The 72,089-nt window shown below is 40.7% G+C and overlaps 3 protein-coding genes and 1 long non-coding RNA gene across 4 annotated transcripts; 2 read left to right on the top strand and 2 right to left on the bottom strand.

Moving 5' to 3' along the window:
- The first annotated feature begins 20,946 nt into the window (after positions 1-20,946).
- Positions 20,947-22,672, top strand: LOC121761139. The gene is made up of 2 exons (XR_006041939.1): positions 20,947-20,980; positions 21,261-22,672. It is a non-coding gene; the product is annotated as an uncharacterized LOC121761139 (long non-coding RNA).
- A 5,834-nt stretch (positions 22,673-28,506) lies between these two features.
- On the top strand, positions 28,507-29,346 carry LOC121761578 (receptor-like protein 44). Its single transcript, XM_042157214.1, has one exon. The coding sequence runs from the start codon at positions 28,546-28,548 to the stop codon at positions 29,281-29,283; it is 738 nt and encodes a 245-aa protein (XP_042013148.1). The 5' UTR covers positions 28,507-28,545; the 3' UTR covers positions 29,284-29,346.
- A 10,712-nt stretch (positions 29,347-40,058) lies between these two features.
- LOC121761514 lies at positions 40,059-42,429 on the bottom strand. The gene is made up of 2 exons (XM_042157155.1): positions 41,644-42,429; positions 40,059-40,275 (listed from the first exon to the last, which is right to left on the bottom strand). Exons 1-2 carry the CDS (start codon positions 42,106-42,108, stop codon positions 40,270-40,272), a joined length of 471 nt encoding a protein of 156 aa, XP_042013089.1. The 5' UTR covers positions 42,109-42,429; the 3' UTR covers positions 40,059-40,269.
- Positions 42,430-67,312: 24,883 nt separating this feature from the next.
- Positions 67,313-67,795, bottom strand: LOC121760650. Its single transcript, XM_042156289.1, has one exon. It carries the CDS (start codon positions 67,793-67,795, stop codon positions 67,313-67,315), a length of 483 nt encoding a protein of 160 aa, XP_042012223.1.
- Between the last annotated feature and the right edge of the window lie 4,294 nt (positions 67,796-72,089).

The following is a 72,089-nucleotide window of genomic DNA, read 5'->3' as shown; positions in this document are numbered from 1 at the left end:
ACTCATAATTATGCATGTCCCCACCTTTTCCCTTTTCCCTAACAACAAAAGGAAGCACATCGTAGCATGCATCATCGAATAACACATCACTTCATTATAGAGTGGGTTCCTTAACTCATGTATATCATTTAAACACAACAACACCGTTATTTTCGCAAGGATAGAAATCTGGCAGAAAAACGCGGTCATTTTGTAAAAATCATTTAAAATTCATCCGGCCTCCGTTGGGGCTGAAACTTTCCCACAATACAGCTAGTAGACACATAGAAAATCATTCAGTTAAAATTTCACATCAAAATAATCTTTTTAGGTCGGTCAAATCGAAAACATAACTCACTGGTCGAGAAAAACAATTTCTGGCAGAACTGCGCAGGCAACTTCAAAAATTCACCAAACATTCATCCTTCGTCCAAATAGGTTAAAATTCACACACGACATAGAAGACACCTTGAGGTTTACTCAGAAAAAAGAATCGTACAAAAAGGAGTTCTCTTGATTGGTCAAACATGCGTCTGAGTCTACTGTCCGAACACTACAGATTTCATGCTTCAAATTTCGAATCAGGGTTTTATCCTCATTCGTCCAAACACAACCTTTTTATGCTTCCAACACACAACCATGCTTAAAAAGGTTCTTACAATCATGTTCTCATATAATCACACATCATTCACCCATGATTCATTTAGACTTCACACAAATTCATTCAAAACGCATATTCACAATTTGTTCTCATTCAAACACGAATTCCCACCGATTAAATTCCTGGATTTGAAATCCCTATACTCACTATATGCACGAGGGAGTCAAAACAATGTTTGAATGGAGAGGATGAAGAAAAGTTCGATTGTACCTTTCTTGATTGAAACGATCGGTAGAACAAATATAAATCTTGATTCTTCAACAACTCTTGGCAAGGATGAAAAGATCTTGAGTGGAGTAGAAGAACAAGTGGGGGAGGTGTGGGGATGAGATGGGCGTGTGGAATGAGGAGAGGGGGGGAGACATGTAGTTTAGGTTTTTGGTTTTTTTTCTCTCCGCCTGTATTTATAGAGTGCAATGAAATCCCAATTAATTAAAGGAGATTTGGAGAATTAATTAAGTGAAGATTTGAAGGAGATTTGATGGGGAGATTGGCGTGAACTATGGGGAGGAATAAGGGGAAATTTTCGAAAATCATAGGCTATTTAATTAGCCTATGATTAAATTTTTTATTTCACGGAGTAGAATAAAATAATACGGAGCAGAAAATTAATAATAATCCTTCCAAAACATAGGGAAGTAGGCGTGAAATTGGGTTCCTCCCACAAGGAAAAATTTCCAAATCTTTAATAGAATAAGGTAAGGCAAGATTTGCTAGGATATTCCAATTCATTCATGGAAAGAAATAGTTAGGAGATCAATTAATATAGTGGAATAATTTCCTCCTCCCATAGTTAGGAAATTTCGAAACCTCCTTGGAGTAGCATAGAGATCGATTTTTTTCTCATGAAGAAATAAAGTAATTGGGCTTTGGATTTAATTTGGATGATTATCCCAAACAAATAATTAAATCCAAGAAAATAGAATTCCTCTCAAATAAACAATAGTGGTCGAAAAGGGCAAGATGAAAAATTGATGATCCTATTTAATCTCACTCACCCTTAGGAAAATAATTCACCGCAATATATTTCATCTCTCATCAATTATTTAAAAGCCACGTCATAAAAATCAACGAAGTTGACTCAGTCAAATCAAAATTAGGTCACCAAAGAAATCACATAACAATCCGTCATTTAATTCGCGACATTAAAATAAAATTAAAGCAATCGTCTTAGGGTTCGAAAAGTTGGGCGTTACATCCTACCACTCTTAAAAGAAATTTCGTCCCGAAATTTGGTATCTTCAAGGAAAGAGTTCAGGGTACAGCTCTATCATTCTTTCCTCATTCTCCCACGTGGCTTCTTCGTGCCCATGATTTCTCCAAAGTACGTTCACACAAGCAACCGGTTTATTCCTCACATTCTGGATCTTTCGGTCCAAAATTATTTGGGGTCTCTCTTCGTAGCTCAGGTCTGGGTTCAAAACGACTTCTTTGTAGTGGATCACATGTTTTAGGTCAAACACGTATTCCCGCAATTGCGACACATGAAAGACGTTGTGCACGTTTCCAAGGCTTGGGGGTAGCGCCAAACGGTATGCAACAGGACCCACTCCTTCAAGGATTTCATAAGGCCCAATAAATCGCGGTTTCAAATTTCCCTTGACACCAAAGCGCATTATCCCTTTCGACGGGGATACTTTGAGAAGGACCTTGTCGCCCGCTTGAAATTGTAAGTCGGTTCGTCGTGCATTCGCGTATGACTTCTGTCTGTCTTGAGCTTCTTTTATCGTTGCACGAATTTGTCGAACGATTCCAACCATCTCTTCAACTGCATCGGGCCCGAGTACTCTTCTCTCACCAACTTCGTCCCAGTAGAGCGGGGATCTACACTTTCTCCCATACAAGGCTTCGTACGGCGCCATGTTTATCGTTGCCTGGAAACTATTGTTGTAGGAGAACTCAATTAGTGGTAGTGCGGACTCCCAACTTCCTCCTTGGTCTAACACCACGGCTCTCGACATATCCTCGAGGGTTTGGATCGTTCTTTCGGATTGTCTGTCCGTCTACGGGTGAAATGCTTTGCTGAAGTTCAGTCGAGTGCCTAGCTCACGTTGTAGGCTGATCCAAAATCTTGATGTGAATTTCGGGTCACGGTCGGGCGTGATTGTCACTAGGACTTCATGCAGTCGCACTATTTCCTTTATGTAGATCTGAGCTAGCTTGCTCGATCCATGCGTTTCGGGAATCGGTATGAAGTGTGCACTCTTGGTGAGTCGGTCTATAATTACACATATAGCAGTATTCCCTTTTTGTGTCTTTGGCAATGCCGTCACAAAATCCATGGCGATGTGCTCCCATTTCCTCTCGGGAATTTCTAGTGGTTGCAACTTTCCGTACGGTCGTTGATGTAGAGCCTTCACTTGTTGGTAGGCTAAGCAGCGCTCCACAAATGCCGCTATGTCTCTCTTCATGCCATTCCACCGAAAGGACTTTTTCAAGTCTTGATACATCTTCGTGCTTCCCGGGTGAGCGGTGTATGGAGTCTCATGAGCTTCACTCATGATCTCGTTCTTGAGTTCCACGTCGTTTGGTACGCACAGTCTCCCTTCAAAAGTGAGGGCGTTGTTGGACTCCTCACTAAAACTTCCAGATTTGCCAGTTCTCACTTCAATTCAAATTTCTTCAAGTTTCGCATCCATCCGTTGGGCTGCAACGATTCTCGTTCTTAGATTAGGTTCAACCACTAAAGTGGCAATTCGGCCTTCCACTGTTACAGGTGCCCTTACCACTTCCAATTGCATTTTACTAAACTCTCGTATTAGACTTTCCTCTTCCGTCAGAAAAAAAAAGCTAGTTGCGAATGGTTCATTCGGCTCAAAGCATCTGTCACTACATTTGCTTTGCCAGGGTGGTAGTTGATGCCACAATCGTAGTTCTTTACTAATTCGAGCCATCTTCGTTGTCGCATGCTCAAATCTTTCTGCTCAAAGAAATATTTCAGGCTCTTGTGGTCCGTAAAGATTTCACATCGAACTCCGTAGAGATGGTGCCTCCAAATCTTTAGGGCATGCACTACTACTGTTAGCCCCAAGTCGTGGGTTGGGTAGTTCAACTCGTGCGGTCTCAATTGTCGTGACACTTAGGCGATCACTTTGTTGTTCTGCATCAACACGCATCCTAGTCCCACCTTCGAATCGTCGGTGCGGACTACGTAGTTCACTCCTGGCTCCGACACAGCTAACACTGGCGCGGTGGTCAATTTCTCATTCAAGAGTTGAAAACTTGCCTCACACTCCGGGGTCCAATTGACTTTGACTCCTTTCTTGAGTTGTTGGGTCATTGGTCTCGCTATCTTGGAGAACTCTTCTATGAACCTTCGGCAATATCCTGCCAATCCCCGGGAAACTCCGAATCTCGTTCGGTGTAGACGGTGACTTCCATTGTTGTACAGTCTCAACTTTGGCGGGATCCACTTGGATTCCTTCTGCCGATACAATGTGTCCAAGAAAGTTTACTTCTTTCAGCCAAAATTCACACTTGTTAAATTTGACGTATAGCTTTTCGGTCCTCAACGTCTCCAAAGCGATTCATAGATGCTCCTCGTGCTCCTTCCCGTTCTTTGACTAGACCAGGACGTCATCTATGAAGACCAAAATGAAATTATCCAGGTACGGATGGAATACCCGGTTCATCAAGTCCATGAATACCGCAGGTGCATTCGTTAGACCGAACGGCATCACAACGAACTCATAGTGACCATATCTTGTACGAAATGCGGTCTTCGGTATGTCCTCCCTTTGAACTCTCAGTTGGTGATATCCGGACCTTAAGTCCATCATTGAAAACACGCCGGCTCCTCGGAGTTGGTCAAACAGGTCATCTATCCTCGGCAGTGGATACTCGTTCTTGAGAGTCAATTTGTTCAACTCTCTATAGTTGATATACATTCTCATCGACCCGTCCTTTTTCTTGACGAAAAGCACCGGTGTGCCCCACGGTGAGACACTAGGCCTAACGAATCCTAGGTCCATGAGCTCTTGAAGTTGTATCTTGAGTTCCTCCCACTCTTTAGGCGTCATTCGATACGGTGCCTTAGACACAGGTGCGGCTCCTGGTTCGAGGTCGATCGTAAACTCCACTTGTCGATCTGGCGGCGGTCCAAGTAACACTTCGGAAAAACGTCTGGAAATCCTCGCACAACAGCGACGTCTTCCACTTTCCTTTCCTACATCTCCTCTCCGTGTTGAGATCGATGCTGACTCGACTGGTACCGTTTTCCGTCGTATGGAGTCCTAGAATCATAATGTGAATCTTAAGGATTCAAGACACTTATGTTTGCCCCTGACTTACTCTTGTAAATATTTCAACAACCCAAACAAACCAAACAAGAAATGAAATAATAAAAATGGTGGAAAAGGGAGAGGGTGAAGGTGTTATGATTTAGATAGATGCTTGGAACCTATGGACCTTCTACAAAAACAATGAAGACAACCAAAGGCAACTTTCACCAAAGCAAGAATCTAATGGCTCCACAAAACTAGCAACACAAGAACTAGAATTGCATACCTTAACATTCAACCTAAGCCCGACAATAGATTAAAATGCAACCACAAGGGATTTTGATAAATCTTCAAAGATGAAGAGGAATGCTCACAATAGAGTCTTTGGTAGGTTTACAAAATGTTCAAAGCTGCCAAAGAAAAACCCTAACATGTATATTTATACTAGAAGTGAAAAAAGAGCAAAATAAAACAATTCTTGGTCAAAAAGTCACATCCCGGACAAAACGCCCGACCGGGCGTTTCCCTAGGTTCATTTCTCCCTACCGGGCGAAGTTCTGGACAAAAACTGATCTTTCGACAAAAACGCCCGACTGGGCGTTTTGCATGAGGAAAAACGCCCGCCCGCGCGTTTCATTCAGCATTGCGCGGCTTTCTTAAAACGATCATAACTTCCTCATCCGGGTTCCGATTGAGGCATGCAAAATACCCACGCGAAGCTCTTTCGACGATGAAGATAATGATGGTCTGAGGAGTGGATTTGGATTTTATCGTCATAGTGAAATTCCAGTTTGAATCAGACCTCTGAATCCGGCTTGGCTTCTTGCCATGTCTCCACGTTATTCTCGGACCCCAATCCACCCATGGCCCACGATGTCTTGGTGATTTTTGATGTTGAATATCTAGATTCACATCATACTCTCCTTCTTTGTGAAAGGATTTGTCCTCAAATTCGGTTCTTCGATTTTTCTTTAGGACTCCCGGATTCACATCATCCCCTCCTTCTTTTGAAGGATTTGTACTCAAATCCCGATCAAGTACACCTACAAAATCGAGCGAGTCCAAATCAAATATCATAGTACCATACAAAAGGTTGATTTCGCTTCGGAACCCAAAAGACATTTCATTAACAAGGAGATGGTGATCACAATCACAACCAACAAACCAACTTCCACCACCATATTCAAAATAGAATGATGCAATGAGAATATCAAGCACAAAAGGGATCTCATTCTTAAGATTATGCAATGAAAGATCATCATCAACCATTGACGCATCATTCTTGCTCAAATTGACACACTCATGTTCAACATATAGAATAGATTCATTATAACTCAAATGAAGCTTGCACGAAAATATAACAATCAATGAAATATATTCATCAACGTAGATTTCACACCATTGCCCAACAGTTTCAAAAAATGGTCAAAAATATAGGAGTAATGTATCCATTTACTCCTAGGCACAATAAGCACAAAGACATACATATGAAACTTGTAAAAAGCAACCACACCTAGCATAAGAGTCTCATCAAAATAAGTCCCATGTAATTGCTCTAACTATTTTAGAACAAATCCACAAATATTGGAGCAATGCATTCTCGTGCCATTAATCACAATACTATCCACAAGAGACACGTGGGTGGAAAAATTCTTTACGATATGGCCATAGAATATCCCAATCCCATTGAAGGGTTTTACCAATTTCCAATAAAAGCATGTAGTAGACCAAGGAATAAAATCAACAATATATGTACTCTTCTTAGGTCTACTAGTTCTATTGACACACTTAAGAACCTCAAAATTTCCAACAAAAGAAAGTTTAGTCATCTTAGCATGTAAGGAAGTCATTCCATCATTCAAGCTAAAATTCATAAGAGAAATGACACGCCTATCAATGTATGGATTTATCAAGAAAGGGTCAACATATGATGCAAAGATAGACTTGGCATTCGAAGATTCAAGCTCTTGATGCCACAAATCACCAATGACAAAGCTATCATCACAAGTTGGCTTTGCAAAATCAATCTTATTCACATGTGTCACTCTTGAATTTACAAAATCATGCTTTAAGTACAAGATAGGCTCAACATGGTTCAAATCAATTTTCCAAAACAAATTATTGTCCAACACATCAATCCTATCTAAGCACTTCAAAGAAACGCCACAAGGAAGCAATGATAGTGTACTTGAACCTTGGGTTATGAGTGATTCATCTTGACATCGCTTCCATGATCTTATTACCGGTAAGAAGTTACTCGGTACATCCACGACTCGGGGTTCACATTCTAATCCTCCCAATTCTTGTCTCCTAAAGTCATCAAAGAGAAAAGACAAGTCATAAGAGTTAGTAAAATAAAGGGCATTCTCCTCACCAAGGGCAAAAAGGATAGGGTGATTTAGACTCCTCCTAAGGTTGATCTTAGAATCTAACAAGCAACTTTTTTTCCTCACATACTTGTAGTTTTTCTCACTCGGTTTTTTTGATTCACACTCACCCCCACCATTCTCTCTTGGCTTTTGCGTCTCACATTTTCGTATATTCTCACACTCTATTAGCTTTTGAAGCATGCCCTCGCTCTCTAGCTTTTTCTCTTTCTCTCGATCCTCTCTCAAGTGCTTGTTTCCATTAGCAACCTCATGTAGCTTTGGTTCGGTGTTCAAGATTTGAAGGGTATTCAACGGCTCACATTCGTCTTCGGCTTCCACTATCCTAGACACGCCATCATTGAAACTTGGGCGTGCGTCTTCTTCATATATGGTCGTGGACTCTTTTTCATCGTCACATTGCTCTTCATCTTCGTTGGCAACAAAATCCACCCTATATTTGACACGCTCTTTAACAATGCGGTTAACATTGTCACGTTCACTTTGAATCAAGCTCTTTGAAGGAGCGAAATTGGATGACAACCACGACGAAACCTTCGTTCGATAGCTAGAATGAGATAGGTCCACCTTCTTTGGGGAAATGCTCCTTTGGCTCGTGTCACCACCACCAAGTCGGGGGTTAAAGCCTTTCCAACTCGAAGTAGTGTTTCTTGGATGAACTTGCTTGTTTATAGAGACATTATCTTTAAGCATGGTAGAGGTACTAGCTTGCATTGTGGACACACATGTATCTATCTTGTCCACCTTATTTATCAAAGTGGCCAACATCTCCTCAATTGAGGACTCGACATACGAACCCATATTGATGTACCTACAAAACAAAATGTACAAAACTAGGGACAAGTCCCTTTTGTTAGTAACACAAATAACACACACACCCGAGAATTGAGAATTTAGTGAGGAGCTCACTTCCCGTATTTTGTACCCCTTTTCCCCAAAACTCACACCCAATGTCACTCGGAGGGCTTAGAAATTTTGGTGGCTAGGATACTCTCCCTCACTTGCTCTCAAGATATTAATCCACAAGGGTAGCACAATTCACAACTAAGATATGCAACTAGGCAAGTAATTACTAGTTCTAGAAGCCAAAAGATAAGTGAAAGTAAGGTGCTAGGCCAATGGGACAAATCAACAAACACTTTGTGTGCACAATTTCACCCAACAACAATAGACCCAACAATTGATGCAATTTTGGTCTATAACTTTGGAATAATCAATTTGACATACCCAACAATATATATACCGATATATAGCTAAAACCCATGGATATATTTTGAAGTATCTCTTCTTTTTTTTTTCTTTTTTTTTGATAAGTTTCTAACAATTACAAGAACAAGAACCAATGGCTCTTGATACCAAATAATGTGAATCTTAAGGATTCAAGACACATATGTTTGCCCCGGACTTGCTCTTGTAAATATTTCAACAATCCAAACAAACCCAACAAGAAATGAAACAATAAAAATGGTGAAAAAGGGAGAAGGTGAAGGTGTTATGATTTAGATAGATGCTTGGAACCTATGGACCTTCAACAAAACAATGAAGACAACCCAAGTCAACTTTCACCAAAGCAAGAATCAAATGGCTTCACAAAACTAGCAACACAAGAACTAGAATTGCATACCTTAACATTCAATCTAAGCCCGGCAATAGATTAAAATGCAACCGTAAGGGATTTTGATAAATCTTCAAAGATGAAGAGTAATGCTCACAATGGAGTCTTTGGTAGGTTTACAAAATGTTCAAAGCTGCCAAAGAAAAACTCTAACATGTCTATTTATACTAGAAGTGAAAAAGGAGCAAAATAAAACAATTCTTGGTCAAAAAGTCACATCCCGGACAAAACGCCCGACCGGGCGTTTCCCTAGGTTCATTTCGCCCGACCGGGTGAAGTTTCTGGACAAAAACTGATCTTTCGACAAAAACGCCCGACCGGGCGTTTTGCATGAGGAAAAACGCCCGCCCGCGCGTTTCATTCAGCGTTGCGCGGCTTTCTTAAAACGATCATAACTTCCTCATCCGGCTTCCGATTGAGGCATGCAAGATACCCACGCGAAGCTCTTTCGACGATGAAGACAATGATGTTCTGAGGAGTGGATTTGGATTTTATCTTCATAGTGAAATTCCAGTTTGAATCAGACCTCTGAATCCAGCTTGGCTTCTTGCCATGTCTCCACGTTATTCTCGGACCTCAATCAACCCATGGCCCACGATGTCTTGGTGATTTATGATGTTGAATATCTAGATTCACATCAAATCATCCCACTTCCTTTTCTCCTGGGAGTGGTGTGATGACGAGGTAGTGATTTCCTTAGCTCTCTCCTTAGGTATCGCTGCCTCAATATCCAGTGCTAGAGCTAGTGCTTCCGCGTAGGAAAGTCTCCCACGGTTCTCCAATGACATCTTTATCTTAGTCCCTCGCGGAACTTATCAGACAGCTTCTCGTCAGTATCGACTTGATCAGGTGCATATCGTGTCATGCTGTTGAGTGCACGGTCATACGTCCTTGGGTCAGATTGTAGAATTCATACGCCTTCGCCTTCTGGTAGCTCTTCGGCACGTACTTGCTATACACTTCTGCCTTGAAGCATTCCCAAGTCATTCCTTCTGCTTGGTCTCGGGGCATTGTCTTCATCCTGGTGTCCCACCAGAAGTCGGCAGCGTCGGTCAGTTGGTAGTTCACACAACTTAACTGTTCTCGATCATTGCATCCTAGGATTGCAAAAATTCACTCCAGTGCCCGTATCCATGATTCGGCCTTGGCCGGTGGTCCCATGAAAAATTTCTATTAACTCTCCTCGTTTTGTCTTCCAACTCCCACACAGTTTTCTAATATTCATGGTATTATCACACATTTCTTTTCTCGATCGTCTCATCGTCCCGTGGATCTTTCTCGTCACCTTTCATATGTTCTCTCTTGTTGATGATATTTAATTTGTGCAATAAACTCTATGAAGGGGCTTGTACTCCCTCTATAATTTCCTCGCACGATGGTGACCGTAGATACATCTTCTCATATTCATTATTCGCTTGTCGTTCGATCGATCGTTCACTCATAAATGTATCTCGTCAGTTATGTCGACGCTTCTGGTTGGTGTGCCATTTTTTAGCATGTCTGACTATTGAAACATATTCCTTGTGTAAATCCGAGTCAACTACTGCATTTCCCTACCGTCTAGTATCAAGGATTTGAAATTTGACCCAACAGTGACTTGGATATAAACAGATTTCAAATTATTGCAACATTGCTAAGGATGTCTTTAGTCGGGAAGGCTCCAAAATTAATCAAGGAAACAAGGACAACAATGTAATGATTGAGTTTCATTGGACTCAACCCGTCCATTCTGAGAATTAAATGGTTTAGAGGTATCAAATAAAACCATAGAGCTTTGAGAATTTACTTCTGATGAGAGCTCGGAAGAACATGAGATAGGTCATGGAAACAGGATGAAACTGCAAAAATTCTCAAATTCCATAGCCGACTGCTAGATCATAATTTGCAAAATTCCGGACAGCAATGAAGGATATCGTTCAAACATGTCAAGGCCTAAAATAATCAGTCTTTGCAGGATTTAGAAACATTGACAAATGTCATGAAGTAGTTTACAAATGATGGTTCAACAACATCATGTTATTGGAAAAGATGAAATCACATCAATGGGTTCGCGGTTTTGTTAAAGACAAATCAAAGTGAATGGAACTTTTCAGAAATTTAACACGATCAACCCGTTAGGGAAGAAGAGAACAGGATAGCCTTAACTTGGTGTTGTAGAAAGAAAAATCATTGAGTATGAAACAATATATGTAGTGAAACCGAGCTAAAAAGAATTTCACTTCTGCAAGAAAGAACTTGCCACATGCATAGTTACGAAATAAAAAGGTGTACAAAAGTTCCAAGAGGAATATTTCGTCCTTTGAAGAAACATGTATGGGAGATGTGATCATACTGAAGGTCAAAACTGCAAACAACTTTAGGAATGAAGTTCAATGACTGAAGCTCATAAGGTCAAAATATTGTCCTTACGAAAGATGAATCAAAGAAGACTACTAATCAAGATGTCCAAAGTTACATAGGCAAGCACAAATTTTCAAGAACTGAAAGTGAGTCATGACTCGGTATAGGAAAAGAAATAATGGGCATTACTTGCGAATTGTGAGTCGAACAAGGCCTTAAATAGACAAGGGCTCACCGTTAATTGAAAGGTTCAAAAATTTTTTTTCTTAGAATCCAAGTACTCCCTCGCACATTTTTCGTGAGCCTGAACATGGTAACATCGTGAGCCTGAACATGATTTAAAAATTGTTCATTCTAGCTACGAGGGTCGCACTCCCTCGCACATTTTTCGTGAGCCTGAACATGGTAACATCGTTCTATGAAATCATGGATTCCAAGTTGAGATTCATCGTATCGTCGAAATTAATAACTATTTTTGATGGTCGCATCTTCAAAGTCTCCTTGCCATGCCACGTAGTTTTCGAAATGCATTGCCATTGTACACGTGGTCTTAAAGTGTTGTAAACGTCGTCGTATTTGTGTCGCATCGCCACTTTGGCATGGTATGCAAGACTGCATAGTTTTATTAGATCTTAGGTATGATCTCGCCATTGTGAGGATACACCAAAGTTTGAAATATATATTTTCTTTGGTTTTATCACTCAGGAAAGTGATATTGCAGTTGTCAACTTACAACTAAGTTGTAGCACGTTCAGTCTGGCCTACCTCTTAGGCACTCTATAATTTCAAGCATAGCTTGAAGTCTCGTACTTCAACGTATATTTGATCATTACCTAACTCAAGCTTCATATGGCTCCTACGTTCGCAACAAAGTTCAAAAGTTCCACATTTCACTTTAATAGTGATTCTATACAATACCTCGTAATTCATCGGTCATGAATTTTCACCACATAAACGTCATCTATATATTGCACAATCAACACATTTATTCGTATAAGTCATTTGGTGTTCCATAGCATAACAAACATCGTATATTAATATATGTGAATAGCAACACTCAGTCAATCAATCATCCATGGAATCGCATTTCATAAATCATGCAGTTCATGCTCATCTGTATCACAAACACAACTCGCAACTACAAGCGTATCATGCTCACAGTTTCATGGTCATGAAATTTCAACCGCCTAGGCATAAAATTTTGTCGTTCATGGAAGCAACATGTATTTTCTTCAAGTAAATTTTGCAGTTTCATGGACGTAATAGTAAATCTCAACATCAACCAATGCAAGTTCACAATCATACTTCAATATCCAGCACATTCAACGCCATCATGCCTCACTGTTAAACAAAAGCAATTGTATATTCTCATAGTGTCTCCCGGTTCATATCTTCACAACATTTTCCATAAGCCATAGTGTTTACTTATTTCCCACAGGTGTTGTTTCATAGTATAATTAAGTAATCACACTCATATGTCACGTTTCACAATTCATGTAATTTCAATCATTTAGAATTTCATCTATCCAAACTCATAGAAGTCCAATCACATATTCGCCGATTTTTCTTATCGGGGTGTGCATAAAAATATTCATCATTTTTGGCATAGTCGTATTAAGCAATTTCATATCCATGTATTTTCATCATCCCACACTTCCAAGCAACATTTTCAAAGACGTCATATTATCTTTGATTCCCATCGAAAATTTCCAAGCTTCGGTAATTCAATCCAAAACTCACAAAAATATTTTTACCTCTTTCTTCGTGGTTGGGTGGGGCGAGCTGCGGTGTTGAGCCTTTGACGATTATCAATTAGTAAATTTACACATGAATAAACTTTGACTCAACAAGGCTCTTGGGTCCAGAGCGGAAAGAACTGAGGCTCTGATACCAAGCTGTCACGACCGCCCTTTAGGGTTAATAAATGCGGGCGATCGTGATTAAAGAAATTAAAGAACTGACATAGAAAACTAGGGTTTCAATAAAGGTTTGACCCAGAATTAATAAAACGACCAAGGGTTTGACATTATTCAAATGATACCAAGTTTCCAAACATTCAAATAAACAGCTTCAAAGTTTAATAAAAGACAAGTAAAGGAAATGTCACAACGGAAGCATCCAAGAGAAGAGTGAAGTCATGTGTGAAGACACAACGACACTCGGTGTTTCAAGACAACCATAGTTTTTATTGATATTTGCTCAACACCACCAACCGCTCGTCGCCGCTCAACCTGCACATAGGGAAAACACATGCAGGGCTGAGTACTATAAAAATAATACTCAGTGGCTCATGCCGAAAACATTTTTTTAGTAAAAATATAATTTATCATGCCATACGTAAGTAACCATCGGGGTTTAGCTTTAGAAAGGCCCGAGGCACTAAAAATCATTTCTCATAGTAAAAGTCGATTGATCAGTCATTTTTTCATAGATGTTAGTCATATCTGCCAATACATGACAAGGAATGCGGCCGCAAACCAGGTCACTAGACCGGCCAGCCCGTACGCTAGCACACGATCTACCATAGGTGTACACTAATCCAAGTAGGGTTTGCGGCCCTACGAGGACCCGAATTTGATTTAAATAATAGTGGCAAAAGCCACATCAGATAGGCACGTTAAAACAAAACACGGCATGATAAACATAGTAATTTCCACCAATAAAGTATTTAGAGCATCCGCAGCGGTGGCGAAAGACGCCACCGCCGTCCGCGCCGTTGGCAAGGCGCAGGACCGCCGCCGCTGCAGCCGCGCCGCTGGCACGGCGCTGCTCGATGTATCGAGCACGTCCGTGCCAGCGGACGCACACGTGGCGCGCTCCCATTCGTCAACGGCATAGCCGTTGTGTTTAAACTTTTTTTTATTTTTTTTTTTAAAAATCGGTATTTAATTATAAATAATGCTAAAAAATAAAAAAAAATATTTTCCAAATCCCAAAAATATGGCCGTTTTTTTCCCGTTTTTTCTGAATTTTTTTGATTTTTTTTTATTTTTTTTTCCCCAAAATCATCTATAAATACACACATTCATCATCCATTTATCACATCAAATCATCTCTCATTCATCTCTCATTCATAATTCTCATACAAACTATCAACACATTCATCACCCACTCAAAATCTCAAATGGATTTCACCCATATTATGGCGGAAGCGGAACGCGAAGAACAAGAATACTACGAACAACATCGTGCCGCTTACGAAGCATATGTCGCGGCGAATACCCCTGCTCCTCCTCCTCAACGAACCAGATCAAATCGACGGTACATCCATCGTGACCGGGAGGGAGCCCACGAAAGGCTCGTTGCCGACTACTTTGCCGACCAGCCGCGGTTTCCGGCAGATTACTTCAGGCGCCGTTTTCGCATGTCAAAGCGCTTGTTCATGCGAATTGTCAACACATTGTCCGCACGTGTTGAATACTTTCAAACAGGTGTAGATGCAGCCGGCCGGCAAAGTATCACGGCGTTGCAGAAGTGTACGTGTGCCATCCGACAACTCGCTACTGGGCAAACGGCCGACATGTTCGACGAGTATTTGCATATCGGTGAGTCCACTGGAATCCTATGTTTAAAGAATTTTTGCGAGGGCGTTCGTTCTGCTTTTGGGGATGAATTCCTTCGAGCACCCACCACTGATGATTGCCAACGGTTGCTTCATCTTCATGAATCAGTCCATGGCTTTCCCGGAATGCTTGGCAGCATTGACTGCATGCATTGGAGGTGGAAGAATTGTCCGACTGCTTGGAGGGGGCAACACTTGAGCGGTCACAAAGGCGGCGGCCCAACGCTTATCCTTGAGGCGGTCGCCGACTACCGCCTATGGATTTGGCATGCATATTTCGGCGTTGCTGGATCCAACAACGACTTGAATGTGCTATATTCGTCACCACTCTTCAATGATGTGATGAATGGTGTAGCACCGGCGATCGACTTCACCATCAACGGAAATATATACCGCATGGGTTACTATCTCGCCGATGGTATCTACCCAAGGTGGTCGACGTTCGTGAAGACGCTCCACAACCCGCACGACCCGAGACGGGTTCTTTTTGCGCAGCGTCAAGAGTCAGCACGGAAAGATGTCGAAAGAGCCTTCGGGGTCCTTCAAGCTCGATTCAACATTGTGAAGGCCCCGGCTCGGTTGTGGTACGTGAATAATATCGCCGACATCATGTTCACGTGTATTATATTACACAACATGATTATAGCCGACGAAGGGCCGAGGGCGGCTAGCTTCTACGACGAGGACGAAGCCGGAAGCTCAACAGCGAGGTCTCCCCTACGCCGAGGCGAGCATACGACGGTTGGCCAGAGGATCGAGACAAGACACACAATGCGCGATACTCAAATCCACAATCAACTACAAGAAGACCTAATCAACCACATGTGGGCGAAATTCGGCAACGAGTAGTGTCATTTTTAATTTTTAGGATTTTAATTATGTAATTTTTAATTTTTAGGATTTTAATTATGTAATTTTTAATTTTTAGGATTTTAATTATGCAATGTTTAATTTTATTTGTCATTTGTAATATTTATTGTGGGTTTTAAATGAATTTTAATATTATGGAAATGTTTTTGTGTAATTGAATTTTATATTAATTGTGCTCGTCCTTGCGGAAGAGCACAGTTGTGGGTGTTGTGCTCTTGCCAGAGAGCAGGCATGAATAGTACCGCCCGGGCCCACAACCGTGCCGCTGGCAAGAGCACGGTTGTGGATGCTCTTAGGACATTGTCCTTAGTTAAAAGAAAGCCCACCTCGACCGTTTAGACCTTAAGTACTTCTTTCCCTTTGTTATCACGCTTCGTGCACGAGTTATCACCTTTAGATAATATGTATTACCAATCAGTCATAAACATTGACTCATAATTAGGCATGTCCCCAACGTTTCCCTTTTCCCCAACAACAAAAGGAAGCACACCGTAGCATGCATCATCGAATAACACATCACTTCATCATAGAGTGGGTTCCTTAACTCATGTATATCATTTAAACACAATAACATCGTTATTTTCGCAAGGATAGAAATCTGGCAGAAAAGCGCGGTCATTTTGTAAAAATCATTTAAAATTCATCCGGCCTCCGTTGGGGCTGAAGTTTTCCCACAATACAGTAGACACATCAAATATCATCCAGTTAAAATTTCACATCAAAATAATCTTTTTAGATTGGTCAAATCGAAAACGTAACTCACTGGTCGAGAAAAACAATTTCTGGCAGAACTGCGCAGGCAACTTCAAAAATTCACCAAACATTCATCCTTCGTCCAAATAGGTTAAAATTCACACACGACATAGAAGACACCTTGAGGTTTACTCAGAAAAAAGAATCGTACAAAAAGGAGTTCTCTTGGTTTGTCAAACATGCGTCGGAGTCTACTATCCGAACACTACAGATTTCATGCTTCAAAATTCGAATCAGGGTTTTATCCTCATTCGTCCAAACACAACCTTTTTATGCTTCCAACACACAACCATGCTTAAAAAGGTTCTTACAATCATGTTCTCATATAATCACACATCATTCACCCATGATTCATTTAGACTTCACACAAATTCATTCAAAACGCATATTCACAATTTGTTCTCATTGAAACACGAATTCCCACCGATTAAATTCCTAGATTTGAAATCCCTATACTCACTATATGCATGAGGGAGTCAAAACAATATTTGAATGGAGAGGATGAAGAAAAGTTCGATTGTACCTTTCTTGATTGAAACGATCGGTAGAACAAATATAAATCTTGATTCTTCAACAACTCTTGGCAAGGATGAAAAGATATTGAGTGGAGTAGAAGAACAAGTGGGAGAGGTGTGGGGAGGAGATGGGCGTGTGGAATGAGGAGAGGGGGGGAGACATGTAGTTTAGGTTTTGGGTTTTTTTCTCTCCGCCTTTATTTATAGAGTGCAATGAAATCCCAATTAATTAAAGGAGATTTGGAGAATTAATTAAGTGAAGATTTGAAGGAGATTTGATGGGGAGATTGGCGTGAACTATGGGGAGGAATAAGGGGAAATTTTCGAAAATCATAGGCTATTTAATTAGCCTATGATTAAATTTTTTATTTCACGGAGTAGAATAAAATAATACGGAGCAGAAAATTAATAATAATCCTTCCAAAACATAGGGAAGTAGGCGTGAAATTGGGTTCCTCCCACAAGGAAAAATTTCCAAATCTTTAATAGAATAAGGTAAGACAAGATTTGCTAGGATATTCCAATTCATTCATGGAAAGAAATAGTTAGGAGATCAATTAATATAGTGGAATAATTTTCTCCTCCCATAGTTAGGGAAATTTCGAAACCTCCCTTGGAGTAGCATAGGGATCGATTTTTTTCTCATGAAGAAATAAAGTAATTGGGCTTTGGATTTAATTTGGATGATTATCCCAAACAAATTATTAAATCCAAGAAAATAGAATTCCTCTCAAATAAATAATAGTGGTCGAAAAGGGCAAGATGAAAAATTGATGATCCTATTTTATCTCACTCACCCTTGAAAAAAATAATTCACCGCAATATATTTCATCTCGAATCAATTATTTAAAAGACACGTCATAAAAATCAACGAAGTTGACTCAGTCAAATCAAAATTAGGTCACCATAGAAATCACATAACAATCTGTCATTTAATTCGCGACAATAAAAGAAATTAAAGCAATCGTCTTAGGGTTCGAAAAGTGGGGCGTTACAATGAATTAGGAAGATATGAAAAGTATATAATATTTATGGAAAACAACAACTATAATGGGATTTTTAAAAACTGATTATGAAAACTAATAAATGTATAAAAGCGATCGAAAAGGTAAAGAAAATAACACGATTAAAAAAATTTAAGGCTATCTCTATTCATTTTGTTTATCGAATAGAATTTTCTAGAATAAAGTATTTCAATATTTATATATTTTAGTAGAATTATCTAGATACGGAATTCTTAATATTAAAGAATAGAATATAGTATTCTAGAATATGTAGATTTTATATAAGTTGAGTTGGAGTATCATTTTATATTTTATATAAGTTGAATTGGAGTATTATTTTATATAAATTGAGAAGTTTGAAAATAAAGTGTTTCGTAGTTTGCCTAGAACACTACAAAAAAGAGTGGTCATTTGCGACCACTTTTTTGCGAGCACACACAAATTTTATAGTGAGCATAAACGAAAACAACGGCCATTTTTCGAGAATGGGAATAAAACGAGTAGTTTTGCGAGCAAAACTATAATGCTTAACAAATTTGTGAGCAAACGGTACTCGCAACTCGACAACCAGTTGAATTTGTGTGCTCGATAATATTCCTCCGACGGTTTGCTTGAAAAACACACTGCGGTCGCTATTTTGCTCGCAAATTGTGAACACATATGCACGTGCTTGAAAATTTGTGAGCAGAAGTACATGTGCTCGCAATTTGCGAGCAGAAATAGGTGCAGAGGATCTGCTCCCAAAAAATCCGGATCAATAATTTTTATTTATTGTAGGATCTACTCCCATAAAACCCGATCAGTTCTCAAAACCTAATCGATTCTCCACACAACATCAAATTTTCTCTCATCTGTTACCAGCCACCTATAAATTCTCCCTGTTCCGCCACCGGTCAGTCTCTCTCCGTCTCTCTCTCCGCCACCGAGAAAGGAGCATTTAGTGTTGCTAAAGTATACATACAAAATAATATACTTTAATTAATTTATATTTTGTATATATACTTTTCAATTCTCCTTGTTCCGCCACCAGTCAGTTTCCTAAGTGATTAATAACATTGCATATATTCCTTTGGTTTGTAGAAATGCCTCGAGGAGGATTTACATGACAAACAAATGCATCATCCTCCATTCGCCCTTCGGCTATGCTAGAGGATGCAGTCCCATCCCCCACTGGCGCGCACGCTCTGCCAGAGCATGTGTTGGGTCTTGTAAATGTTGAAGAAGAAAATGATGTCTGAAGAAAATGATGTCGAAGGGGAAGAATGAGAGAGAAATGAAACAGGCGGGACCGTCCACCACCTACACATGGTAAAGATGGACACATGGTAAAGATGGACGTATATTCATACACGATACACCTTAGGAATGAATTGCAAGTGGATAGATAATATTATACTATTGAGGTGTGCACGGAGTTGGAGAAGCAAAATGAGGCGTTGCGCGCGGAGTTGGGGAGGCAGAATGCGGCGTCACGCGCCGAGTTAGAGAGGCAAAATTCGGAGTTGTGCACAGATTTAGAGAAAAAAATAAGACGTTTTGGAACAGTTGATAAACCTTAGTAAAGAGGTGAACGAAATGAGAAGTCAATAGATTAAGTCTTATAAACTAAAAGTGTAAAACAATATTATTTTTTTACGTAATTTTTGAATTTTGTTACTTTTTTATTTCATTTCATTAGGATTTTATTTAATAAAATATCAAGATAATAATTTGTAAAAAATAATATTAGAATTTATGATGGATATACAAATTTGTGAGCACAAAACAAAATTCAAAGCACAGTTGAGTTAGAGAGGCAAAATGCAACGTCACACGTTGAGTTATAGAGGCAAAATGTGGAGTTGCTCACGGATTTAGAGAAAAAAATGAGAGGCTGTTGGAACAGTTGATGAACCCTAGTGAACAAGTGAATAAAATGAGAAGTCAAAAATAAATTAAGTCTTACAGACTAAAAGTGACACAATATTATTAATTTTATGTAATTTTGAATTGTGTTACTTTTTAATTTAATTTTATTATGATTTCTGTTTAATAAATTATCCAGATAATAGTTTGTAAAAAAAATAATATTAGAATTTATGATGAATAAACTAATATGCAAGGCACAAAATTTATGATGAATATATGATAGGGTCTCATCTTCATTAGGGGTGGATTTGTACGATATACTTTACCGAAACCACCGTACCGTATATCTTACCGTAAATTCGGTATGCGAAAAAATCATACCTTTACCTTACCAAAATTTTCGGTATACCGATCTTCGATTTACCTTATTTTCGGTATGGCGAATTTCTATACCGATACCATACCTCATTTTTGGTATGCCATACCGAAGTACAGTATAGCGTACTTTTGCGATATACCTAACTGTAACGCCCCAAAAATGGTCTTAGAAGAAATTTGCTAATTTAATTAGAAAATCGATGAATTAGGTTTTCGACGAATAAATCAATAATTCATGTAATACCAACCATTGATAAAATATAGCTATTAATCTATATTTACGGTGAAATTGCGATAAGGAAGTGGTTGGAATTTTATGACTTGATTGCGTAGATATAGGCTTCGAATTTATTTCTTAGCAATTAAAGTTAGCATTGGAAGTATAATAAAATTATATATGTGTTTTTGTGGACTATAATAAATAATAAATAACTAATGGACGTGATGAGTATATTGACAAATTAAATTTAGTACATGAATACATAGATATGCACGATTTATATGATAGGGAAATATTTAAATAATAATTTCCAATTCAAAAGTAGCAAATGAATGAATGAATATAATTATATGCTTGTGTGTTTACTATAATATGAAACAGAAGTAATAAAAGAAAATAATCTAGAATCATCGTGAGACACAAAACGTAAAGAAGGAAGGACATTTTCAATTCATTCTTTGTAGGAATATTCTAGAAATATGAGGATAGATATACACAAATATCTTTCAAAACATTGAAAAAGAAAAAGAGAGAATATTCTAGAAGGTGGATACCCCTATAAATAGATTTCAAGTTTTTCATATTAAGGGGAGGTTTCGACTCTCCCCATACGGCGACACCCATCCAGGTATGTGTATTCATTTTGTTTAAGAATTAGTTAATCTTATATGTGAATTTGTTCTTTAAATTAATATTTTGATATTTGATAGTAACATTTTAATAGAATAATTAAAGAGGAATACATGCTAATAAGTATACTGATTTAAGTATGAAATTATGATTTAAGTATGAAAATATGATTCTATCTGTGATGTCTGATCTATCTATCTCTGACGAGGTCTGATTTGTCTGTGCTGAAGTGTTATGTTGGATATAAGTATTGATACGAAAATAAGTATATTTGACAGTGTTTATGTTAAGGAGCAAAACCCCTTAACGTGTAGAAGTAACGATAAAGCCCGGAGGCGGCTGATGTCCGGCGCCCAGTCGTAGGGTCGGCGGAAGGGGTTTGGTGGCTGTGAGTGGGATCGTCCCGTTTGGCAGCGTTGATTACGGTTTGTTCACAAAAGAGAACGATAGAGACGATAATGAATCTGATTTGTATTTCTTATTTGATTGAATAATTCATTAATGAAGATCACACATATTTATAAATATGTGGAAACAAATCAAATCATATCCTAATCTATATGGAAAAGATATGGTAGATTCCTAAAATATCTAAACTAAAAGAGTGAGACTCGTATCAGTTTACGCCCCGTGCTTGAGTGTATTCTGTGGGTACAATTGGCATGCCATAGGACAGCAGCGCTGCATTATCTGCGATCACTCGTCTTTTGGAAAATCGAAGCGAGGATCGTTCTGCTCTGCATCTGATTCTGTTTCTGATCTGATCCGCGTACTCTAGTATGTCACTAAGCACTTAATGGGGCCATACTTGTTTTGATGTGTGAAAATTTATATGCTTATGAAAAGAATCTTATGTGATGCTAAAATATATATTCTGATGCAAAAAGGGTGTATCTGACATTGTCAGATATGATTCGACATTGTATGAAATTAATTGACGTTGTTTGACATTAGCTATTGATATTTGATGTTGTCTAAATATATTTTATTCATAATTATATTTATATTTCAAAATAATTTTTATAATTTAAAAATATATAATATATATGTTATATATAATTATATTATCAAATTTATTGTATATACCTTAATTTACGGTATAAACCGAATTTCAGTATGTTGCGGTATACCGCTGTATATGAAAATTCATACCGTTACCTTACCGAAATCTTTCAGTAAGGTATCATATCGTACCGAAAATTCGAGATTTTTTCGGTACGATAAGAATGATATTTCGGTATTTCAATATTTTTCCTTATCCCTAATCTTCACGTCCACAAGAACCCATGCAACAACTTGATCAAGCAAGCCAAGAGGACGCCCAGTCGGAGATGGCAGCAGCGGAGCCAAGGAACATGACAGCGCTAAGACCAAAGGAGGCAAGAAGCCCAGAGCTCGCGATCAGACCAAGACGAGGGTCCAGCTGAAGAGAAACGCGTCCAAACCCACTAAGCTTAAAGACTACATATCTCATTAGATTTCTTTTTCCTTATTTTATTATTTTCTTGCCATGTTGAACTTTTTATTTAATTAGATAGATTGAGTCAATTTTTTTTTTAGATTTTCTTCTTTATTCTTTTTTTATTCTTCGATTCGTAAGTCCGAATTAAGCAGGGGAATTGTATATATTATAGAATTCTCATAGATCGAGTCTTAGAGAATTAAAGGAATAAACATCTTTTTCTCTAAACCTAAAGCTCTACTAGTAGTATCATATTCTTCGCAACTCTTCGCAATTTCGAGTGCTCAAAACCTTCGATAGGAATATTAATCCTATCAATATACTAATTTGCGAGCACGTTTGTGCTTGCAAAAGAGTTGAAATTCAAGCGCAACTGCTCGCAAATATGCGAGTACAATGGAGGTGCTAGAAAACATATAAGCACAATATAGATTGGTCCTGACTTCGCTTTATAGCGAGCACCTGTACTCGCTAAACTGGTTGTTGCGAGCACGTTATAACTTTTTTTTGCGGGCATAAGGGTGTTCCCAAATGACCTTTTTGTATTGATCAATTTGGACACCCATAAGTCATACTGATTGAACAATACACACCATCATTGAAAAACAGTTTCATCTATAGACAATGATCAAACAAAACATCCAAAAAGCACCTTGAAAGTTAGAGTAAACATAGTCTCTACATCCAAAAATGTGTGAACGGATCACTCTTAGGGTTCAAGAAACATGGACTCTACTCTCTCGGAGTTGAAGAATATACGAGTGTCCAAATCAGAGCAGTCAGGACCATCTGCAAACAAAAATAAAAACATTTGCACCATATCAAAGTGCGACCCAAAATTCGAATAAGAAATTGGTAACATCTAATAGTGGTCAAGCCCATAAAGCTTTCCCACCAAGCGAAAAAGCGATTACCCGAGCGAAATCTAAGGTCAGCAAGGAAACGGCAGCGCATCCAACTTAGTCAACACTCGTCTACCAAAGAAATGAACACTGATGCAGTTGATACCAAATTAATACTCCCTCCATCCCAAAATAGTTTAGGCATTTCTTTTGGGCACGAAATTTTAAAAATTGATGTATTAAAGATTAAATTGGAGATAGTAAAGTAAGAGAGAAAATAAAGTAAGAGTGATGAAGAGAGAGTAAATAAAAAAGAAGATAAAGTTTTTGCCAAAAAGAGAAATGACTTAACTAACTTGGAACAACCTAAAAATGAATACGATATATTAGGACGGAGGAATAGTAGTACTCCCTCCGTCCCGTGTTACTTGAGGCGTTTCTTTTACGACACGTGATTTAAGAAAGTTGTGTTTAGAGAATTAAAAAAAGTAAAATAAAGTAGAGGAGAGAATAAAATAAAAGAGAGAAGTGAGAGTAAAGTAAAAGAAAGAATAAAGTATGTGTGATTAGATGTCTTGCTTTTATCCAAAAAGAGAAATGACTCAAGTAACTTGAGACAGAGGGAATGTGTAGTTTAGACTTAAAAAAAATTATTTCCGATAATTCAAGATATTAGTTTTGAACTTAAAGAGATGTTATTAGTTCCCATTAAATATGCAACATTTGCTTTTTGGCACGAGATTTTATGTAGTGTTGTTTTGTGAGTTAATGAAGAGAGAATCAAGTAAAAGAGAAGAAAAAGTAGAGAGAGTATTATTTCCATTTTTAGAAACGTTTCATTTTTAATGGGACAGACCAAAAAGGAAAACGTTTCATTTCTAATGCGACAAAGGGAGTACAAGAAATAGTTTTGAACTTTCATAAGTTAGTAATCATTTTCAGCTTATAGAAATACTCCCTCCGTCCCGTGCTACTCGCACGTTTGCTTTTCGGCTCGTCACAAAGTCCTTACACTATTTATAATTTAAGTTAGAATTAATGCATTTAATTAATATGTTAGTTTAAGTTAAGAGCTCTTTTATTAAGTGATGTCTCATTACACCTAAAATTCTTTTTTAATTACACAAAAAAATCAATCCCAAATTTACGGCCTAAAATGAAAAGTGCGAGTAGCATGGGACGGAGGGAGTATATATTACTATATGAATTGGACTTTGAACAAACTCTAAAATCCAGCCACAATCACTGTTTATAGTTTATACAGATGTAAATTGACTTAGACTAGTGTTTCTAGTGAAGAAGTCCTACAAAAAAAACACGGCTAACTCGGCTGATTTCAATCACATATATTTCCCAAGGACGAAGACCTACAAAAACACGTCTTACTCGGCTCATTTCAGTCACATAAATTTGCCTTTGTAATGTACCTTTCAGATTATATCACCCACAACCTGAAAAGGCATTGTAATGAGAAGACAATTTCTAGTGGCGAGAGGTTTTATTGACCACAAGGGGCTTCACATGATGTTGTCTAAGGGAACAACTCCATTTACACGCGCACAGATTGTATCACACACATTTTGGCATACCTTATAAACATTATGCTACATGTATATGGTCCTACTACGATGCTAGTTGCATCCTTAGTTAGTGTCTATTACTTAAATAACAACTTTAGAAATGACACCGGTATTAATATAAAATTGGTAAAGAGAATAAGAAAAAGGAAGAGAAAATATATAGTTGAATAAGTAGATTGCGAGGTTTATTTCCTAAAATTGAAAGCTTACTGGCCAAAAATGAAAGAGAACAAAATACGGTGGGAGTATTAAATATTAACCATTAGTTTGTAAAATCGAAACACAAGATCTAGTACTCCTGAGTATCAACACGAAGATCGAAAATGTCAATGTCAGGGTATTAGTATCAAGTATCAACTCATTAGTTACACTTAACTATTTTCTCTTTCTTATAAAAAGTGTCAAAACTTTAAAAATGTACTCCTAATTTAGTTCAGAGTTCCTAGGTCACATGCTTTCCTACCGCATCGAAACACGAATCAAAGGCACAAGTTTTCTTTATTGGTCTGTGTTGTGATTGAGAGATGAGTTATATTGAGTTGTTTCCAATTAATTTCCTGTCTAAATTCTTTTTCTTTATTGAACTACTATGTTGTAATTGAGAGACAAAATTTGTATTAAGTTGTTTCTAATTAATTACATGTCTTATTCATTATATAGTTACAACATCTTCAATGGTACATTAAAACTTAAAATACTCTAATAGTATTTCAAAACCAATCTCATTTTTTTTATTTTTCTGAGTGAAAAATATAGAGAATTTTGTGAGTAAAAAAAGGCTTAATATAGGGAATATTCTTTTAAATTTGAGTTGAGTGTAAATGGTTGGAGTAAAATCATATTTGATATGAACATTTATACTAACATAAATTTAAGTTTAGTGTAAATGGCTAGAATGCTTTTACTGCCACCATTTTGGATTTCTCTTTCCATTTTTTTAGGCAAAATTTAGACAAATTAAAAGTCTCTGTATTGGATTCAAAAAAAAAAGTTTGGGAGAAATATCATAAGTTTTATTAAAAGTTCATGTATTTCTAGGTAGATAATCTAAAAAAATTAAACTATAGTTTTATACAATTGATTAAATCTCTAAATACAACAAATATGAACTTCAATTTTTGTGTAATGATCTATCCAACAATATATAGATCAAACACAACAACATTAAACTTGAGGTTTAATTTGGCAATTTTTTTTTTGTATTTTCCAATATAAAAACAAATAAAATTATAGGAGTATTTATTAGAAATATGTCTAAAATGCCCCAGACCAGACTTGGTGTTGTCCCTATCTTTACCCACACGCCCGATCGACCCACCACCTTCACTCCTCTCACTTTCACTTTCACTTTCATTAAACCTCCAAACAGTCACCTGTATGCTGTCCCACTGCATCATACAAACTTATTTTATCATAATATCTTTCTTTTTATTATTTTTATTTAATATTCATCTCCTTGTAAATAAAGTAAGTGAACTGGCATTTTTAGCAATAAGCTAGGAATTTTGTTAGTGTTGCCGGCCCTAATTTTTAATACCGTATTCAGTGGAAATGATTAATGCGGTTGAATCGAATTATTGGAGGGCAAATTCGTTCTAAAAATTTATACTCCCTTCTTCTCTACTATATATCGCTTAAAAATTTATACTCCCTTCTTCTCTGCTATATATCGCTTAAAAATTTATACTCCCTTCTTCTCTGCTATATATCGCACTTTGACCAGCCACGTGTTTTAATAAATTTAATAGCACTTTGACCAGCCACGTGTTTTAATAAATTTAATACTCCCTCTTTCCCATAAAAATAGATCATATTTTATTTTATTTTCGTTTCATAGAAATAGTCCATATCTATTTATGACAACTTCTTTCACCCTGCTCTTTTATACAATATTTGATTTCCGGCACATGATTTTATGCAGTATTGTTTTGTGAGTTAATGAAGAGAGAGTAAAGTAATAGAGATAAAAAAGTAGAGATAATGTTGTTTTTATTTTAGGAAACGTTTCATTTTTATTGGGACAACCTAAAAAGGAAAATATTTCATTTCTAATGGGACAGAGGGAGTATTATCTTTTATAGGTTCCATCATCCACTACACAATTTCAACTATTTTTTTCCTTTCTCTCTTACTTTATCAATTATGCATTAAAACTCGTGTCGATCATGAATGGTCTATTTCTATCGAACGGAGGAGTACAAAAATGAGTTGAAAAAGATAGTGTATTGTGGGTCTTATTTCTAGGTAGTATTAGTTTTAGTAATAAAATGTGGGTGAGAATGATTTACTGGAATGTTGGATCCACTACAAAAAATAATACTCCCTCCGTTTCCTCATGGTTGAGACAGAACTTTTCAGCATGGAGTTTAAGAAATGGATGTTTGGTATGTTAAGTAGATAAAAAAAGTAAAAAATAGAAAAAAGTATAGAGAATAGAGTATAAAGTGAATAAAGTAGAAAAAATAAAATAAGACTGAGAAATTGATTGCTATATATAAAATTGACTCAACTACGAGGGAACTTCTCGAAATAGAAAAATGACTCAACTATAAAGGAATAGAGGGAGTAGTAAAACTGAAGTAGGACAATTAATATGGAATGCACAAAAATGAAAACATGGAACACTAATGATAGACGAAGAGAGTATTAGTCTCAAAACTCAAAAGTAAAATGATGTCAATTGTTCCATTACAAAACAATACTCTCTCCATTCCTAAAAAATAGACAACATTTGAAACTTCACGGGATTTAGTGCACAATTGGTAGGGTAAGAGAGAGATAGAAAGAAAATGGGATTGGAGTATTGTTAGTAGAAAATGAGACTCATCTCATTAGAAAGAAAAAATTTACTTAAATAGAATTGATCTATTTTTAAAAGATATTTCAAAATGACAAATGTGGTCTAACTTTTAAGGGACGGATGTTATTCCATTCGTCCCGCTTTAGCAGTCCCAGTTACTTTTATGCACTCGTTTTATTCTCTCACTTACTTTACCATTTCTCCACTTTAACTATTTATTACTCTCTCCGTCCCACAATATGAGTCACATTTGATGTGTGCACGAGTTTTAAGAAATACTCCCTCCATCCCATTAAATATGCAACATTTGCTTTTCGGCACGAGATTTTATATAGTGTTATTTAGTGAGTTAATGAAGAGAGAGTAAAGTTAGAAAGAAGAAAAAGTAGAGAGAGTATTGTTTCCATTTTTAGAAACGTTTCATTTTTAATTGGACAAACAAAAAAGGAAAACGTTTCATTTCTAATGGGATAGATGAAGTATAAAGAATAGAGGGATTGGAAAAGTTAGTGGAATATGAACCCACTTTTTCATATTGATTTTATAATAAAATGTGAGTGGAGTGAGTCAGTGGAATGTCTATTTATCATTTATGGTAAAAGTGAAATGTGACTCTTATTGTGGAACGGATCGAAATGGCAAATTGTGGTTTTTATTGTGGGACGGAGGGAGTATCATTTTTATAAAATGAATGTAGAAAAGTAACCGGGACCGCTAAAACAGGACCGAATGAGTATTATTTTCACACTTAAATGAGATAAGTACAGAATATTTTGTCTCTAGATATAATATCAGTCAAACCATTCTTGCATTTTTGAAAGCCATCTACATAGAATCAGCAATACCTGATAACTGCAACGATTTACCTGTCCACGCAACATGGGCAGCCGGGACCACCTGTTCGCCGCCGCAGCGCTCCTCCTCCTCCCTCTCTTCTCATCCAATCCCGACGATGAGCGCTGCCTCACCCACCTAAGCCAATCCCTCTCCGACCCCCTAAAAAGCCTCCACAACTGGAGCGCCACCACCTTCACATCCCCCTGCGACGGCTCCACCTCGTTCCTCAGCGGCGCCACCTGCAACAACGGCCGCATCTCCAACCTCTTCCTCTCCAACCTCTCTCTAACAGGCTCCATCCCCCCTCACCTCTCCAACTGCACCGCCCTGCAATCCCTCGACCTCTCCTCCAACGCCCTCTCGGGTCCCATCCCGCCCGACCTCGGGAGCCTCCTCTATCTCGCGGCGCTCAATCTCTCCTCCAACGCCTTCTCCGGCCCGATCCCGGCGCAGCTCGGCCTGCTGGTCCGGCTCTCGGCTTTTGACGTCTCGGGTAACCGGCTATCCGGTCCGGTTCCTGCTTCACTGGGGAACCGGACCGGGAACCTGGCCCGGTTCAATGCGAGCTCTTTTGATGGGAACAAGGGTCTTTACGGCTATCCCCTGCCGCTGCCAAACAAGTCCGGGTTTCCGGGCTTGGCAATCGTCGGAATCGGGCTCGGAAGCGGGCTGGTGAGCTTGATGCTTAGCTTTATTGTGGTTTGTGTTTGGTTGAGAGTTACGGAGCAGAGATCCGAGAATGATGAAGTCAAGATTACTCAGCTCATGCCGGATTATTAGTTTTTATTTCTGCTTTCTTTATTTTACCGATCGTTAGTAGAATTATTATTTTTATTATTTTAAATTTGGATACAGTGGGTTAAAAAAATTGTAATATATGAGTCGTACTTTTATATATTAATTTTATAATAAAATGTGACTGGAATTGAGTTAGTGAAATATGAGGTCCATTACCAAAAATGGTAAGAGTGAATGTGACAAATTTTAGGAACAAACGAAAATACAAATAAGTGAAAATTTTCAAGGATGGAGAAAGTACGTATGAACATCTCTTTCTCTTTCCTGATTGGGGATATTTTTATTTTTTAAATGAGTATGCATGCAGTGGCGGACACATAAAATTTTTCTAGCAGGGGTTGTACTATACACTACTCCCAGGATAGACTGCCCTTAGGATGATACGAAATTTTAGGCAATTTCATTTTAAAGGGTTTAAATAGAAAGTAAAGCTTATTGGATATTTTAAAGTAGGTAAAAATGAATAAATTAACATAGAGAATATATTGTTGAGTATTTTAAAGTAGGAAATATGAATAAAATAAAAGAGGAAAAATATTATTGGCTGTTTTAAAGCAGGAGAGATGAAATATAATTATTTATTTTAATTATTTCCTAAAGAGAGGTAAGGGATCATTTTTGTTAGCATATGAAAAAATAAAGTGAATCATAAAATAATAATTATATAAGTATAAAAATTCATAAATATTTTATACACATAAAAACCAACCCAACGTGTATTTAACAAAAATATATCTATGCATATTAATATCTTAGTTTCCTGGAAAATTAGCAAAAAACAAGTTTTTATTGTAAAAAGAAATAAGTCAGTGACATTTTCAACATAGGTTAACCGGTTAGAGTGTATAATTAATTTTAAAAAATCCCTTATGGAATGATTAATCACTCTTTAAAAGTCATTAAATTTTTTAAAAGCAATATTCTCGGGATATGAGAAATTACAAGCTATAAGTGGAACAAATCTCACACTCGTTTTTTTAATTATAAAAATATTGTTATAATACTAGTATTATTTAATATTTTTGTCTTCCTCTTCTTCTTCTTAAATACGTCTTCTTCTCCAAATAAAAGGGCAGCCATTGTACTGTTCTTTAAAGTTTAAATGATCAAATTCTGCCCCTTTTAACATCCAACTTTTACTTATTTAATCTGAAGTATCATTAGTTTGGAAAGGGCTAAGTATACAATTCGAAAATTTTGAAAAAAATCTCAATAGAAAATATATAAAAAAATGTGAATTGGGAAGGGCTTAAGCCTTTCCCCACCCCTTAGCCTCTGCATGCAAGTGTAGTTTACACAATAGGTAATTGGCAGTTCACTCTCCATCTTATTTGAGTTGTATTTTAATTTAGATTGTTTTAAATTATTTGTGTCATTATCCTTTATAACTTAAAATAAAACCTCAAATCTCTCTTCTTTTCTTGTGTTTTCTATTTCTTTTTGTTTTCTTTCCTATTTTATTTTCTCCCCCATATTATTTTGTCTTTATACTAAATAAAATTTTCTTAAATCTCGTGTTAAAACGAAACATCTCAAGTAACATGGGACGATGCGAGTATATTATTTCATCATGATTAATGTGAATATATTAATTAAAATTTAACTTTTAACAAATTGAAAGGTTTGGTCATTATGAAATACTACTACTCATTTTGTATATGAATAAAGTTTGACTTTGATCCGACACTGGGTATAAAAAATAGGGAAAATTCTCAATTAAATCACTACTTTTAGTTGACTTCTGATTTATCACATAACTTACAAAGTTAGCTAATTAAATCATAATATATAACACTTTCGCATTTGTCCCATAACTTCAAATTTCCAGCAATTATGTGGTGACGTGGACGCTCTTATTTTCCTACGTGAACATAAACATCATTTATTTAAAACAATGTCGTCTCTACACCCCTAAAAACGACGTTGTTTTGTTCCATCGTTTTCATATTTAAGGTTTTTTTTCTAAAGAAAAGCGTATTTGGTTTAATTATTCTATCGACTTTTTAATTCTGTAATACCAAATCAGAACGTCATGTCATTAAATAGTGCCACATAAATGCCATGCCACTAAATAATGTCACATAAATTCCATGTCACTTAACAAAAGTGGATGAAATAAGTCATTGGTACATTAGTACAACTTATATATACTAGGGCCGACAATTTTTTATATGACACGAATCTGCATGAAAATAGTGGGGTCGAGCCTTATTGGGTTCGTGTCTTTATTGCGTTGACCCGTTAAGAACGCTATAATTTCAGGTTGGGTTCGGGTCAGATGCAGATTGGATACGGATAACCCATCAAGAAATAATATTGCTCCCTCCGTCCCAAGATAAGCGACGCACATTCCTTTTTGGGACGTCCCAAGATAAGTGAGTCATTTCTTTTATTGGTATTTTCTCTCTTACTTTTTCTCTCTACTTTATTAACTTATTTCCACTTTCCACTTTACTAACAAAATCTCATTTCCTTAAATCTCGTGCCGAAAAGTTTATGCTCACTTATCTTGGGATGGATGAAGTATTATTTTTACTATTTTTTTTTAAAAAGCAATGTTTTACTTTAATTATTTAATTTCTTGTAAATAAAGTTTAGAACGTGGAAATGGATTTTAATCATGTAAATCAAGTTTAAGAATTAGGCTTAATTGTGTAATATTTGGTTTTAATATGTAATATTGGGTTCGGGTCGTTATCGTGTCATGTCAACCTATATTATATTGTGTCATTAATGAGTTTGTGTCGGGTTTAGGTTTGAGGGTAGCGGTCGGCTTCATGTTCGGATTAACAGTTTCCTTAACAGGTCGGGTTCGGATTAGGCCTTATTGGGTTGGGGTCGTTATCAGGTTGACTCGTTAATGACCCAATCCTCATGATTTGCCACCTTAATATATACTCCTCTGTCCCATAATTGATGTCACACTTGTGGAATAACATAAGATTTTAGGAGATTTTGTTTTGTGTGTTAAGTGAACAGAGAAAATAATATATTTATATTAATGTGAGATAACTTTTTTCGAAAAAGAAAATGTGACATCTTATATAGGACAAACTAAAATGAAAATGTGACATATATTATGAGGCGGATGAAGTATTATATAGTTATATATATGCTACACTCACATATATTAGTAGTACACAGTTACAACACACATAATATATTCAGTTTAGTATATGCACATAGTATATACAAATCACAACAAAAATTGAAAAAAAATCAAATGGAAGATTCGGGTCGGGTACCTGTAGCGTCGGATGCGGGATACCCGACCATATTACCCGATAATGTGCGGGACAAGTATCGAGACTGTACTTAGGGTCAAAATCAAGTGTGGATACCCGTAGGTTATCCGTTTCGCCATCCCTAATATTGATGTTATTGATGTGTATTTGTATTGATATTATTTACATGTCCTATTGATATTTACTATGATGCGCATAGAAATTGAAACTGTTTTCGTCTTTTATTTACAGAAAGAAGACTTATAGTGCTTGCCAATGAAAACTTCAGAATCGAAAAAAATAATATCATTGTATCATTAACTATCAGTATAACTTAAATGTTTTGTCTATGATCTATACACTTATTAGTTAAATATCGTATATTAATATAATACTTAGAAAATATGAATATGTATCGGTTGATATATCAATACTTTGTTTTCCCTTCAGTGTTTCCGCCTCTTACCTCTAACATGAAACAAATTTATACCAACAAAATTTAGACTAGAGAATAAACAAAACCTAAATATGTGTATATAATGCCATCCACAGCCGAATCACTAAACCATCCCTTAAATTACTATTCGCGGGCATTACTGTACTTTTTTATTCCATCCCTTAACTAAGGGACGGAACCTGCAACCCTCTGTCCCTTAACCGTCCCTTAAATTACTCTTCATTCAATTTCATTTTTTATTTTTATTTCCAACCAAATTCAATTAAAAAAAACACACTTCATTAAAAATAAAATAAAATTACAACATAAAATAAAAATACAACTTAAAAGTAAAAAAAATAAAAAAAGACATAATTAAAATCCTAAAAAAAATAAAAATGACATAATTTAAAATACAATTTTATAGAAAATAAAAAAAACTACTCCGCCGGCGAATCATCCTCTGAAGGCGGTGGAGGTGCACTGAAGCCGTGAGGAGGTGGAATGCCAAGTTGTGCTGCCATAAACGTAATTCCGTTAAGCCAGGCTTGGTATTGGGCGGGCATCATGCGGGAAGTGTCCGCCATTGTGGCGGTCATGTAAATGGCCAAAAGGGAGTTGGGGGTCCCCCCGAGCCCGAGCCCGCCTGGCTTGATTCGGCTCGGCCCCTCCTCCCTCTAGCCGCCTTCGCCGCATTTCTCCCTTGCGGCCAACGGCGCCCACGGGAGGACCCCCCGGCATCGTCTGCCGGGGTCTCAACCTCCTGCGAGGCAAACTCTTGTGGCCAGCTGCCCGAACCGCCCTCACCAGACGAGTATTGGCCACTCGCCGTGTGCTTCGTGCGCTTCAAGGTCAAGCCCGTGCTGGACTGCACACCGTCGGCCCACCTTTCCTCGTCCTTGACGACCTCCCAAACATCGACATATTTGAATTGTTTGCCGGTGTCGTCGAAGTAGACCCGCAAAGTCGACCTCAGAATGTCGGCTCCCGTGGCTCCGCTTTGGTAATGAGCCGCTTCATTCTTGTGGATGGCGCAAAATCGTTTGACCTCTCTGTCGACTCGGTCAAAGTGAGCTCGGAGCATCTTATATGTGCGGCGGTGGGACCCCTTCGGCTTAATCTGGTGGTAGGCCTTGGTGACCTTTTCCCAGAAGCACTTCCGGGGTTGTTGATTCCCGACGATGGGATCGTACGAGACGCTGATCCAGGCATTGTACACCGCCAGCGTTTCTTTGGGGCCGTACGGATGCCGGCCTAGATCCTCCTCCTCCACCACCTCCGCCTCTGCCCTGGAGTTTCCACCGCCTCGGCCTCCTCTCCCGCATCGGCCTTCTTCCGGAGTGGGTTCAACGGAATAATCCTCCCGAATCTGGGATAATCCCTGCGAATACCGTGGGGCGGAGGACGGGCGTATGCATCCACGTCAAAATTGGGTGGTTGGTACCCCCCGACGTCGACGAACCCTGGGTGCCTGGCGTCAACGAATCGGAACCACCCAATGTGTTGTACATGCTCCCCCAGTCGCCGAATGCGTTGAGATCCCACCCGCCAGAGCCGCCACCGCCGGAGCTTCCGTCGCCAGACATTTTGTGATGAGATGTTAGATGAAAATTGGAGAGGAAATAGAGATGATTTGGGAAGAATAGATGTACAGTTGTGTGTGAAATGAGGATGAATTAGGAGTATTTATAGAGTAAAAAAAAATTTTTTAAAAAAAGGAAAACGGCTATAAACGGTAATATTACCGTTTTAATTATTTATTTATTTTTTTATTTAATTTGTATTTAAAAAAAATGAATTATTGCGTCAGCATGACGATGCCCACTCGTGGGCCGGCGAGTGGGCGTCACGCATGGCGATGTGGCGAGACGTCTCGCCAACCGTCACGGCGTGACGGAACGCGGAACGGGCTGTGGACGGGCTGGGGACGAGATGGGGTGCCGCAACGCGTCACGTCGCCGTCTCGTTCCTCCGTAACGGAATACGGGCCAACAGCGTGTCTAGTTGCGGGTGGCCTAAGGTGATTTTCTGAGAACTCCTATTTAGGAGATAGGGGGTGAAATTTTTAAGCACACAACTTATGGTTTTCATCTTCTATCTAGTCTCCTATTTATAGAGCTTTATTAGGTCAGACCATGGAGCTATGAAGGTTTCACTAGGCCTTATCTGTTCTATTATGAATGGTAGGAGATTTGCACGCGTGTCGTAAGCACGTGTCCTTTCCTATTAAACAAGATTTATAAGTTCTCACTTTCCAAAATACTACCCCCTCTACCCGCGAATAGGAGTCTCGTTTTTCTATTTTGGTCCGTCCGCGAATAGGAGTCCCGATTCATTATTACAATAGACGATAAAGAGACCTCACATTCCACCAACTCGTTTCACTCACATATAATTTAAAATTAATATATACAAGTGGGGTCTATATTCCACTAACATTCTTCTACCCACTTTTCGTATAACCCATGGCGGAATGAAATAAGACTCCTATTCGTGGATGGAGGGAGTATTTAATTAGCATATGATAAGTTAGGGTGTCGAACCCACGAGGAACGGTAGCATCTGTTATGTATTTCCACACTTAGAAAGGTTTTGGCAATGCCGCCACGCTCTAAATTGGGGGTGGAAACTGAACTAAGAAATATAAACAAGACTTAAACTAATATAGGAACTAAAATGCAAATAAAACAAAAGTAAAGCAAGCAATTAAACTGGAATGCAAACTGGCCATTTCAGACAGTGGCGAGAGAAATTAACACTTGGAAAAAATAAGAACATTTCGGAAATGAAATGAAAGTAGCAACTTGCATGAACATTCCTAAGTTCAAAAAGAAAAAGCGACTAAGTTAAAGGCTAAGGAAAATAAACTAAGTGTTAGCTACTAAAGAAATCTAGAAACTAAGATTTTGACCCCCAAAAGGCGGTCTAAGGTAACCTAAACTAAGTTACTCCTAAAAGCCAAACTAAATCACATGTAAATGGATGTTGAGTGCAGAAATTATCTAACCTAAATGGCTGCCACAAGTGAAAAGAAAGCATGTGCTCGTTGTCCCCCTAACCCTATTACCCAAGGTGTAAAACCAATGGATAAAAAAGCCTACAACTAATGGTTCTTTCACTTAACTTCTAAAAGCTTATCTTAGCTACTAATCCTACACTATAGGCATGGAAATTAAGTGAGAGAAAAGACTACTTGGCTGCAACACTACTAACCAATCAAGAGAAACACCAAATCAACACTTTAACTACCTAATCATGAATTGAAGTACCAAATTAAAAGCTGAAACTTAAAACACTTAAACAAGATGAAATAAACCTCAAGAAGACTCAAACATGGTGGAATAATACTAAGAAAACGAAACCAACAAGAACCATACAAAGACATGCAAAACAAAACCCGACAAGAGACGAAAATCACACAACAATCGGCTACTTGCACACACCTTTCCTTCTCTTTTTTGAAATGTTTTTCAACCATGAACAACCCCTAAAATGACTCCTAACATGCTTAGATAACTTAAATAAACAAAGAAATACACCACAAGAAAGTAGCATAACATGAACCTAAAATAGCAAACTTTAAAACAAGGTTTTTGAACTAAACAAGCAAGAACATCAACAACCAAACATAAATTACTTATAATAATATATTTTTAAATGATAAATTATAATAATAATTGAGGATATAATTAGGGAGTTAGTAATCACACTTAAGAGCATCCGCAATGGGGCGGACGATAGCTCGCCCGATGCATCCTCCGCCACTGTAGCACGACGGACGATGGCGGATCCTTCGTCCACGCCCTATGCGTCATCCGCGGATGATAGCGTCGGATTACGCATCGTTCGCGGTATTGTCCACCCCATTGCGGGCGACACGGACGATACCGCAGATGATGCGACACGTTTTCATTTTTTTAATTTTTTTGATAATTTCTTATCTACATATACCTCATTTCTCATTCCATTTTTTACAACAATCTTTCTTTCCCATCTCTCAATTCTCTTTCACTATAAAAATGAATCCCGGCGACGACTGGAGTACCTCGAAGGGCATTACTCGGGCCTTGACTCGGGCCTTATTCGATTGCGTTCATAAGGCTGCGTCCGATTGCTTGGTCAAAATGGAGCATGAGTGTGAGCATGTGGAGCCGGTCCAGAGGCCAATCCGACAGCGGACCTTTGTCCCCCGCAGCTCACCAATGTCTGTTCGCAGACTATTTTGCCGATGAACCACGGTGGGGTCCGACGGTTTTTCATTGCCGATTTAGAATGCGGCGATCTCTTTTTCTCCGCATTGAAGGCATGTGATACATACTTCCACTATCGGGTAGATGGCATCAGCAGACCTGGACTTACGTCGTTAGAGAAGTGCATGGTTGCGCTCCGGTAGTTGGCCTACTACACCACGGCGGATATGTTCGATGAGTACCTTCACGTCGGGGAGACAATAGGCCGCGAGTGTCTGAAGATATTTGGAGGGGAGTTCTGGAGGCTTTTCGGAACACATATTTGCGAAAGCCGACTGTTGACGATTGCCACGCCCAGATAAACATGCACGAGAGGGTTCACGATTTTCCTGGGATGCTAGGGAGCATAGATTGTATGCACTGGGATTGGAAGAATTGCCGGACGGCGTGGAGAGACCAATTTACTAGTGGATACAAGGGCAGCCACCCGACAATGATCCTTGATAAGGCTCGTTTCATGCATGTGTTCTGTGATAAAACTACACCCAATTCTGTAATCTGACGTGCAAATGTGAGCCAGGTGTGTGTGAATTCCGCCATATTCAGAGAATGAACAGTTCAATTGGGCGTATGGACGGATCAAGAGGAATGAAGTCAAAACAGCCGTGCTAAGTGGGTAAAGTCATAATTAAATGGAGCCAGCAGGAGTACCCACATAGAAGATGGAGCTAAAGACTCACCCTCCCCCAAAAGCCAAGGGCAGGAATGACATTTCGAGAGGACGGTACCCTAGGTATCAGAGCCCTACGCCTCTCTATAAATATGAAGCCAAGCGCGAGTAGGAGGGAGAAGACGCTTACACATAGACACATTCTAGAAATTCAGCTCTCTTCTAGGGCTGAAATGGTAGCTCACTGCACTTCATATTCTTGATTTCCGTCCCACGCACACTTGGGTTCTAGTTTAGTTTTAGTTGGGTGGTAGTTTATCAAATTTGAAGATGTGTAACACCGTTCCAAGAAGGAGCGAAGATACAATCTATCTTTTTCGTTGTTTTGCTGCTACAATTCACTTTTGGTTACTTGTTGCTAGTTGACTTGGTTGCTTTTGGAAGATTTTGAAGTTATAAATTCAGTTTTACTCGGCGTGTTTAGTTTCTTTATGCAGGATCTCGCTTATTTACGTGTGCTTCTGATTTCTGAGTATATTTTGGTCAAGTAGGTTAGTTGTAGAAGGTCTGTTGGATCTGAGTAACTGTTTACAACTTTCTGTTTAATTGCGGAGGATTTCTGAATGGAAGGTGTTAGGATGTTTAGATCTGGTCGTTTGTAGTACGACAGAGTATATCTAAGTATGTCATTGTTGATTGAAGGTGTGATCATGTCTGATTTAGCTTCTGAAGTTGTAGATCTGATAGTTGATTTGTGATTACTGCATAATTATGGCTTAGTTGTTAATTTACGTAGATGCGATTGATTTCTTACAGCAGATTTTAAATTACAAGTTTATTATGTTAAGTTTGCTAGGTCGCAAGTTGTTCATTAGGGAGGAAGTGTTCGAGATCTGATTATACTCTGTTTTCTTTTGATTCTGCGAGAAAGATGAAGTTGTTAGAAAAGGTTTACTTTACCGTACGTTTTGCAGGAGACTGGCACTAGTTCACTTTTACTTTGTTTGGACATTTTCGGAAATTTCAGTATGAGTTGATCAATTAGAGTTTAGTTAGTTAGGTCTCCCAGTTCATTTGATCGAGTAGTTTAACTTAACCCATTGAAGCTTGGTCGGAAACTGTGTGTGCTTTTGTGCTAGGTTAAGCTTCGCAAACCCAGAGAATCCGCTAGATCACAAGGTCTAGGAACTCAGAGGATCCTGGAAGTCTCGGTCGTTGGACACACAAATTCCGCGTTCAAAACCCTCAACCCTCTATACTATGAATTAGTACAGGGAAGCAGGGATCGATCTCACGAGGACAGATGCGTAAGAAGGCATTTAAGAGACTCTGGAAAAGATGATTTGGTTGCTGCCACACAATTTTGGGTTGAGGAAAGCTATTACTAGACTTAGGAATAAAATCTAACACTAGACCTAGGAAATAGAAAACAACATGTAAACATAGAACATCATCTTAACTTCCATACCTCAAACAAACTTCCTTGATCTAGTAAACGGCTACCTAAATTAGCTAGACAGAAAGTAAACATGCAGTGGGGATCATTTCCAGAAACGGTAAAGTACGAACGAAAAGCTGCAACTAACTAACTCTGCATTTAACGAACCACAACCTGCATCTCGTTACCTGATTCAAACACGAACATGGAGAAAACAGAGTAATAATCCAGATTCAAATAAAACATATAAATTCAGACGTCGGAAACTGATGATTAATGAGAAACCAACAGATCTACTTCTACAAGACGAAGCAAACAGAACACAGAAATGAAACATCAAATTTTTTCCGATCAACCAACTCAGCTTCAGATCTACACGTCGAACGTTTAATCCACTCTGGATCCAAGCAATCCGAACCAAACTACAACCAAAAACAACTCCATGAACTCCGCTGCAACAGATCCACGCCGATTCAATAGATCAAGTACGAATAGCATCCATTCAAGTAAATAACTATAAACTCAGAAACAAGCATCATCCATACTCGAAATCGACATCATCATAACGGAAAATAGAAATTGCATAGAAAGATTCAATAATACTTCAACAGTCAACAAAAGCCGAGCTTCGAACAAAGACTCGGTGAAATTCACAGCAACAAACGAAATGGAAGCAGTAAATTGTTTCTTCGTCCTACGTGAGGATGGTGGTACGCAACATCAAACTAAAAATGGAACCCGAACCCCTCTCGAATCCGAAAACCAAGTGTGTAGAAGTGTGTGCGAGTGAGCTGAGAGCCCAAAAGTAAAAAAACTCCTTGTGAATTGCCTGCTCTCTCTTATATAGGTGCGAAGGTGATCTTCTAGAAGCCTTCACTTGAAATTTCTGTTCTGTCCTTCGGCTTAGCGACCTCCTCCATCTGGCTATTTCCTTTATAATGCTCACTTTATCGCAAAATTTCCTTTGCCAGGCAATTGTCTTCCTTTCTTCCTTGGCCTGGCGATATCTACTACACCTGGCTTAAAAAGGTGCGTTAGACCCCGTAAATGCATGAACTTAACCCTACTACCGATGCATGAAATTAGCCTTATCAAACTGCTCACACTTAAACCATACTTATCCTCAAGTATAAAGACAAGAAAATAGAAATAAGGCGAATTTCAATGCATGGCTATCCTATGACCGACCCTACAGACACAAACTCATAGACCTAGACACACTAACTGACTCACAAAGAGGAAATAAACACATAAAGAAAAACACAAGGGCATGAACTAGTTTCAACTTTTAGGCAGCCGTCCCCACAAGCTTAAGGTCTATCCGATCATCTACAGTTTCCAAATCCTCCCATTTCCTTCTTCTACCTAATCGGTCTGTCAGTTCGTCAAGATATCTTATTGACTTCCCAATTATTAGATTCACTCGATCTCTCATTCCTCATCAGGGATGTTAGGATCGATTCACACTTAAGTTATTGCCACACCACTGATGCTTCGGGTTATGAGAGTTCCTCCTACCTAAAGTCTCATTTTCTTTATTCTTGGGTCAAGTTACTATTGCTTTTTGCCCTTGGGTTTCTTTTCCTTCTCTTCCCTTTTTTATATATAATTTTTTTTAACTCCTGGACTTCATCCAACTTATACCTCCAGAACCCTTTTCCCAACTTTTTCTCCTTCCGACTCTTCTCCCTAAACATCCAGTGGCGGACCTCTTTTATACATGTTAGCTCTAATTGTTTAGGCTTATAACTTACTTTTATAGTGGGGCTTCACAACTAGGTTATCTAAGGCATCCTCTATCGTTCTTACTTCATTCAAACCGATGTCAGTTTATTAAGGAAAAAGGCCACAAAGTTGACATGCATCCTATCTTCAATTGCTCTTACTAAGGGAATCTTGCCTTATTATATTCACTAGCTCATGCGACACACAAAAACCTAGATCTAAAGACTCCTATTCACATTAAACACAGACTGCACTAAGTCCCTCCCCCTCCCCCTTCACTTAAGCTTGTCCCCAAGCTATCCCAGTGAAGGGGGAAAACAGAGAAGTATTAAAAGACTGAAACAAACACAAAAGCACAACACACAAAACAACAAACATGCACAAGCAAAACAAACTTCTCACACTTAGACCGAGCAACGGGCTAAGTGGGAGAAATTACAACAGAACAAAAGGCAAAACATTCCTAAAAGAAACACAAACTTCTCACACTTAGACCAAAGATTGGGCTAAGTGGGAGAAGACACATATAAACGCAAACACATATATACGTCACGAGGCATGCTGGAAAAACAAACACAAAAGCACAAACTCAAAACAACAAACATATAAACATATAAAAAGGAAAGAAAACAAAAATAAAACTGAAAAGTAAAAGTTACTTGGTCATTGGGGGGTCTCAATTCGGGGTCTGGCCCCCGCGGGAGCCAAACTGGGGTGGAATCCACATAGGGGCGGGTCACCTTCACTTTCTTCCTAGCCGGCGACACCGGCTTCTCTTCTTCCTTCTCACTTTGCTTTGACACGTGCTTCTTCACAGACAAGGGCTCGGATGCAGATGGGGCTAACAGGGGCTTAGACGCTGATTGGGGGTTGCTGAAGAGAAGAGCTTCCCGGCCTGGCTGCTGGGATACACTGCTGGGTCCAGAGGGCAGCTTCTTCTGGGGCTGGGGAAACTTCTTCTGCATCCAATCGGTCATCATCATTATCAGCTTAACGGCTTCCGCCTTGCGATCGCACTGCACGGTTGACCTTCCCACCAAGTCAGTGATGCTTCCCCTGAGGGCCTGCATCTCCTCCCGAACTCCGCCGAGCTCCTTCCGCATCATGCCCATCTCCTTCTTCATCTCTTCATAATCCACGCTGGCTATTGTTTCGGCACCATCCTACTCCGTCTTCACCTGGGATTCCATCCTTCCCACCTCATAGAAATAGACATCCTTCCCGTGCATGTAGAGTAGACCCTTGTTGAAAAAATAATCAACGCTGAATATCTCTGGGGGCTCGCACATGACTACCTCGGGCGCGGATTTGCCTATCTTCATGATTGTGTTGCGTTGGAGGTATGCACCGAGAAGATGACACGTATACATGTGGCGTGAAGAGTTGGCGGCCATCTGATGACAAGGTGTACCTTGCACCATGTAAAGTAGAGGTCAGCAGTGGTCAAGGCAGAGTTGGAGGTTCCCATCAGATTTTAACTTATAAACGTCTGGGCAAAATGGAGGATGCGGTTGTCAATATGGAAGCCCTTGGAATAGCTTGTTTTAAACGTTCCCACCTTGGGGTGGGTAACGAATTCCCATGCCGACTGTGCTTTGAACCTGGGGGTGTACTTCGGAGCTCCTACCATGCGCTCGTTCCAAATGTCATCATCGTCCTCGGCGCGAGTGAACAGCCCCATCCGTAGGGACCACTCCCTGATACATATCTCGTGCTCCTCAGTAAATAGCCGGAAGGTGATCGAGTCCACGTCAAGGTCGGTGTTGAGTTTAAGCCTGAATGTCGAGAAAAACTCCCGTGCTAACACCGTTGGCACCTCGGCAGTGCTATGTTTCAAGAGCCAATCAAACTCAATAGCACCAATGTATTGACGGAACTCCTCGTATGAGTCAATCTCCCGCAACTCTTCCGGATCATACAGTTTCCCAAATTTCGCTAGCTTACCAATACCACTTCGCTCCTTGTAGGTTGCTGCCCTATTTGAATCATCAAACTTCCCATTGCTTCAAGCAACCCTTTTGTCAACCAGACCTCCGCTGGCTCAAAATTTAGCTCTTCCTCTTGCTCATCCATCGCTTCATCCTCGGACTCACTAGCCGGGTTAGGGCCGACCTGTTCCTTAGCGAAAAGAACTTTTGTTGGGGCAGAAAGTGGAGCTTCACCAGATTTGTTTGTTGCGGTCTTCCTGGACTTCTTGATCTGGGAGGGAGCCGCATGCTTTCCTTTCCTTTTGCGTTCCGCAGCTAGGCGGCGTTCTTCTGCCTCATCCTCCTCCCTGCTCGACCCAGGAGCTTCCTCCTCTTGTTCGCCCTCTGTCCCCGGGGCTAGTGATTCCTCTGCTGTAGGTTGGGCGAGATCATCAATCTCATCCCTCAAACTCTTTCTGGCCTTACGTCTGGCCTCCCTTTGATCCACCGGTGAGTCTGTGTCCTCCGGATTCTCTACCAGATCTACCACCAATTTTAGCCCACTTTCCTCGGGCACCGAAATTTCATCAAGAACGGGGGCCTACCCCCCTCAAACAAACTGGGGTCCCCCCTCAATATAAATAGGGGTTTCCCCGTCAGCAACTGTTCTGTCAACAACAGGGGTTTCCCCCTCACTACCACGTCATCAAAAACTAGGGTTTCCCCCTCAACAACACCCTCTGCTGAAACAGGGGTTACCCCCTCAACAACCTGTGTTGTACTCTCTTCACCAACCACCATACGCTCAAGTTCTCCGGCCGACCCACCCTCATCCTTCAGTTCATCGCCCACCACTGAGTCTCTCTCCGGCTCCTTGGGGGTCAGTTCGGCTTCTGCATGCAAAATTGCGGGTTGGGCTGTCGAATCATCTGGAATCATCGGCGGTGATGATGCTGCGGTTGTTTTTTCGGAAGGTTTGGCCTGTTCCATCATCGCCGAGAAGAGGGCGAAGGCCTTCGTCGCCTCTTCTGCACTACCAAACTTTCTTGTTAAATCCGCCATGAACGCCACCGTGTCAGAATCTGCGAAGGTGGTGGGGTTCCCGGCCTTCTCGGTGTGAGCGGGTGCCTTCTTCATGTTCTGATTCTGCAAAAACACAAGAACTTGGAAGAATTCTGGTGATTAGGGTTAGAAGGATTGTGGTTATTGCGAGAGAAAAGATTTGGGGAAGAATATAGAGTAGAGAGAGAGAGTTCGGTTTTTTATATATTGGAAAATAAAAGGAAAATGAGGAAAAATGGTAATTTTAGATAAGGAAAAGGGAACGGTTGCAGGGCGGTTGTAGGCGTGATGTAAGCAACCGTACACATCCCCATAAAATTAAAATTTGAATTTTGAAAATTTTACAACTTCCCTCTCAAATTCTGGTCCGAAAATCTCTCCACCCCCATGTAAATGCTATTCTCTGCAATACCACGCTTAGGAAAAAAAAAATGAAACGCCAAACTCCCAGGTCAAGGATTCAAAATGTGACAAAACGATTTCCCTAAGAAGTCTGGTGTTTCGAAAATATTTTTGGAAGATTAGATTTTTTCTTTGTTTGGTATTTTTTTTACTTTTTGAAAAGCAATTAAACTATTTACACTTTCCATTGAGTACTCTCGAGATCCCCTGGTTCAGGGTATAGATTAAAAATGCATTCCCATTTACCTGACCCAGGAATTCGTCGAGAGCACTTACTCACTAGACTGATTAGACGATAATCGAGAGTGCGCGTAGTGGCACTTCCTCCACTACACACAACTCAAAATTATTCCTAAAAACTTTCACTCGATGACCATTAACAAGGAAAGGGACAGAGTTCGAGGCACTTCCCTGGATTTCCACAGCTCCATTTGCTCGAAGGCCAACAATTGTGTACGCGGCCCAATCCACTTGGACTTCAGCTTCCCAGGCATCAACTTGAGCCTGGATTGGAAAAGGAGGACCTTCTGACCCACTTGTAGTTCCTTGACCCGGAGATTTTTATCATGCCAGAGCTTTGTCTTCTCTTTATACCACATTGCGGAATCATACGACTCCAGCCTTAACTCTTCCAGCTTCTGAAGTTGCAATTTCCTCTCTTCCTCACAAGCCTGGGGTCTCATATTAAACTCATTCACCGCCCAATATGCTCTGTGCTCCACTTCCACGGGCAGATGACACATCTTGCCAAACACCAGCCGGTAGGGCGACATCCCAATAGGAGTTTTATATGCAGTCCTGTAGGCCCATAATGCATCGCCGAGCCTCTTGCTCCAATCCTTCCTTGACAGGTTCACCGTCTTCTCCAAAATTGCCTTGATCTCCCTGTTCGAGATCTCTGCCTGCCCGTTAGACTAAGGATGATATGGGGTAGAAAGCATGTGGTGGACTCCGTATTTCCTCATCAGAGCTTCTATGGTTTGGTTACGGAAATGCGTCCCTTGGTCAGATATAATAGCTCGGGGCAAACTGTACCTGTTAAAAATGTTAGCTCTAAGAAACTTAGCCACCTCTTTGGCTTCACAAGAAGTGGTTGCTTTGGCTTCTATCCACTTTGAAACATAATCTACGGCCACAAGGATGTACATATTTATCACGACCGCTCATACTAGGGTTACTACAAACGCGGCGATCGTGACCAACATGCATGGGCAACGTTTTTAAAAGGAAACTTAATTAACTTAAAGGCAGAAAGAAAAAAAAACATTTTTGTTTAAAAACAAAAGTTTAAGGTTAAAATTTTACTAATAATTAGAAATGACTCATGATAAAAACTTTTAAAAGAAGCAGCGAAGAAAGTAAACTTTAAGAAACCCAATTAACTTCTAAAGTAAAACATTTAATTTAATTCACGGAAGACACCATTTTCAAAGACAACGTAATTACTTGGTTAAAACCTAACACAACCATACATGTGCAAACACAATACGGAAACGATTTAAAGTCTTGAGACATAGTTAATAACATAGCAGCGGAGAAAGGTTTAAAGAGAGAGTCAAGGATCACGCCCATGTATGAAGACACAATGCATCCGGCTAGCTCAACATCCTCCGCAACATCCTGCTCAACCTGCACATAAGAAAAATAATATGTAGGGCTGAGTACTTGTTGTACTCAATGGGCTCATGCAGAAAACATTTTTAATATAATTATGTCATCCATACCAGTGATCTCGAGTTTTAGATAGCAAGAAAATATCACGAGAACACAAAACATTTCAAGTCTGGCCAGACAATTTATCTCCCCACTTTTCACATCAATCCATCAATCACAATCATCATATCGCAGTGCGACGAAAGTGTGGCCACACTATTCGCCCACGAGACCGGCCGACTAGCAAGGACGGCTCACGATCCCACCAGTGTACACAGCCTGATAGGGTTTACGGCCATACTCGGACCCGAATTCGTTTCACAACACAACCCTATAGCCTAACGGAGCAAGCTCAGACGAACTAGGCATCAGGCAACAATCTCACAAACAAAAACATGGCATGACATAATAGTTAAACCACCCTTATAACGCCACATAATATTTTCGGAAAATAAAGGGGTTTGAAATGAAAGCCCACCTCGTTCGCTTAACAAATCAAATTCCAACTTATGGCAACTCTCGTTCCTCGAGCTCACGTATACACAATCACCCTTGTCAACGACAACACAATCAGCCTTCCATAAGTTTATATTATCATGCATGTCCTATTGTTCCTTTATATCGTTCTCTTACCCATCCCATCATTCACCAACACAAAGAGGACATGTCATAAATTTTCTCCACACGTCACACATAATCACATCATATGATACCTTCTCAAATCATACATGCACCAAGTAATTCATCAAAACTTAGCAATAAGTGATATTTTCACATATCAGCAAAACTGGCAGAACTGTGCGGTTGGTTTGTAAAAATCACCAAAAATTCATCCGACCTCATATGAAGCTAAAATTTTGTCACAACATAGTAGACACATTCAGGTTCATTCAGGTACATTTTCACACTCAAATCATGTCATTTGATCAGTCAAAACCTTAATACAACTATCTGGTCAGAATATAAAAATTCTGGCAGCATTACACAGTTCATTTGAAAAATTCATCATAAATTCATACGATGTCCAATATGGCTGAAATTTTTACAAGACTCAGAAGACACTTCAAAATTTCACATAGTTCAAGAATCACATCAATCAGAGGTCATTTAGTCAGTCAAACAGATTTCTAAACTTTCTGGTCGAGAACACACGTTACTGACAGAATTGCGCAGTCGACTTCAAATATTTTTCAAAAATTCATTTTTTGGACAAAAAGGGCTGAAATTTGTACGAGACACAGAGAACACCTTGAAATTCACTCAGTAAAATTTTCATACCAAAAGTCGATCGTTTGTTAGGTCAATCACACATCAGGAAATACTGTCCGAACGTCACAGATTTCAGACTCACAATTTCGAAATTAGGGCTTCTTTCCCAATCATCCAAACACAAATTCTCATGCTTATAACACACCATCATGCTTGATATGACTCTCTTAAACATGTTTGCACATAAACTTAGATCATTCACCAAAGATTCAAATCAAACTTCACACAATTCAATCAAAAATCGCATAACTATCAAAGTTCTCAAGCAAACTCACTTTCCCACCGATTAACTTTGCGATCTATGATTCCTACACCCACCACATGCATGTAGGATTCAAGAACATGGTTCAAACGAAAAGAATGAGGGAAAGTGAAGCAAATATACATTCTTTGACAAAAATGAATCGGTAGAAACAAGAAACGGTGCGATTCGTCGGAGACTCTTGAAAATAAACTTCAACGGATGCAAGAACAAGAATTGGATGGAGGATTTTTGGAGAGATTGTAGAGAGGGAGGGGGAAAACGTGTGGAGTGAGGGAGAGAGGGAGGTGGACGACTTTTTTGTGAGGGAGAATGGGGGCTAGGGTTTGTTTAGGTGGTATTTATAGTCTAGGGTTAAGTCCACAGGTGAAATAATTAATTAATTGTGGAGGAATAAAATATAGGCTAATAAATCAATATCCCACAATTAAAAGAAACCAAAATTTTGAAAATTATGGCTGTAAATTCAACAAGGAATTATTTGATATTTACTTGGAGGGAAATAAATCCAAAATTTAGGAAATAAAACAATGGATATTCCACAAACAAGGGAACAAAATAAATTGAATCTCCAAGTAGGAAAGAATGAAGTAAGGGCCGAAAATTTAAGGGGAATTGCACAAGGGAATTATTTAAATCCTCAATTAAATAGAATAGGATTTAAATTTGTCAATTTCTTTATGGGAAAAAGGCTCCCATAAAATAGGTAACAAATAATTATATTCCCATAAGGAAAAATACTAGTGTAGGGCGTGTGACATGAAGGATACAACATAAGGAAATGTTCACATCCCCAATTAATTTGGCATAGGTATTAGTTTGGTATTTAATTGAATAAAAAGGGATCCCACAAAATAGGAAACAAATAAATTATCCTCCAAAATTTAGTGAATGGGCCGAAAATTATTAGGCTTAAATAGCCAAGGAAATATTTCAACTCTCTATTTATTTTGGGTGAAGAAATAATAGGTGGCATGATTTAATTGGATTTAATTCAAAAGAAAGGAGTCAACAAAGCACCAATTAAATCAAAGAAAATAATTCATCCTCCTATTTTAAATAGGAGATTTTCGAAACTCCCAAGGATAATAGGCTAGAGTTCGAATTTCATGTAGTACCATTTAGGGATCATTTAGTTTGGATTTAATTTGGATAAATATCCCAAAACAGTTAATTAAATCCAAGAAATGAAATACTATTTCAATAATTAGGAAGGGCCGAAAATTCCCATGAATTGACTCGAAAAATATAAATGCATGATTGATAAGTCGTATTCTAGGACTTGGTTACTGGTCAGTATGATGTGCATAATTGATTATATCTGCAAAACAGTTGCTAAAAGTGTGCAGGTTGAGTGTTCTAGCCAGTAGGCAAAGCTTCAGATACTTCAGGTGAAAAGGGCGTCAGAACGATTACGTACTGACCAGTATACATGCAAAAAATGGCTCGAGATGGAGAAGAAGGATAGCTGGGACTGATCAACTACAATTAAGGGCAAAGAAGTCATCTCACCACGAGGTTTTACCCTAAAATTAAAGGTAAGCCTCCCTATAAAAGGAAGCCACTTGGAGAGAGAAGGGGGATACTCATTCATCATCATCACTCTTAGGTATAGTTCTCTCGGTAGTTCAGTCGTTCAGCCCAGTCCAGAGCCTCATTCCTCGCCACAACCATGATCACCTGAGTTCCAGAAGCCTCCGGAGTTCCAGACGTTCTTCATCCAGTCAGCAAGATCGTAGTTAGAAAGTTCCATCGCACGGCGTGGCAAAACACTTTTTATTTCGCTTTCGTAGTTTAAATTGCTTGTTTTCCTTTGCTCTGGATCTTGTTACTTTTGAATTTCTCTGCTTAGAAGTACTTTGATTGAAGATCCGAACATGTTTTATGCTATGAAGTTGTTTTCTGTTCAGTTCACTTTGCTGATTTCTTTTCCTTCTGCCCAGTTAGTTTAGATCTAGTGTTTCTGGTTAAGTTGAGTATCGAATCGTGTGTTTCCATTTCCGTAGTTTATTGCTCCGAGTTAGTATAGCCTGTTTACTGTTTAATTGCGTAGAGTTTTGTTTCATGTAAGGTGTGGTTATGTGTTTCATATATTCGTTTATGTTGACCAGTAGGCGGAGTTTCAGTTTCGGTGTTCGATCTTGGATTTGGAATTTTTAGTGGTAGATCTGGAATCGTGAGTTGGTAATCTGTGTTTAAATGGTGTTGAATCTGGTTTATTTGTTAACTGATTTTAGTTTGTGTTTGTTAAAGAAGATGAAGTCCATATCAAATGTTGGGGACCACTTGTTTCTTTAAAAATGCTTTTTGCTTTTCGTCCTTCACTTTTAATTATACCCTGCAGACATGTCAGCCTAGTCACCACAACTACCACTGCCTTCTGATATTCTATTTAGCCCAAAATAGAAACCCAGTACTTTTCGAATATTTTCTGTTTCACCATGGCCACGTACACAGCTGCATATCAGAATCCTCTCACACCTCCTAGCCAGTAGGATACCACCTTCAATTTCTTGCCTAGGTAGAGACTCAACCCAAGCGTGGTAGCTAACCAAACTCTCCAGAATATCACCACAATCACTCCAACCGTCACCATCTCTGTGGGATTTGACCCCTACCTTCACTATACTACCCAGTAGAAGAGGGTTGAGGAATTATTGATACCAGGTTTTAGGCTTAGCAGGGGATTGTTTCATCCTGATCGGTAGGATACATCCTTGTTTGAACGACACCTACGCAAACCTGCACTTTCAAATGGCGCCGTTGCCGGGGATGGATGGCGTTATTAGTAGCTATTGTGCGTGATACTTTGGCGTATATATTGTGGATAAATTTTTCTCTTTCTTTTCATTTCAGTTTATGAGAAGCAGTTCGGCTCCTGACCAGTGGAGGCCGAAGATACTTCAGCGAGGATCTATACTCGTAACCACTCGATCCGGCTTGTCGACGGCTTTGTCTGACTTAGGTTTGAGTAGTGACGAGGAGCAATACACCATAGAAGGACCAATACCGGAAGAGGTACAGAGGATAGAGGGAAACCCGAGAAGGATGGCCGCTCAAGGAGAAGAAGATCCTGAGATCGGGACGTTGAACGCACATACCGAGGGAGAACCACCTCAAGGAATAGTTGTGACCCCAGGGCAAACTGCCTGTGAAGTGAAGCCTCATGTGATCGCAATTCTGCCTACATACTGCGGGAAGAGTTACGAAGGGCCTTACGAGTTCCTCCATGAGTTTTGTAAGATTTGTAGGGCGCAGAGGAGGCCAGCAGGGGCGACCGAGGATGATTACAGATTGAAGGCTTTGCCGTTCGTTTTGAAAGGGGAGGCAAACACCTGGTTCATGCGCCTGCCCCCCGACTCCATTGAGAGTTGGGCCAATTTCAAGTCAGTGTTCCTAGGTGAGTTTTTCCCGTCATCCAAGACAAGCGCACTGAAGAGGGAAATAACTAGTGTGAAGCAAGGGTACGATGAACCCTTGAGCGATTATTGGGCGAGGTATATGGGCCTTTTAGATGCATGTCCCAATCATCGCATGGTCGACATTGAGATACATCATACTTTCTATGAGGGGATGAACATAACAACCAAGGACCTGGCCAATTCGTCGTCGGGAGGAAGCTTCACACAGCTACGGGTCAGCGAAGCAAAGAGGGTCCTAAGGACGCTACAGAGTGCGAAGAAGGAGTATGACCATTCAAGGGATGGATACAACCGAGAAAGGGTTGCAAGTGCCTCGTCTACTGACCAGGAGCAGAAGCTTGAACAGAAGATGGATTAGAAGATGGATGAGCTGAAGAAGTCACTCCTGAGCGCAATCGAGAAGAACACACCGCCGACTTCCCCAGTTGGGAACTGCAAGGGTGCAGAACAGGGAAACCAAGGACCTAGCTTTGATCAGCTAAATGACTTGGTCAGTATGGAGCAAGTCAATGTTGTCGGGTACTACAATTCTAGTGGGCACTGGATCCAAGGGAGACAACGGGATGCACCATGGAGGGATCACCCAAATTTTCGTTGGGGAGATGGGAACAAAAATCAAAACCAAGGTCAAGGTCAGAACCAATATAACCCCCACCCGAACCAAAACCCCAACCGTGGACCAGCAAACCCGGACCACCAATTCAACTGGTCAGGAAGGAACCAACAATCCCAAAACCAACACCCACAAAACCAGAACCAAAACCCTGTTTATGTACCACCCCACCAGAGAAACTTCCAAAATCACCAAAATCAGCCGAATCAAGCACCCGTACACCATCAGAACCAAAATCAATTCCAAAACCAAAATCAGAATCAATATCACCAAGACCAGTATAACCCTCATGGCCAGTATAACCAATACCCACTTAACCAAAACCAGCAAAACATCCAAAATTTCAAGCCCAACCAAAGTTCCTAGTATAACCAGCACCAAGGCCCAAATCAGTCACAATATCCCAATAGGACAAGACGATCCATGGAGGACATGATGGGAGAATTGCTCGCGTCGCAGCAAGGTATCAAGGGCGAGTTGCAATCCCACAACGAAGTAGTGCAGGGGATATAAAATGCCCAGAAGGAACATAAAGCGAACATGGATATGATGAATAAGCAGTTGGCCCAACTGGCCAGTTCGATGGGTGAAATAAGAGGAAATGCAGGGAAACTCCCGTCTACAGTCCAAATACCCGAAAAGGCGAATGTGAGTAAGGTTACATTGAGGTCAGGAACTACTTATGATGGACCTCGACCGAAACAACCAAGTGGAGAGCCGAGTGGAACGAAGATAGGGGGCGACACCATCTCAGTGGAAGGGCTTAAGAGATCCATGCCTCGGATACAGGACCCATTTTTCTTGGGGGAGACGCATGTGGAGGAGTGAACCCGAGAACGTACTGGTCAGGAAGGAACCCCATCAAGAGGTAGAATCCAGAACGGAGGCTCAGACCCAGAATTTGCCCAAGGAAGATTCCAAGAAGGTTACTGAGGGACCGGTAAAGGAGAAAAAGGAGGAGAAACCATTCCCTTTCCACTTTGTTACAAAAAGAAAGAAGGATAACCCGGTGGACTACTTGTCGATTTTTGGGAAATTGGATGTCACTATACCATTCCTCCAAGCCGTGAAGCTACCCCCACTTGGGAAATTCATTAAGGAATTCATAGCCGGGAAAGCCCAGGAGGATGGAAAGATCATGGTAGAAGGGATCGCGTCAGTAATTGTGCAGGAGAAGCTACCGCCCAAGAGGGCCGATCTAGGTATGTTCACTTTGCCTATAACTATAGGAGATGTGAAAGTCGAGCATGCAATGTGTGATCTTGGAGCTTCTATTAATGTCATGCCTTTGTCAATCTATAACCGATTGAAGGGAGTTAGATTGTCGAGTACTAGGGTGTTGATCCAACTGGCTGATAGGTCATGCATAAGTCCTGAGGGTGTTTTAGAAAATGTGTTGGTCAGAGTGCATGATTTTACCTACCCTGCTGACTTTTATGTGATCAAAATGAGTGAGTCCGAGGCTAGGGAATCTAGTGGCATATTGTTAGGAAGACCATTTTTGAGGACGACCAAGACAATAGTAGACATGGCTGAGGGAACAATTTGCATTGATTTTTATGGGGAGAAGTTTACTTTTGATATCAATGAGGCCATGAAGAAGCCTATTGATTCTGAAAATGTGTGCTATGTTGATGTGATTGACCCCTTAGTCCAAGATTTTCTTGAGACCGAACTATTGCAGGAGAAACTCCAAGCTTTAGATGTTTATGAGCAGGCTGACGTAGAAGCTGCTGCATGGTGTGATCTGATCAGTAGCCAAGGGTTGACTAATGAAGAAATAGAGGGAGCAATTAGGGACTTCTGCCAGAAATCGAAATTTATTGGGGCCACAGGGGCCAAGCTACCAGTCAATATAGAGGAATCTTCAGAGGAAAAATTAGAGAAAGAAGAAGAGGCTGAGAAAAACCCTCTACCCGAAGACACACTTCCACCCCAAGTTGAGCTGAAGAAATTGCCATCGAATTTGAAGTATGCCTTCCTCGGAGAGGAGAACTCATATCCAGTGATCATCAGCAGCAGCCTTACAAAGGAAGAAGAGGCGAGGCTACTGACTGTGTTGAGTAAGAACAAAAAGATAATTGGATGGAGCCTTACAGATTTAGTGGGAATAAGTCCCGATGTCTGCATGCACCACATCAGGCTGGAAGGGAGAGCAAAGGCACATCGTGATGCCCAAAGGAAGGTAAACCCCAACATGCGAGAGGAAATATTGAAGGAAATCTTGAAGTTGCTGTCGCTAGGGATTATCTACTCAATGCCGGACAGCGAGTGGGTCAGCCCGATCCACATGGTCCCAAAGAAGTCGGGAATTCAAGTCGTTCAGAATTAGAGGAATGAGCTGATCCCAATGAGGCTGGTCACGGGTTGGTGAATGTGCATCGATTACCGTAAGCTGAACAATGCGACCAGGAAGGACCATTTTCCCTTGCCTTTCATCGACCAAATGTTGGAGAGATTAGCTGGGAAAAAGTACTTCTGTTTTCTAGATGGGTACAACGGATACTTCCAAATTTACGTGGATCCTGAAGACCAGGATAAGACCACCTTCACTTGCCCATTCGGAACCTATACATACAGGCGCATGCCTTTCGGCTTATGTAACGCTCCAGGTACGTTTCAACGATGTATGATGAACATATTCTCCGATTTGATTGAGGACTGCATAGAGATATTCATGGATGACTTCACGGTCTACGGAGACTCTTTCGATTCTTGCCTTCATCATTTGGACGTAGTTCTAGAGAGGTGTCAAGCAAAGAGCTTGGTTTTGAATTTTAAGAAGTGCCATTTTATGGTCACCGAAGGGATAGTTTTAGGACACGTGGTCTCAGAAAGAGGTATCCAGGTGGATCGAGCCAAGGTGGATGTTATATCCAAATTACCATTCCCTACTGATCAGAAGGGAATAAGGGGTTTTCTAGGGCACGCCGATTTTTATCAAAGATTTATCAAGGATTTCTCCAAGATCGCCCAACCTCTTACCCGACTTCTTCAGAATGAAGTGGAGTTCGTTTTTGATGAGCAATGCAAGGCCGCTTTCAACCTTCTCAAGGAAAAGCTGATATCCGCACCTATCATACGGGCTCCTGACTGGGACTACCCTTTCGAAGTAATGTGCGATGCCAGCGATTATGTAGTGGGAGCCGTACTGGGTTAGAAGATCGATGGGAAGAGGTACGTATTTTTTATGCATCTAAGACTCTGAATCAAGCCAAGCGGAATTACGATGCCACTAAAAAAGAGATGCTGGCAGTGGTGTATTCTTTCAAGAAGTTCCGGCCATATTTGTTGGGATCCAAGGTCATCGTTTATACTGACCATGCAGCGATTAAGTATCTGATTGCCAAGAAGGAATCCAAACCCCGCTTGATCCGATGGGTCCTCTTGTTACAAGAATTTGATTGGGCAGTGGAAGATAAGAGAGGAGTTGAGAACAAGGTGGCAGACCATTTGAGTAGAATAGTGCAAGATGGAAACAGCGAAGAGGTGCACGACAAGTTTCCAGAAGAGCATTTATGGGAGGTAATTTTTGAGGTCAGGAAGATTGACTGGGAAGGAGTGATGAAGCTTACTGGCCAGTATGATACATGAAAAGGAAAGGAGAAGGTAGGGCAGGAACCATGGTATGCAGACTTAGCCAACTACCTGGTGACTGGAGAACTTCCAGAAGTCACGAGTATTACTAAGGCCCAAAGAATGAAGATCAAGAGTGAGGCAAAATACTACTTTTGGGACAACCCCTATCTGTGGAGAGTGGGATCCGATCAAGTGATAAGGAGGTGCGTTCCTGACTGGGAGCAAAGAGACGTTCTGATCCATTGCCACTCGTTAGCATGTGGAGGACATTTCGGATCCAAGAAGACGGCAAGGAAGATTCTGGATAGCGGCTTTTATTGGCCAACCCTCAACAAGGATGCGTACGAGTTCTGCAGAAGTTGTGTGCGCTGTCAACTGACCGGTGGGATATCTGCGAAAGACGAGATGCCCCAAGTTCCGGTAATTGTATGTCAATTGTTCGACATTTGGGGAATGGACTTCATGGGTCCGTTTCCGTCATCCTATGGCAATTTGTATATCTTAGTCGCGGTGGATTACGTCTCCAAATGGATAGAAGCCAAGGCCAAGAGCACTTGTGAAGCAAAGGAGGTGGCCAAGTTCTTAAAAAGTTATATCTTCAGCCGATTCGGAGTTCCGAGGGCGATCATATCTGATCAAGGTACACACTTTTGTAACCGTACAATTAAAGCTTTAATGAAAAAGTACGGTGTGCATCATAGACTTTCGAGTCCCTACCATCCGCAAGCCAATGGTCAAGCGGAGATCTCTAACCGAGAGATCAAGAAGATTCTGGAGAAGACTGTAAATCCTTCTAGGAAGGATTGGAGTGTGAGGTTAGAAGATACTCTATGGGCATATCGAACAGCCTACAAGACCCCCATAGGAATGTCCCCGTATCGGATCGTTTTTGGGAAGATGTGCCATTTACCTGTTGGAATTGAACACCGGGCATACTGGGCAGTACAGAAAGTGAATATGGATGCTACAGCCTGTGAAGAGGAAAGGAAGCTGCAGCTGCAGGAGCTTGAGGAACTTAGATTGGAGTCGTTCGATTCTGCCATGTGGTACAAGGAGCGAACTAAATTGTGGCATGATAGAAATCTGAGAACCAAGGAGCTCCATGTAGTCCAGAAAGTACTACTCTTCCAGTCAAGATTGAAGTTAATGTCGGGGAAGCTCAAGTCCAAGTGGACAGGACCTTACATCATAACTGCGCTCCGATCTAATGGGGCAGTGGAAATTTCAGGGAGTCTTCCTAACTCTGAACCTTTTATAGTAAAAGGACATAGGCTGAAAATATTCAGGGAGAATAGTGAGGTGGGTGTAGTGGATGAAATTCCGCTACAACCACTTACTGCGGTTGCATACTGATCAGAAGGATGGGAGTTTGGAATTCTACTGGGCTAGTTCCTTTTAGACAAAGTTGCATATACTGGCCACGTAGAATTCCAGATTGCCTAATAGAAATGTAAATATTGTAAATACGTAGTAATTAATCTCTGCATGCAACATAATTTCTAAAATCTAAAAAAAAAAATATTTTCGGGTTTTAATTTTTAATTTGGAACGGACATTGACCAAGAGCTTACCCATCTGGTGCAATCTCAAATTTTATTTAAGTGCTCATTTGAATTATTTTCCTTATTAGGTAAGTATAGGGGGGATTATGGAGACGACGAAAATTTTAATTAAGGCTTGTGCAGCTTTTGCAGGGTGGCAGCGGTTGAAAGGGGCGCGTGAGCAGAGAAAGGAGACACGCCAGCCAATCAGGAGCTGGCATTCTCAACCGTCTCTCATTTGAAACGACGCAACCGGACACCTCCCATAGCCGGTTACGGCTACCCACAACTGCTCTCTCTCTCCCTCAATTAACCATACCGTCTACACCCTTCTCCTTTACAAACCCTCATCTCCATTTTCACTTTTCAAAATTTCTTCCATCTCTCCCAGAAATCAAAATCCAACTCTCCACCCAGAAATCACCACTGAAACCATGGGAAGGAAGGCGTTCGCAACCAAAATTAAACCCCCTACAATCCGCCGAGAAGAAACCCCTGAAACACATCCACCGCGGGAAGAACCACCGCCAAACCCACAACCGTCAGAACCGCCACCACTAGCCCCACCGATGGTATCCGTAGACGCAATGGCAGAGTTCCTCCGGTTACAAGATCCAACGAGGGACTGGTTGGCGGAGTTGGCGAATTTCAACCAAGTCAGAGGGCAAGGTAGCATTACCGGAGCAAGTCCGACAGTGGCCATATCAGTAACAAGCGCTCAACCTGCGGTACAACCTCCATTTACCGTACCGATTTCCTCAACGATTCCACAAGAAGAAAACCCTCCCGTCAAAGCCGCAACATCAGAACCTCCAAAACCTTCTCCGACCCAGCAAGAAACAGAGCCTATGGAGGTTGAGGACATTGCGGCCTATTACGATTCTGATCCGGAGGAGAGAGCGGAACGGTTGAGAAAGGAGAAGCAAGACCATCTGGAGGAAAGTGCAGTGGAGGGAATGCCGGTTGTAGAACATGTTCCCCAAGAAACGGTAAGAGAAGAAATAGATCTCAATGAAACAGCCAAGAAACTGGGTTTGATGACTGATGAGTAGTTCGTGGAGATTATGGATGGAGTGAACCGCAGAGAAGAAGGCACTGCCTCGATGCCAGAAGGTCAATTCTCCCAGTCGGTAGGAAAAGTAGATGGAGTGCAGAATGAAGAAAGAGGGACTGAGCCCGTGGAGTCCCAACCGAAAGCAGGGGACGATGAAATGCAAGTGGAGGAGGAAGGGCCAACTATAGAAATCCAAGAACCAGAACCGGTGGCGCCACCCGTTTTGAAACCAAAACCGGTCAAGAGGCAGTTAATTTTGCAGGGTGGTCCGAAGGCAGAACAACCGAAACCAACAAGAGTTTCACGGAGGTGTTTGGGAAAGTGGGCAGCCAAAAAGGCTAAACCGAACACAGCGGCAGATCCGCTTGAGATCGTGAGTGAAGACGAACGGGCAACTCCCACAGAGCCTGGGGAGGAGTCCTTACCTGCTGCCGACCCAAGGGATTCTGCAACGGGAGTCGATGAAGCCCCTCAGACACAAGGTGGCTGGGGTGAAGATACTGAAAGGATGGCTGAGGGTCTGGACCTCGCATCCGAGTCAGTAGAACCTGAGGGATCGGAGGAGGATGATACCCATATAGAGAACCGTTCCACTACCCAGGAGGAGTCATTAGCAGAAGAGGAAGCCAGATACCAAGTAGAGAGGAAACGGAAAGGAAAAGCCGTTATGAAGAAAAAGCCTAGTACCAAGAGGACCCCATCAAGCCGGTGAGAGCAGAGTGAACACTGGCATAGTCATCACTGAGGCTGCTCAGAGGACCCCATCAAGCCGGTGAGAGCAGAGTGATAGTGAGTATGAGATCAGTGAGGAATCTGAATCGGACAGTGATACGTCCATAGAGGATGAGGAGTACAAGGAGCAACAACTTCCAAACGATCATCGGGAGTTATTGCATCCGCCTGCAGAGAGACTCTGATATAAGCGTTGGGCGGTGAAGCTCACAGACGACGTGGTGGAGGAGATGAAATTGTTTTGACTCCAAGAAGCTCCAGGACGCCTACCGCACCAAGGACGACAAAAGCTAGCAGATCAAGTGTGGGAAGGTACTTCATCTCCCTTCTTTAGATGAATTGAAAGCTCGTGAATCGTTTCTCGCCCTTTTGCATGCGTTGGGTTTTGAATGGCTGTTAGAAAATGAGGCTTTAAATGTCCCGGTCAAATTGGCCAAAGAATTTTTTGCGACCTTTCGATTCAAGGTCACTACTAATCTGGATGAAGAGTGTATCAGCTTCAGGGTGTTTGGAGGTGAGATTCGGACGAGTTTGATTGAATGGACTGTACGGCTAGGAATGTGCAGTTTGGAATAGGCCATAGGGCCTGAGTGGAGAGAGAGGGAGCGGGGGATTCCCCGTAGACATGTGGAATTTGAGCCCCAGGTCGCCTGGGAAGAACTGACTCACCCTGGGGCAGGACAGTTCCAGTCCACTATCTCCCGTTCTATCCATCTCAACGATCCTATTCTACGCCTGGTTCAACTTTTCTTGGATTTCAACCTTTTAGGACAGTCGAATTCTGCAGTACGGACATCAATGACGGAGTTGTACCTCATATGGTGTGCTAAGAAGGGCAGTAAGTTGCACATAGGGTTCTGGACAGCGTACCAGTGCCACCTCATCGCTACCCACCCCGCACGGAATCTTTCCCTTTGACACTTCCTGGGAGTTTTTGTGAGGAACAATATAACCGTCTCGGAGGGAGAAGACTTATCCCCCTTGACGATGGTGGACGCCCCAGATTTATTTGATACCCCTTTGTTCGTCCGAACAAACGCGGTATACATGAGGCAAGGCGTGCCACACTTCTATGCGATGGGAGAGGAGGCTTTACCCACTGCTCGGGCGGCGGCAGCTCAGGGAGCACCGGCACACGAGCAGAGGCAAGAAAGAATGGAAAAGGCTGTGGACGAAATAGCAGAGGAAAACAGATAGATGAGATCAGAAATGACCCGGTTAGCATCAGTATTGGAAGGGATCCTGAAGGAGTCTGCAGGACAGAGAAGGCAGAATCAGAGGCAAGAGGCTTTGGAGACGATAGTAACCAAGCTAGGAGAGGAAAACCACCGGATGATAGCAGAAATGACCAGGATGGTGTCCGTGATGGACGAGATACTGATGGTGATAGCACAAGGAAGACAAGAGGAAGATGTTGGACCGAGTGGCCATGGTGGCCGGAATGATGAACAGCAGATACCTGAGACAGAAGAAGGTGAGGCCAAGGTGCCGGCGAATGCTGAGGAGCCGGCGGAATTTGATGAGGACCAGAACGGAACTAATAGGGAACAACCACCTGCACCACCTGCGCTGCGAAGGAGCAGGCGACACCGATAGACCACCCCTTACTGACCAGTTAGTTTTCTTTTCTTTTTTTTATTTATGTTTCTGTTTTTTTTAGTTTTCCGTATTTCTGTTTGTGTTTTGATGGTTGTTTAGGTAGTGTAATTTGTGTTTTGTCTCTTTGGCGCATGTTTTCTGTGTTTTCTTGTTTGTTGTTTTTCGAAAGCATGGCTCACACTTAGCCCATTGCATGGTCTAAGTGTGAGAAGTTTATGTATATATGTGCTTTGTAATTGTTGGTTTTTGCTTAGGTTTTAAACTCTCCCACTTAGCCTATTTTATATAGTCTAAGTGTGAGAAGTTTTAGTTTTTAGCATGTCGTTGTGTCTACCATACTGGCCATTACCTTTTCCACTTCACAGCCTTATCTGAGGGCCGACACTTGTGAAGTAGGAGGGGGACGCAATGGCCAGTAGGATGTATGTGCATTTGTGTGGTTAGTGTTTGTGCTTGTGTTAGTGTCTTGTTAGGTCTAGTTTTTTTTCTTTTGTGTGTTGATTGGGCTTAAAACTCAACTGTCCTGAGCTGACTGTGAGGGGAATTGAGGGAGATAAGACATGCTTGAAAACAGAAACTACCCCCCTTAGTACCTCCTAGCCAGGATAGATGACGCAAGTATGAGGGAAAAGTCCATCCTTAGAGCCAAACACGAAATCCCTCTTAAAATGTGAGTTATAAGCTTTAAGTTAAACCACTTTCCACATATATTGAAAAGAAAAGAGCGGCTGCCACGAACTACCTAAGATGAAGTGACCACGAGTAGCGAACACTGAAGGCAGTAGGAAACCCACCCCCCCCCCCAAAAAAATATTTTCCAACCCTTAGAACCCCACTTTCTAGCCATACACGTACCCAGATATAACCCCTAGCCCCTGAAATTGTGTGTGCAAGACATGAGACGATTGGAGCTTACTGGACAGAAGGTGTACAAGAAAGCAGAATCCATCTGGGCAAGAAAGTTTGGAAGAAAATCGACTAGGGAGTTATCCTAGGTCCAAAAAAAAGAAGAAGAAGGTATAAGGGTGGCGAAGCCACAAAGAAAAAAAAGGGGGAAAGAAAGAAGAAAAAAAGAAAGATAAAAGAAAATGGTCAGAAAAACTTGGCCACAAAAAGAAAGAGAAGGAATAAGGGTGGCGAAGCCACAAGAAGCTACTGACCAGTTGGAGATCATAGCCAGAAGCGCCAGCCAAGAGAAGCAACAACCAAGAGCTCAAATGCACACAGTTCCCCCACCTCAATAAAGCAGAAATTTTGAACCTAGAGCCTTAGGAACATCCACCCCAAAACATTACAAACCAATAGCCCCGTTACAAACCTTTAAGCCCTTCAGTAGCTACACGTGAGATCTAAGTCCGAAGCAATCGTGGTTGAGCATATTGAGAGAAATGCAGTCCTAACATTCCTGGTAAGGTATGAGTGACTGAGCGAACCTAGTGTTTGGCCGAGAGGTGTGGGCGATCCTGACAAGCGGATATACTGACTGGGAGAGAAAGGGGGGCGGCGGAAGTTCAAGGCTGTCTAAGGCCGGATTGCACCTGATCCCGAGGGGAGGGATGGTTGAAAATATAGCCCAATTACTGTGTTAATGTGTATAAGTGTTTTAGTTTTCTTTTATGTGTTTGTCTTTGTTATATGTTTTTCTTTGCGTCATAGTTAGAGTCTAGGGTAGGATAGAGTCGGTCAGGGGAGTAACCAGGTTAGAATTCGACTTACTTCTTTTTGTTTGTTCTTCACGCTTGAGGACAAGCATGTGGTAAGTGTGAGCAGTTTGATAAGTCGTATTCTAGGCCTGGGTTACTGGTCAGTATGATGTGCATAATTGATTATATCTGCAAAACAGTTGCTCAAAGTGTGCAGGTTGAGTGTTCTAGCCAGTAGGCAAAGCTTCAGATACTTCAGGTGAAAAGGGCGTCAGAACGATTACGTACTAACCAGTACACATGCAAAAAATGGCTCGAGATGGAGAAGAAGGATAGCTGGGACTGATCAACCACAATTAAGGGCAAAGAAGTCATCTCGCCACGAGGTTTTACCCTAAAATCAAGGGTAAGCCTCCCTATAAAAGGAAGCCACTTGGAGAGAGAAGAGGGATACTCATTCATCATCATCATCACTCTTAGGTATAATTCTCTCGGTAGTTCAGTCCTTCAGCCCAGTCCAGAGCCTCATTCCTCGCCAAAACCATGATCACCTGAGTTCCAGAAGCCTCCAGAGTTCCAGACGTTCTTCATCCAGTCAGCAAGATCGTAGTTAGAAAGTTCCATCGCCCGGCGTGGCAAAACACTTTTTATTTCGCTTTCGTAGTTTAAATTGCTTGTTTTCCTTTGCGCTGGATCTTGTTACTTTTGAATTTCTCTGCTTAGAAGTACTTTGATTGAAGATCCGAACATGTTTTATGCTATGATGTTGTTTTCTGTTCAGTTCACTTCGCAGATTTCTTTTCCTTCTGCCCAGTTAGTTTAAATCTAGTGTTTCTGGTTGAGTTGAGTATCGAATCGTGTGTTTCCATTTCCGTAGTTTATTGCTCCGAGTTAGTATAGCCTGTTTACTGTTTAATTGCGTAGAGTTTTGTTTCATGCAAGGTGTGGTTATGTGTTTCATATATTCATTTATGTTGACCAGTAGGCGGAGTTTCAGTTTCGGTGTTCGATCTTGGATTTGGAATTTTTAGTGGTAGATCTGGAATCGTGAGTTGGTAATCTGTGTTTAAATGGTGTTGAATCTGGTTTATATTTTATCTGATTTAGTTTGTGTTTGCTGAAGAAGATGAAGTCCATATCAAATGTTGGGGACCACTTGTTTCTTTAAAAATGATTTTTGCTTTTCGTCCTTCACTTTTAATTATACCCTGCAGACATGTCAGCCCAGTCACCACAACTACCACTGCCTTCTGATATTCTATTTAGCCCAAAATAGAAACCCAGTACTTTTCGAATATTTTCTGTTTCACCATGTCCACGTACACAGCTGCATATCAGAATCCTCTCACACCTCCTAGCCAGTAGGATACCACCTTCAATTTCTTGCCTAGGTAGAGACTCAACCCAAGCGTGGTAGCTAACCAAACTCTCCAGAATATCACCACAATCACTCCAACTGTCACCATCTCTGTGGGATTCGGCCCCTACCTTCACTATACTACCCAGTAGAAGAGGGTTGAGGAATTATTGATACCAGGTTTTAGGCTTAGCAGGGGATTGTTTCATCCTGATCAGTAGGATACATCCTTGTTTGAACGACACCTACGCAAAACTGCTCTTTCAATGATCCTACTAATTATTTTCCCCACATTGGATAATATAAAAATCAAGCACTTCATTCCACATCACTCACGATAATTATTTCACGCAATTCACTTAATCTCATAGAAACAAAAGTTTCATAATTGAAAATTTCAAATAAACATATAAAAAGAGTCACAAAAAATTTGGGATGTTACATCCTTCCCTTCTAAACAGAAATTTCGTCCCGAAATTTGATCGTCTCACAAAAATAACTCGGGAAACTTTTCTTTCATTTTATCTTCTAACTCCCACGTGGCTTCCTCGGGACCATGGTGCTTCCACAACACCTTCACGGACGCTATCGATTTGTTTCGTAACTCTTGTACCTTCCGATCTAGGATTGCCTCGGGCCTTTCCTCGTAGCTCATGTCGGGGGTTAGGATCACTTCCTCTTGATGGATCACATGCTTGGGGTCGAACACGTACTTGCGCAACTGCTACACATGGAACACGTTGTGCACGTTCTCAAAGCTGGGAGGTAACGCCAATCGGTACGCTACAGGACCTACTTCATCAATAATCTCATATGGTCCTACAAAACGCGATTTCAGCTTGCCTTTCACTCCAAACCTCACAACTCCTCTCGTCGGGGATACCTTCAAGAACACTTTGTCACCAACGTCGAATTTGATTTCCGTTCGACACACATCAGCATACGACTTCTGCCTATCTTGAGCTTCCTTGATCCTTGCGCGGATTTGATGCACAATTTCAGCCATCTCCTTTATCGCGTCGGGGCCTAGCATCTTACTCTCGCCGACTTCATCCCAATAAAGTGGGGATTGACACTTCCTGCCATACAAGGCTTCATACGGGGCCATATCTATCGTCGCTTGGTAGCTGTTGTTGTAGGCGAATTCAACCAACGGTAGAACAGTTTCCCAACTTTCCCCTCGATCTAAGACAACGGCTCGCAGCATATCCTCAAGTGTTTGAATCGTCCTCTCTGACTGCCGGTCCGATTGCGGGTGATAAGCGGTGCTGAAATTCAGTTGTGTACCCAATTCACGCTGCAAACTCATCCAAAACTTCGATGTGAACTTCGTATCGCGGTCGGACACAATAGTCTTTGGCACTCCATGTAAACGCACAATCTCATTCACGTACAGCTTTGCTAACTTGTCTGCGCCATAAGTAATTCGAATTGGTAAAAAGTACGCGCTTTTCGTTAGTCGATCGATGATCACTCAAATCGCAGTGTTGCCCTTCTGTGACTTTGGCAAACTCACCACGAAATCCATAGCTAGATGCTCTCACTTCCATTCGGGAATTTCAAGTGGTTGCAATTTCCCATATAGTCGTTGGTGTAAGGCCTTCACCTGTTGGCATGCTAGACATCGCTCTACATACGACGCCACGTCTCCTTTCATTCCATTCCACCAAAAGCGTTGCTTCAAATCTCGATACATCTTCGTGCTTCCGGGGTGAGCAGTGTAAGGCGAGTCGTGCGCTTCACTCAAAATCTCATCTTTTAGCGTCTCATCGCTCGGAACACACAATCGTCCATCGTACGTCAAAGCATTATCCGCCTCCTCGCGGTAATGATCAAGCTTCTCAGCTCTCACCTTCACACGTAACTCTTCCAACTTCTCATCACGTCGTTGGGCTTCTATGAGCCTGGTTCTCAAATCTGGCTCAATCACTAGTGTCGCCAATCTTGCTTCTACTGTCTCGGGCGCTTTCACTATTTCCAATCTCATCTTGTCGAACTCGTGAATCAATGCTTCCTCTTGCGTTAGGACATAAGCCAATTGTGGTTGGTTCTTCCTACTCAAAGCATCGGCTACTACGTTCGCCTTGCCCGGGTGATAGTGAATACCACAGTCATAATCCTTCACAATCTCTAACCAACGTCGTTGTCGCATGTTTAGCTCCTTCTGCTCAAAGAAGTATTTGAGACTCTTGTGATCCGTATATATCTCACATCTCACTCCATAGAGATGGTGTCTCCAAATTTTCAGTGCATGCATCACTACTGCTAACTCCAGATCATGAGTCGGAAAATTCAATTCATTCGGTCTCAACTGTCAGGAAGCATATGCTATTACCTTCCCATCTTGCATCAACACGCATCCAAGTCCTACTTTTGATGCATCAGTATAGACGGCGAAGTCTTTATCGGTTGCCGGCACGGCTAGAACCGGTGCTGTCGTCAACTTCTCCTTCAACAGTTGGAAACTCACCTCGCACTCCGGCGTCCAAACCACTTTGATCCCCTTCTTTAGCAGTTGTGTCATCGGTCTCGCAATCTTAGAGAATCCTTCAATGAAACGTCGATAGTATCCCGCCAATCCCAAGAAACTGCGGATTTCCCTCTGCGTTTTCGGCGATTTCCAATTCTGCACGGCCTCGACCTATGCTGGGTCTACTTGAATTCCATTTGCCGTCACAATATGACCAAGAAAGTTCACTCGAGTCAACCAAAACTTTCACTTACTAAACTTGGCATAAAGCTTCTCCTTTCGCAACGTTTCCAACACTGTTTGTAGATGCCCTTCATGTTCCTCCTCATTCTTCGAGTACACTAACACATCGTCGATGAAGACTAACACGAACTTGTCGAGATACTTGTAAAAAACTCGGTTCATCAAATCCATGAATACAGCCGGGGCGTTGGTTAGCCCAAATGGCATCACGACGAATTCATATGGCCATAACGAGTGTGAAAAGCAGTCTTAGGCACATCCTCTCGTCGGACCTTTAGTTGATGATACCCTGATCTCAAATCCATTTTTGAGAATACGCTCGCTCCTGGAAGTTGGTCAAACAAATCATCAATCCTCGGCAGTGGGTACTTGTTCTTCAAGGTCATCTTGTTGAGCTCCCGATAGTCGATGCACATCCTCATCGTGCCATCCTTTTTCTTAACGAACAACACTGGCGCTCCCCACGGTGACACGCTGGATCGAATAAAACCCAAGTCTAACAGCTCTTGCAACTGTATCTTCAACTTTGCCAACTCCTTAGGGGCCATTCGATATGGCGCCTTCGATTCTGGCGCAGACCCTGGTTCCAAATCAATAGTGAACTCTACTTGTCTGTCGGGTGGCGGTCCAGGCAAAGCTTCGGGAAACACATCAGGAAAATCTCGTACTACTGCCACGTCTTCCACTTTTAAATCCTTCTTTTCCTCTCCGTACAAGTACACAAGATACGCCTGTCGCCCTTTTCTTATCATCGTGGTTGCTTGCAAAGCGGAGATTATGGAAGTTCGTCGGTTCATGGAGATCCCATATAAGATAGTCGCCTCTTTGCCCGGGGCTTGAAAAGAAATCTGTCTCTCTTTATAGTGAATCGTCACGTGGTTCTCGGTAAGCCAATCCATTCCCAAAAATATATCTACGTTCTCCAAAGGCATGACGTGTAAAAGTTGGGCCACTACTCCCAGTTCTCCTAACACAAACTCTATGTTCGAGCAAGTTCTCACAATATCAATCAAACCTCCAACCGGTGAAGACACATTCAATTTCGGTTCAAGCTTAGCAGTAGGGAGTTCTAAGGCATTCACACATGACATCGAAATAAAAGAATGCGAAGCACCCGTATCAAAAAGCACGATAATAGGTAGTTGTTGGAGCTTTCCCATACCTGCCAAATTCTCCTTGCCCTTGTTAGCTTGATTCCCTTTCAGTGCATACGCCCTTGCTTGTTGTGGGGCCACTTGTCGGATCGGTTGTGGCTGTTGTGGTGGCCTCTGACCTTGCCCATTCTTCGCTCCTTTGTTGTTATTTGGACACTCTCGAGACATGTGCCCATTTCCACCGCAGGCATAGCACCGAATTCCTCCAACTCTGCATTCCCTAACATGATACTTGGAACACCGATTACAGTAAGCTGTTCTCTGCGGGTTTCCCCTCTGATGTGGCACAACTTGGCGGCCATGGTTCTGCGGATGCCGAAAAGTGGAAAAACGCCGCTTGTTGTCAAAAGGAGCTCGGTTTCCCTCTCATTTCCTCTTGTCTTTATAGTTCGATGGAGGTGCAGGTGGTGTAGGATTTATCACCCTCTCGTTCTTGGGCAGTGCTTCCTCCACATCTAAGGCACAACCCAACACTTCGGAATAAGGAATTCCCCTGCGGCTGGCCACAGCTGCCCTTATCTCGGGTCTAAGGCCGGAACAAAACTTCGCAGCCATCTTCTCGTCTGTGTCCACCAGTTCTGGCGCATAATGAGTCATCTCACATAGGGCGCGGTCGTACTCCGTGACCGTCATGTTTCCTTGTTTTAGAGTGTGAAACTCCACTACTTTCGATCCCCGATAACTCATGGGAACATATTTGTTGTAAACCTCTTCCTTAAACTCTTCCCAAGTAAGCGTCTCACGATGAGCGGGGTCCATGGTCCTCCTCTTAGTTTCCCACCAAAAATCAGCGGGTCCTGTCAGTTGATAAGTCACGCAAGCCAGACGTTCCTTATCAGTGCATCCCATAAAGTCAAAGATACGCTCAAGGTCGCGTACCCATGCCTCCGCCTTCGGGGGCTCTCCGAACCCATCAAACTTGGGCGGGTTCTCTTTTCGAAAGGCCTTGATGTACTCCCTTTCGTTTGGTTGGGGTAGAGGTGGTGGTGGAGGCGGGGGTGGATTCCCGACACTTCCCTCTGTCTACTCCCCCACATTGTTCTCCACTCTTGGACCACGCCTACGTCTTGGTGGCATATTGATCTAAAACACAAGTTAGTATTGTTGTGAGTAATCGTTGTTATCAAAACACCACTTCTTTGAATTCATGCACGCGTACAAAATGATACAACACAAGTACGTAAAGTTATGCGAAAGGTGAACTTCCATAGATAACGTGAAAAGGAAAGTCAAAACATTCGTTTGGGAACAAAAGCAAAAGGTACTACTTCCATCGTCTTAACAACTTAAACAAAACAAAAAAAAAACAACATTCATCTATCTATCGCTATTTTCTTCCTCTTCTGGGTCCTCTTCCTCCTCTGGGTCCTCTTCCTCTTCTGAATTCTCCCTTCCGTGATACTCGTCAATCATACAAAGGGCTTTGTCATCGTCCATCATATCATCTACATAATCATCCTCGAAGCCCGGAATCATCCCTACTGGTGCCATAGCTTCACCTTCTGTCGCGGGTTTAACCTCAATCATGGGCTTTTCTTCCCAAACTACCTCGTCCTTCTCATCTTCTGCTGGCGGTGGTTGTTCAGAACGAGAGTCGATCAAAGCACACGTTAAGGCCTTTAGAAAACCTTTCATGTCACCAGCCATCATCTGGTTTCTTGGCTCGTACCACGTGAATCGACTGGCTGTTGCTACCATCCAAGACTGCCAATTTTCGGGCATCAACTCGATTAGTCATCTTATGCCACCATAGGTCGATACATGGTACCCACAGACGTCTCGCCATAGGGTTTCAAAATGAGCGACAACCTCTCTCAAGGCTTTTCCTTTTTCTCTCTCAAAGTGATCGTAATCGTATATTGCTTGTCGCATTCTGGCACTATATTGACTGCTCTTAAGCGCGGTTCGTTTAGTTCGTGCCATCTACGCGAAAACGAAAGTTTCTTTTTCAAAACGCATTTTATAACATTGTTTGTTTACGATAGTCCCTATGTTTATCACGTAGTTTGATGTTTAATATTATTTTACGGCTTCATATCTTTTCATGCTAACGTCGTGGTATTCTCGCACATGATACACATCTAAAAACATTACTAGTTCATGCTCATCCAAAATCATACCATATTGATATCACTTTCATACATACAACACATGTTTTAATTACCATGCCAATCATACTTGTATTCCACGAAATCATGCTATTACAACATCATATTTACGAACTTAATATATGCTTAAGCTATCATAGCAAACATGCCCACATAGTCATCCCATTACAACTCATCCTCATGCATAACGTTCATTCACATGTATAAACTTGCCAATCGTCATATCATATCATCATCCATTTCATGCATCTATCTCACATGCCCTCAACAAATAAAACATACCTCACTTTCATTGGTTGAGCGTGATGTCGTGGATGTTGAGCCTTCATGACACTTCTAGTCAATAAGGATTCACTAATCTAGACTTAAAACAAAAGAAGACTCTCGGACCAGAGCGAAACACTAAGCTCTGATACCACTCTGTCACGACCGCCCGTACTAGGGTTACTACAAACGCGGCGATCGTGACCAACATGCATGGACAACGTTTTTAAAAGGAAACTTAATTAACTTAAAGGCAGAAAGAAAAAAAAAACATTTGTGTTTAAAAAAAAGTTTAAGGTTAAAATTTTACTAATAATTAGAAATGACTCATGAAAAAAACTTTTAAAAGAAGCAGCGGAGAAAGTAAACTTTAAGAAACCCAATTAACTTCTAAAGTAAAACATTTAATTTAATTCACGGAAGACACCATTTTCAAAGACAACGTAATTACTTGGTTAAAACCTAACACAACCATACATGTTCAAACACAATACGGAAACGATTTAAAGTCTTGAGACATAGTTAATAATATAGCAGCGGAAAAAGGTTTAAAGAGAGAGTCAAGGATCACGCCCATGTATGAAGACACAACGCATCCTAAGGCTAGCTCAACATCCTCCGCAACATCCTGCTCAACCTGTACATAAGAAAAATAATATGCAGGACGGAGTACTTGTTGTACTCAATGGGCTCATGCCGAAAACATTTTTAATATAATTATGTCATCCATACCAGTGATCTCGAGTTTTAGATAGCAAGAAAATATCACGAGAACACAAAACATTTCAAGTCTGGCCAGACAATTTATCTCCCCACTTTTCACATCAATCCATCAATCACAATCATCATATCGCAGTGCGACGAAAGTGTGGCCACACTATTCGCCAACAAGACAGGCCGACTAGCAAGGACGGCTCACGATCCCACCAGTGTACACAGCCTGATAGGGTTTACGGCCATACTCGGACCCGAATTCATTTCACAACACAGCGCTATAGCCTAACGGAGCAAGCTCAGACGAACTAGGCATCAGACAACAATCTCACAAACAAAAACATGGCATGACATAATAGTTAAACCACCCTTATAACGCCACATAATATTTTCGGAAAATAAAGGGGTTTGAAATGAAAGCCCACCTCGTTCGCTTGACAAATCAAATTCCAACTTATGGCAACTCTCGTTCCTCGAGCTAACGTATACACAATCACCCTTGTCAACGACAACACAATCAGCCTTCCATAAGTTTATATTATCATGCATGTCCTATTGTTCCTTTTTATCGTTCTCTTACCCATCCCATCATTCACCAACACAAAGAGGACATGTCATAAATTTTCTCCACACGTCACACATAATAACATCATAGGATACCTTCTCAAATCATACATGCACCAGGTAATTCATCAAAACTTAGCAATAAGTGATATTTTCACATATCAGCAAAACTGGTAGAACTGTGCGGTTGGTTTGTAAAAATCACCAAAAATTCATCCGACCTCATATGAAGCTAAACTTTTGTCACAACATAGTAGACACATTCAGGTTCATTCAGGTAAATTTTCACACTCAAATCATGTCATTTGATCAGTCAAAACCTTAATACAACTCTCTGGTCGGAATATAGAAATTCTGGCAGCATTGCACAGTTCATTTGAAAAATTCATCATAAATTCATACGATGTCCAATAAGGCTGAAATTTTTACAAGACTCAGAAGACACTTAAACATTTCACATAGTTCAAGAATCACATCAATCAGAGGTCATTTAGTCGGTCAAACATATTTCGAAACTTTCTGGTCGAGAACACACGTTACTGACAGAATTGCGCAGTCGACTTCAAACATTTTTCAAAAATTTATTTTTTAGACAAAAAGGGCTGAAATTTATACAAGACACAGAGCATACCTCGAAATTCACTCAATAAAATTTTCATACCAAAAGTCGATCGTTTGTTAGGTCAATCACACATCAGGAAATACTGTTCGAACGTCACAGATTTCAGACTCACAATTTCAAAATTAAGGTTTCTTTCCCAATCATCCAAACACAAATTCTCATGCTTATAACACACCATCATGCTTGATAAGACTCTCTTAAACATGTTTGCACATAAACTTAGATCATTCACCAAAGATTCAAATCAAACTTCACACAATTCAATCAAAAATCGCATAACTATCAAAGTTCTCAAGCAAACTCACTTTCCCACCGATTAACTTTGCGATCTATGATTCCTACACCCACCACATGCATGTAGGATTCAAGAACATGGTTCAAACGAAAAGAATGAGGGAAAGTGAAGCAAATATACATTCTTTGACAAAAATGAATCGGTAGAAACAAGAAACGGTGCGATTCGTCGGAGACTCTTGAAAATAAACTTCAACGGATGCAAGAACAAGAATTGGATGGAGGATTTTTGGAGAGATTGTAGAGAGGGAGGGGGAAAAACGTGTGGAGTGAGGGAGAGAGGGTGGTGGACGATTTTTTTGTGAGGGAGAATGGGGGCTAGGGTTTGTTTAGGTGGTATTTATAGTCTAGGGTTAAGTCCATAGGTGAAATAATTAATTAATTGTGGAGGAATAAAATATAGGCTAATAAATCAATATCCCACAATTAAAAGAAGCCAAATTTTCGAAAATTATGGCTGTAAATTCAACAAAGAATTATTTGATATTTACTTGGAGGGAAATAAATCCACAATTTAGGAAATAAAACAATGGATATTCCACAAATAAGGGCACAAAATAAATTGAATCTCCAAGTA

The sequence above is a fragment of the Salvia splendens genome, chromosome 13 (genome assembly GCF_004379255.2).
Source record: "Salvia splendens isolate huo1 chromosome 13, SspV2, whole genome shotgun sequence".
Classification (NCBI taxonomy): Eukaryota; Viridiplantae; Streptophyta; class Magnoliopsida; order Lamiales; family Lamiaceae; genus Salvia; species Salvia splendens.
The sequence above is the reverse complement of the archived record's forward strand: the minus strand, read 5'-3'. Positions and strand labels throughout refer to the sequence as shown.

What these genes read in the sequence shown, in the direction of transcription:
- LOC121761578 (XM_042157214.1), top strand. Translation starts at nt 28,546, where the DNA reads ATGGGCAGCCGGGACCACCTGTTCGCCGCCGCAGCGCTCCTCCTCCTC.
- LOC121761514 (XM_042157155.1), bottom strand. Translation starts at nt 42,108, where the DNA reads ATGAAGAAGGAGATGGGCATGATGCGGAAGGAGCTCGGCGGAGTTCGG.
- LOC121760650 (XM_042156289.1), bottom strand. Translation starts at nt 67,795, where the DNA reads ATGGGATGCACTGATAAGGAACGTCTGGCTTGCGTGACTTATCAACTG.